This window comes from Elephas maximus, chromosome 7 (genome assembly GCF_024166365.1).
Source record: "Elephas maximus indicus isolate mEleMax1 chromosome 7, mEleMax1 primary haplotype, whole genome shotgun sequence".
In the NCBI taxonomy this organism is placed as follows: Eukaryota; Metazoa; Chordata; class Mammalia; order Proboscidea; family Elephantidae; genus Elephas; species Elephas maximus.
In genome coordinates this window covers 136,765,814-136,837,489 of record NC_064825.1, presented here as the reverse complement: position 1 = coordinate 136,837,489, position 71,676 = coordinate 136,765,814, and the positions used below count along the sequence as shown (strand labels likewise).

The 71,676-nt window shown below is 53.9% G+C and overlaps 1 protein-coding gene across 1 annotated transcript; it reads left to right on the top strand.

The window, feature by feature from the left end:
* The first annotated feature begins 26,220 nt into the window (after window positions 1-26,220).
* Window positions 26,221-70,145, top strand: MUC5AC (mucin 5AC, oligomeric mucus/gel-forming). The gene is made up of 64 exons (XM_049891887.1): window positions 26,221-26,293; window positions 28,422-28,499; window positions 29,548-29,607; window positions 29,909-30,170; window positions 30,658-30,772; window positions 31,159-31,249; window positions 31,788-31,897; window positions 32,080-32,293; window positions 32,394-32,522; window positions 32,731-32,848; window positions 33,006-33,144; window positions 34,551-34,661; window positions 35,061-35,130; window positions 35,213-35,350; window positions 35,440-35,604; window positions 36,310-36,404; window positions 37,665-37,791; window positions 38,048-38,303; window positions 38,407-38,459; window positions 39,175-39,275; window positions 39,631-39,782; window positions 40,090-40,228; window positions 40,719-40,832; window positions 41,039-41,218; window positions 41,833-42,072; window positions 42,602-42,758; window positions 43,245-43,373; window positions 43,623-43,785; window positions 43,889-43,932; window positions 44,018-44,215; window positions 44,944-45,027; window positions 45,364-46,289; window positions 46,349-46,712; window positions 47,250-47,445; window positions 47,554-47,943; window positions 48,292-48,534; window positions 49,972-50,585; window positions 51,035-51,042; window positions 51,626-51,807; window positions 52,108-52,721; window positions 53,171-53,178; window positions 53,762-53,943; window positions 55,246-55,893; window positions 58,487-58,594; window positions 58,769-60,300; window positions 60,505-61,173; window positions 61,508-61,680; window positions 62,283-62,457; window positions 62,937-63,190; window positions 63,429-63,612; window positions 63,960-64,176; window positions 64,689-64,867; window positions 65,297-65,384; window positions 65,756-65,859; window positions 66,024-66,055; window positions 66,591-66,762; window positions 67,060-67,161; window positions 67,518-67,555; window positions 67,925-68,047; window positions 68,183-68,281; window positions 68,694-68,813; window positions 69,010-69,073; window positions 69,159-69,273; window positions 69,866-70,145. Exons 1-64 carry the CDS (start codon window positions 26,221-26,223, stop codon window positions 70,143-70,145), a joined length of 13,308 nt encoding a protein of 4,435 aa, XP_049747844.1.
* Window positions 70,146-71,676: the final 1,531 nt, after the last annotated feature.

The following is a 71,676-nucleotide window of genomic DNA, read 5'->3' as shown; positions in this document are numbered from 1 at the left end:
AACGCCGCTACCTAGGAAAACAGTAAACCAAAAATAATACTGCATTCCTGGAGGGATTGCAGAGATTAGAGCCACCATCAAGGACTTGAAGGATGCAGGGGTGGTGATTACCATCACATCCCAATTCAACTCACTGGCCTGTGCAAAAATAGATGGATCTTGGAGAATGACAGTAGATTATTGGAAATTTAACAGGTGGGGACGCCAATTGAAGCTGCTGTTCCAGATGTGGTTTCATTGCCTGAGCAAATTGACGTATCTCCTGGTATCTGGTGTGCAGCTATTGACCTGGTCAATGCCATTTTCTCCATTATGATTTTGAAGGAAAACCAAAAGCCATTTGCCTTCAGTTGGCAAGGCCAGCAATACACAGTCACTGTCCTACCTCAGCGGTATATCAACTCTCCAGCCCTGAGTCATAATTCAGTATGCGGGGACCTTGATTGCCTTTCTCTTCCACAAGACCTCACACTGGTCCATTACACTGATGACATTACACTGATCGGACACGTTAAGGAAGAAGTGCCAATGACTCTCTGGACTTATTGGTAAAACATTTGCATGCTAGAGGGTGGGAAATTTATCTGACAAAAATTCAGGCATCTTGCACCTCAGTGAATTTTCTAGGGGTCCAGTGGTGTGGGGCATGTGGAGAGACTCCTTCTAAAGTGAAAGACAGGTTGTTGCATCTGGCCCCTCCTACATCTAAAAACGAGGCACAGTGCCTGGTGGGCCTCTTTGGATTTTAGAGGCAGCATATCCCTCATTCGAGTGTGCTACTCAACCTATTTATCAAGTGACTCAAAGAGCTGCTGGTTTTGAGTGGGGCCTAGAATAGAAGAACGCTCTGCCACAGGTTCAGGCTGCTGGGCAAGCCACTCTGCCACTTGGGCCATGTGATCCAGCTGATCCAAGGGGCTTGAAATGTCAGTGACAGATAGAAATGCTGTTTGGGGTCTTTGGCAGGCTCCTATTGGTGAACAACAGTGCAAACTCTTAGGATTTGGGAGCAAAGCCCTGCCTTCCTCTGCAGACAATTACTCTTTCGAGAAACAGCTTTTGGCTTGTTACTGGGCCTTAGTAGAGACTGAATGTTTAACCATGGGTCACCAAGTCACCATGAGGCCTGAGTTGCCCATCTTGAACTGGGTGCTGTCTGACCCACAGAGTCATAAAGTTGGACGTGCACAGCTGCACTCCATCATTAAATGGAAGTGGTATATATGAGATCGGGCCTGAGCAGGACCTGAAGGCACAAGTAAGCTGCATGAGGAGGTGGGCCAAATGCCCATGGTCTCCACTCCTGTCACAATACCTGCCCTCTCCCAGTCTGCACCTGTGGCCTCATGGGGAGGTCCTTATGATCAGCTGACTGAGGAAGAGGAAACCCATGTCTGGTTACACATGGTTCTGCATGATACTCAGGCAGCATTTGAAGGAGGATGGCAGCAGCACTGCAGCCCCTTTCTGGAACCTCCCTAAAGGACAGTGGTGAAGGGAAACCCTCTCAATGGGCAGAGCCTTGAGCAGTGCACCTGGTTGTTCACTTTGCTTGGCAGGAGAAACGGCCAGTTGTGTGGTTGTATACTGATTCATGGGCTGTGGCCAATTGTTTGGCTGGATGGTCAGCGACTTGGAAGGAACATGATTGGAAAATTGTGGACAAGGAGGTATGAGGAAGAGGTATGTGGATAGACCTCTCTGATTGGGCCAAAGAAGTGAAGATATTTGTGTCTCATGTGAATGCTCACCAAAGGGTGACCTCGTTAGAGGAGGATTTTAACAATGAAGTGGAAAGGATGACACGTTCTGTGGAAACCAGTCATCCTCTTTCGCCATTCACTCCCATCATTGTGCAATGGGCTCATGAACCAAGTGGCCATGGTGGCAGGGATGAAGGTTATGCATGGACTCAGCAACATGGACTTCCACTCACTAAGGCTGACTTGGCTACAGCCACTGCTGAGTGCCCAATCTGCCAGCAGCAGAGACCAACAATGGCACCATTCCTCAAGATAATAAGCCAGCAACCTAATGGGAGGTTGATTACACTGGACCACTTCCATCATGGAAAGGGCGGTGTTTTGTTCTTTCTGGAATAGACACTTACTCTGGATATGGATTTGCCTTCCCTGCAGGCAATGCTTCTGCCAAAACTATCATCTGTGGACTCACAAATACCTTATCCATGGTCATGTATCCCACACAGCATAACCTCAGGTCATGTGACTCACTTCACAGTAAATGAAGTGCAGCAATGTGCCCATGTTCATGGAATTCATTGGTCTTACCATGTTCCTTATTATCCTGAAGCAGCTGGTTTGATAGAACAATGGAATAGCCTTCTAAAGACACAATTATGGTGCCCACTAGGTGGCAATACCTTGCAGGGTTAGGACAGTGTTCTCCAGGAGGCTGTGTATGCTCTAAGCCAGCATCCAGCTTAATGTGCTGTTTCTCCCACAGCCAGGATTCATGGGTCCAGGAATCAAGAGACGGAAATGGGAGTGACACCACTCATCATTACTCCTTGTGACCCACTCACAAAATTTTTGATTCCTGTTCCATGACCCTAATCTCTGCTGGTCTAGAGTTATTAGTTCCAGAGGGAGGAATGCTCGCACCAGGAGACACAATACAGATTCTACTGGACTGAAAGTTAAGAATGCCACCCGGCTACTTTGGGTTTCTCATGCCTCTGGATCAACAAAGAAGGGAGTTGCCGTATTGCCTAGTGTGACTGACCCTGATTACCAAGAGGAAATCAGATTGATATTACATAATGGAGGTTAAGAAGAGTATTCTGGAATACAGGAGATCCCTTAGGGTGTCTTAGTACTGTACTTCCATGCCTTGTGATTAAAGTCAATGGAAAACTAGAGCAACCCGATTCCAATATCACTACTACTGGCCCAGATACTTCAGGAATGAAAGTTTGGTTCACTCTACCAGGCACAGAACAATGACCAGCTGAGGTGCTTGCTGAGGGTGAAGGGAATACAGAATGGGTGGTGGAAGAGAAAAAAAAAAAAAAGAAGGTAGTTCTAAATACCAGCTATCACCACATGGCCAGTTGCAGCAATGAGGACTATACTTATTATGAATATTTCTTCCTTGTATGAGTGCATCAAATATTTTTGTTTTTTCCACTTGCAAAATATAAGATGTAAAAACAAGGCTCGTGCATTTTGGGTTGTACATGTGTTAGTTGTATCATGTTGGGCACAAGTATTACTTTATAATTGCCTTTATGTAACAGATTATGTACAGTCTGAGGAGAAATGTACAGGTGCTAAGTAGACAAGGGGTGGGCTGTGATGGTTGAGGTTGTGTGTCAACTTGGCTGGGCCATGATTCTCAGTGGTTTCGCAGTTATGGTGTAATTCGGCAGTTAATGTAATGATGTAATCACTTCCATGATGAGATTTGACATAATCACCTCCATGATGAGATCCGTTATGAGCAGCCAATCAGTGGAAAGGGAGTTTTTCTGGGGATGTGTGGCCTGCATCCAATATATATGGATTTTCTGGCAAAGCTCTCTGGCTTTTGCTCTTTCTGGATCCTGTATCAGCTTTTCATCACCTGACCTCCAGTTCTTGGGACTTGAGCTAGCAGCTTGCCTGCTATTGTGGATTGAATTGTGCCCCCCAAAAATGTGTGTCAACTTGAGTAGGCCATGATTCCCAGAATTGTGTGACTGTCTACCATTTTGTCTTCTGATGTGATTTTCCTATGTGCTGTAAATCCTACCTCTAAGATGTTAATGAGGCAGGATTAGAGCAGTTATGTTAATGAGGCAGGACTCAATCTATAAGATTAAGTTGTATCTTGAGTCAGTCCCTTTTGAGATACAAAAGAGAGAAGCGAGCTGAGGACAGAGGGACCTCCTACCACCAAGAAAATCCTGAGATGCTCCTAGACTAGAGGAAGATTGATGACAAGGGCTTTCCCCCAGGGCTAACAGAGAAAGAAAGACCTCCTGGAGCCGGTGCTCTAAATTCGGACTTCTAGCCTTCTAAACTGAGAGAGAATAAATCTGTTAAAACCATCCACTTGCAGTATTTCTGTTATAGCAGCACTATATAATTAGACATCTGCAGATCTTGGAATTCTTTGGCCTCCACAGCCTGTAAGCCTATGACCTGCAGTCTGACCTGCCGATCTTGGGTTCATGAGCCCTGCAGCTACATGAGTCAGAAGCCTCCAGGTTGATGCTTGACCCACAGACTTAGGACTTGCCAGCCTTTACAACTAGGTGAGCCATTCCCTTGAGATAAATCTCTCTCTCTCTCTCTATATATATACACTTTACTGGTTTTGCTTCTCTGGAGAAACCAGCCTAAGACAATTAGCAATGAACAACCTGAAAAGAAATAAGAAAACAATTTAATTTACAGTAGTATAAAGCATTTTTTGGAATAAATTTAACCAAGGAGGTGGAAGATTTGTACCTTGAAAACTATAAAACATTGTTGAAAGAAATTAAAGGAGTCCTAAATAAATTGAAAGACAATACTACCCATAGCAATACAGATAGGATACAATCCCTACCAAAATTTCAATGGTGTTTTGTTTGTTTGTTTTTTCAAAAATAGATAAACTAGCCTAAAACTCAAATGAAATTCAAGGGGCCCTGAATAGTCAAAAATGTATTGAGAAAGAAAAACAAAGTTGGAGGACTCACACTTCCTGATTTCAAAACTTACCACAAATCTTCAGCAATAAAAGAGTGTGGTGTTGGCATAAGGATAGACGTATATGCCAACAGAATAGAATAGAGAGTCCAGAAATAAACCCATACATCTATGATCAATTAATATTCTACGAGAATGTCAAGAATACTCATTGAGAAAAGAACAATCTCTTCAACAAATGGTGCTGGGATAACTGGATCTCCACATGCAAAAGAATAAAGTTGGAACCCTACCTAATACCATACACAAAAATTAACCCAAAATGGATCAAAGACCTAAATCTAAGAGGTAAAATGATAAAACTCTTAGAAGAAAACATATGGGAAATCCTTCATGACTGTGGATTTGGTGATGGATTCTTACATATGGCACTAAAAGAACAGGCAAGGAAAGAAAAATAGATAAATTGGACTTCATATAAATTTAAAACTTTTTTGCACTAAAGGACAATACTAAGACAGTGAAAAGATGGGAGAAAATATTTTCAAATTATATATATCTGATAAGAGATTAATATCCAAAATATATATACATATATAAAACTGTTACAACTCAACAGCAAAAAGACAAACAACTATTTTTAAAAAATGGGCAAAGGACTTGCACAGATATTTCTCCAAAGAAGAAATATAAATGACCAATAAGCACATGAAAAGATGCTCAACATCATTATACATCAAAGAAATCGAAATCAAAACCATAGTGGAACACCTCTTCACACCCATCAGGATGGCTTTTATTAAAAAAAAAAAAAAAAATCATAAAAAATTAAAAACAAAACAAACCCAGAAAATAAAAAGTGTTGGCAAGGCTGTGGAGAAATTGGAACCTTTGAGGACTGCTGGTGGGAATGTAAAATGGGCAGCTGCTGTGAACAACAGCACGTGGGTTCCTCCAGAACTTAAACGCAGAATCATCGTATGACTCAGCAACTCCACTTCTGGGTATATACCCCAAAGAATCGAACGCAGAAATTCAAAGAGATGCGTGTGTACCAGTGTTCGCTGTGGCATTATTCACAGAAGTCATATGGTGGAAATAAACCAAGTGCCCATCGACAAATGATTGGATAAACAAAATGCGGTCTACATACAATGGTATATTATGCAGCCATAAAAAGGAATGAAATTCTGACACATGCCACAAACACTGCGCTGGGGTGCATGGGGGAGGTGTGGGGGTCTCCAGTGTCAACACCATAAAGTCTGGTCTCTAGGCTTACACGACCTTCCCTGAGGACCTCTGCGAACCTGTTTCTGAAATAGCCGTACTCCCACACCATCTCTCTCCAGCCATGTCCCCTGTTCTATTTCATTCCTAGTGTTTGTCACCTCTGACATTGTCACCCTCTGACATGGTCATCACCAACATTGTCACCCCCGACACTGCCACCCCGACACCGTCACCCTCTGACATTGCCACCCCTGATGTTGCCACCCCCAATATTGCCACCCTGTAACATATCCATTGGTTACTGTGAGCAAGCCCACCCCTTGCCTGTCCTCTTATCGCCACTGTGTGGGCTTCTTAGGGTGTGGCTGCCCACAGATAAGCAGGCAAGAGCCGAGCGTGCCCCAGGTGTGTCAAGTCCTCTTATCAAGGCCAGGATGTTGTCTCAGGTGTGGCCAGCAGGCTCAGGTGCAATGGGTGTGCCCAGTTAGAGCCCCTCACCCACACAGGCCTAGGGGCCTTGCAGTGACACACGGGACCACTTACTGGCTGGCTGATAGACAGATATAGGGACTTAGCGAGTGAGTGAATGAGTGAATGAGTGAACGAGGACTTTGGGTGGAAGAGAAACAGACACTGGGAACCCAAGTGGAGCCAGGCCTGTGGGTGGCCACTGCGTGACCTGGTGGAGCAGCATCGCTGACTGCCGGCTGGAGAGCAAGAGGGGCTGAGTTGGGCCACCAATCCCCACATGTCAGGGATAGAACTCCCAGTGCTTCTGTTTGTTCTACGGAGGACCATGAGGGGGGACACCAGAGAGGGAGGGGGACCCAGGGATGGCTTGGAGGGGTTGGTCGGTCCAGTAAGCTGGGGGATGGGCTGAGACCCTAGGACTTGGGGTGGCCCAGGGCAGTGGCCCTAGGGTCCTGGCAGCAGGTGCAGGAACCTGGCCTCCCCACTGAGGACTGCCACAGCCTGGGACCCCTCCCTTGTCACTCCCACTACCGTTTGCAGACCTCCCACTCCCACCAACTGCCCCTGTTTGCCTGCTGATCCCCCCTGTACTGTCTTCGTCCTGGCGTCCAGCCCCATATCCAAGTCCTGTGCAGCACTCAAGACTTGGCTGGAATGCTCCCTCCAGGAAGCCGCCGTATGGCTCTCAGTGAGACATGAAATCCCTGAAGTCTGTCCTCACCCCCTGCCCCTCGACACTGTGGCTGCAGATGGACTGGCGAGCTCTTGGAGTCAGACTCTAGCTGTCTGTGTCCCAGCAGCCCCAGGTAGTGGGTCTGCACCCCAAGGCTGGCCTAGAGCCAGAGCAGGCAGGTGGGCGGGCAGCGGAAAGGCAAACACCCCTTTGTCTGCCCGCTTGTCTTCTTCACGAGGCTCTCTGGGGACAAAAGCCTGGTGGAGCTGAGGGGCCTCGCAGTCTAGACAGTCACCCCACCCAGTGGGCAGTGGGGAGGGCGCCTGGGCAAATGCCCAGTATCCCCAGTGCCTTTCAGTTCTTGGTCCACATCAGGAAGGGCAGTGGGGTCCAGAAGGTGGTGCCTGGCTCTCCAACTGAGCTCTGCTCCTTGGCAGCCCTGGCCAGTGAGTGATCTCAGTTGCTGCAGATCTCAAAGATCCCAGGGAACCTGCTGAGGGGCAGTGGAAGGACAGCCCAGGCCACTCTTCCCACAGTGAGGCCTCCAGACCCACATTTCTGTGGGGCCAGGCCAGAGGCAGGGCCGACCCTGCGATGGAGCTGAGTTTTCTCCCACGGCCTCTTCCTTCCTCCATGGCTCAGCTGAGTGCAGCCACTGCCCCCACAAAGCCAGCTGGATGTAAGCCCTCCTTCCTGGGGATTCTAGGGGACCTATCCCATCTCTGCCTTTGTCACATCCACCACAAGTCAGAGCCACGCATTTGCTGTCTTTTCCCCCCAACAGCGTCAGAGCTCCTGCAGTACGGGGACATACAGTGGGGATCTACCTGCAGGTCATGAGCGAAGGGGCTAGGGAATGAGGGGCAAAATGGCCAACTCCCAAAGATGGGAGTTAGAGGGTGTACCCAGCCACCTAGCTGTCGCTTTCCAGCCATGTGGTCTTTCTGGGTGTGTTGTCCAGTGTTTGCCGTATTCCAACCAGATTTTCCCTCTGGCCCCCTGGAAACCATGTATCACACTGGCTCTTGAACCTCCCTTCCTCCCTCATATCTGGCTTCATTCTTCCTTTCTCTGTATCTCAGTCCACATCTCTTCATCCACTCTGGCATCTTCTTGCCCCTACTGAAGGACTGCCCCTCCACACCTTCCCACCCCAGCCTGCATGTGCATGCACCTCAAGAAAATTCTCACCTGCCCTCCAGGCCAGGTGCACCTTCTCCATGGAGTATTCCCCACCTTCTTCCATCATTGTCTTTCCCTTTGATCCCTATCATGCTGGCTGCTCCCTCCTCAGGCCAGCCCCAGCCCCCACCCCATCAGACCTTAACCCTCTGAGGTCCATAGCCTCCTTGGCATCCCAGCCTTCTCAGCCATACACCCAGCTCTAAATTTACTCAAGATTAATTCGCCTATCTAGGAAATTAAGATATAGAAAAATTAATGTTGTTGACAATATCCTTGCCCTGATTGTAGAATAGCATTCACTTTTGCCCTCTGCCACAGCACCTGTAAATGTTCTTGATGGTAGTGGTGGCTCTACTAGCTTGAGACAATGCAGAATAGGCTTCAGCCAGCCCATAGTGGACATGCAATGTAAGCCTGGAGTAAACCATTGCCATTTTAAGTCACACTGACTGATAAGCTAACCAGTAACCAAGGAACCAGTAGAACCCACAGCTCTTATCTACTGAAAAGTACCAGAGGCCTGGAGAGACCACTTCTAAGCAAGCAAACTACAAACAAAATGAACCGATGTAAAGCCAATGAAAATATTCCCATTAGCTACTATGAAGGAAACATTTTTCCTGAGAGGCAAAGGAAACACAGTTTTATAAATTAAAAAAAAAGAAAAAAGGTAAGCAAAGTATAGTTTAGAAAGTATCAATTTATATTATCTATTAATTCAAGAAAACATTGACCATGAAACAAGTGAGAATGAGATGGAAAAGGTGACAGATGAAAGAGGAGTTGACTGAAGTCAGGCAGAGAAGGAGACTAGATAACATAAGGAGAATAGCACAAGAAGAATTAATAGTTGTACTAAAATCAGTAAAGAACGGGAAAACACTGCATCAAACTGAATAAGTAATGTGGAAGACTTCAAAAGTTCTTTGAGGATAAGGAAGAAAAGGACAAAAAGGAGATTCATCCAGTGTTTGTGGGCTGGCTCATATCAGATGAACACACTTGCCGTTAGCAATTGTAAACTCTGGACAAAATATAAAAGACAACCATTTCAAAGACTGGAGAGCAATCAAAACTAGACAGCAATCACATGGGATATAACTTTTGAAAAAGGAAAGTAAGGTGAGATCCACATTTAGCTGGATTTCCCCCTGAAGACCTACCCCAGTTTGCAGACACATGGGGTCATAGTGCAAGCTGAAAGAAGTATGCTTGCTTGCTGACAAGTCTGAGATCTAAGTTCAAGGTTGTCAGAAAAGCTGGACACTAGGAAGAAAACCCCAGAAATAATTAGCCACAGAACTTTGGCTGATTCCTTAGAAGTCACATATAGGGTGAAGTTTTAAACATCCTAATGGAAAGAAACAGTTGGAAGGCTGATAGATAAGAGCATGGTAACAGTTTGGAGTTCAAGTTTTACCAAGTTAGAGCAGCTTGCTAAACACCTTTGAATTTTCCACTGAAACCCCATAAGAGCCATGCCTTAGGAGTGAGGACCATATCCCAGGACTAATGGCTATGCCCTTGGAATTAGAGCAAAACTGAAAGGGACCCAGATGATGAAGCCTAAGAAGAAGCCTCTTCAGGATCAAACTGACCCACCAATAATTTAACAGCTTGCGAGAACAAAACTTAACACTCTCCTGAGAAAGAAAATAGAATCAAAAGTCTCTACAGTGTATTATACACAATGTCCAATATGCAATAAAAATTACTAGACATGGTACTATGACTCGCAATCAAGAGGAATAAAACAGCCAATAGAAGCAGACCCACAGAAATCCATATGTTGGAATTAGCAGATAAATAAAGTAACCACTATAAATGTATTAAACTACTTACAAGGCAAAATGGGTATAATGGTAAAAAGGTGGGGAAACTTCAGGAGATCTATGAAAATCTTTTAAAAAAGAACCAAATGGAAATTTGGAAAGGGAAATAAAACAATATCTGCAGTTAAAAAAAAATCATTGAATGGGCTTAACAGTGGATTGGACCCTGCTTGAAGACAGCTCAGTAGAAATTATCCACTTTGAAGAACAAAGAGAAAACACAGATTGAAAAAAAAATAGCTTCAATGACTTGTGGGACATTGTCTTAGGCTGGGTTCTCTAGAAAAGCAAAACCAGTAAAGCATACAAATATGTATACAGAGAGATTTATATCAAGGAAATGGTTCATGTGTTTGTAAAGGCCATAATAAAGATAAGAGCATAAACCAACGAAATTGAAAACAGAAAAATAACAGAGTCTATGAAACAAACAAACAAAAAGATCAATAAAATTGACAAATTTCTAGCAAGACTGATTAAGGGGGGCAGATGACACAAATTAGCAGTATCAGGAATGAAATAGGGGCTTTCGCTACAGATCCTGAAAACATTGAAAGGATAATAAGAGAATACTCCAAACAACTCTGCACAGATAAATTTGACAACTTAAATGAAATGAACCAATTCCTCTAAAAGTAAAAGCTACCGTAACTCACCTAGCATAAACAGAAAATTTGAACAGCTCTGTAACTATTAAGGAGCCTTGGTGGCACAGTGGTTAAGAACTCGGCTGCTAACCAAAAGGTCGGCAGTTCGTAATCCACCAGCTGCTCCTTGGAAACCCTGTGGGGCAGGCCTACTCTGTCCTATAGGGTCGCTATGAGTCAGAACTGACTCAATGGAATGCAACAGCAACAACAACGTAACTACTAAGGAAGTTGATTTCAAAATTTTAACTCTCCCCCCACCCCAAAAAAAAAGTAAAGACATCTCCAGGCCAGATGGTTTCACTGGAGAATTCTATCAAACCTTTAAAGAAGAATTAATACCAATTCTATACAATCCTTTTCAGAAAATAGAAGAGAAGGGAACACTTCCTAATTCATTTTATAAAGCCAATATGAAATAGTAAAACCAGACAGAGACAATACGAAAAAAATCTACAGACTAATATAGCTCATGAATATAGACACAAAACTCCTTCACAAAATATTTGAAAATAGAATTCAGTAATATATAGAAATGGGGTTATCACATATCTGATAAGGGACTTATAACCAGAATATATAAAGAATTTTCAAAAACTCTGTGATAACAAAATAAACAATTCAACTTAAAAATGTTTTGGATAGACACTTCAACAAAGATGACATATGCATGATAAATGGCAAATAAGCATGTAAAAAGATATGTTCAACATCATTAGCCATTTGTTGTTGTTGTTAGGTGCAGTGGAGCCAGTGCCTCCTCACAGCAACCCTATGTACAGCGGGACCAAACACTGCCCAGTCCTGTGCCATCCTCACAATCGCTGCTATGCTTGAGCCCATCATTGCAGTCACTGTGTCAATCTATTTCGTTGAGGGTCTTCCTCATCAGCCATTACCAAACCAAAACCAAACCCGTTGCCCTCGAGTCAATTCTACCTCGTAACGACCTTATAGAACAGAGTAGAGCTGCCCCATAGGCTTTCCAAGGAGCAGCTGTTAGATTCGAACTGCCAAGTTTTGGTTAGCAGCCAAACTCTTAACCACTGTGCCACCAGGGCTCCCACTAGCCATTAGGGAAATCCAAATTAAAACCACAACAAGATACTACTACGCAGCTATTAGAATGGCTAAAATAAAACATTGACAACACCAAGGGCTGACGAGGATGTGGAACAACCGGAGCTCTCATACATTGCTGGTGTGAACGCAGAACGAGAGAGCCACTCTAGAAAATGGCAGTTTCTTATAATTTAAACACAGACTTATCATATGGCCCAAGTATCCCACTCCTAGATATTTACCCAAGTGAAAAGAAAACTTAGGCTCACATAACAACCTATATGTGAATTTCATAGCCATTTTATCCATAATTGCCAGAAACTGGAAAAAAAAAGTTCCTCATCTGGAGAATGGATAGAAACCCGTAGTACATCCATGCAACGGAATCCTACATGGTAACAAAAGGAACAAACTCACGAAATCTGCAGGTAACTGTATGAATTTCGAACACATTCTGCTAAGTGAAAGAAGCCAGACCCAAAAGGGCTACATAGGGTATGTATGATTCCATCTACATGACCGTCTAGAAAAGGAAAAACTAGAAAACAGACTTAGTGGTTCCAAGGCGCTGGGGATGGGGAAACACAGTAGCATAGGGGAAATTTTTGGGATGATGGAACTTCTATCTTGATTGTGGTTACACAACTATGTGTTTGTCAAAATTCAAAGAACAAGGGTGAATTTTACTGTATGTGAATACATTATAATAAATACTTCTGTATGTAAATATACTTTAATAAAAACTGAAAAATATACAGGAAAAATCACAGAGAAATTAAGAAAATCCCAATCACAGTATCATACATAGATAGGTAAACATACAGATAGAGGATTTGAATTATGTAATTAATAAGGTTGATTTACTCACATATTTGAAACCTCGTTCCTGAATATACATTATGTTGCTTCTTGTTTTTTAGGCACCCATAGAATAGTCACCCCCATATGTCTGTCAGTTTATCATACTGTGGGGGCTTGTGTGTTGCTGTGATGCTGGAAGCTATGCCACTGGTGTTCAAATACCAGCAGGGTCATCCATGGCTGACACGTTTCAGCTGAGCTTCCAGACTAAGACAGACTAGGGTGAAGGACCCAGCGGTCTACTTATGAAAAGAATTAGCCAGTACAAACCCTATGAATAGCAGTGGAGCTGGTCTGATATAGTGCCAGAAGTTGAGCCCCTCAGGTTTGAAGGCACTCAAAATACAACTGGGGAAGAGCTGCCTCCTCATAGTAGAGTCTATCTTAATGACTTGGATGGAATCAAGCTTTTGGGACCTTCATTTGCTGATGTGGCATGACTCAAATTGAGAAGAAACTACGCCCGAATGACAACTTGAAGAGGAATGGCACTGCATTCATCGTCAAAAAGAACATTTCAAGATCAATCCTGAACCACAATGCTGTCAGCGATAGGATAATATCCATATGCCTACAAGGAAGACCAGTTAATACCACTATTATTCAAATTTACACACCAACCACTGAGACCAGAGATGAAGAAATGAAGATTTTTTACCAACTTCTGCAGTCTGAAATTGATCAAACATGCAATTAGGATGCACTGATAATTACTGGTGATTAGAATGTGAAAGTTGGGAACAAAGAAGGATCGGTAGTTGGAAAATACAGCCTTGGTGATAAAAACACTGCTGGAGATCGCATGATGAATTTCGCAAGACCAACGACTTCTTCATTGCAAATACCCTTTTTCACCAACCTAGAAGGCATCTATACACAGGGACCTCACCAGATGGAACACACAGGAATCAAATCCACCACATCAGCGGAAACAGACGATGGAAAAACTCAATATCATCAGTCAGAACAATGCCAAGGGCTGACTGTAGAACAGACCATCAATTGCTCATATGCAAGTTTAAACTGAAGCTGAAGAAAATTAGAACAAGCCCACAAGAGCCAAAGTATGATCTTAAGTCTATCCCACCTGAATTTAGAGACCACCTCAAGAATAGATTTGACACATTGAACGCTAATGACCAAAGACCAGATGAGTGTGGAATCACACCAAGGACATCATACATGAAGAAAGCCAGAGGTCAATAAAAAGACAGGAGAGAAAGAAAAGACCTAAATGGATATCCGAGGACACTCTGAAAGTTGGTCTTGACTGTTGAGTAGCTAAAGCAAAAGAAAAAAATGTGAAGTAAAAGAGCTGAACAGAAGATTTCAAAGGGGAGATAGAGAAGACAAAGTAAAATATTATGATGACATGTGCAAAGACCTGGAGATGATAGAAAACTAAAAGGGAAGAACACGCTCTGCAGTTCTCAAGCTGAAAGAACTAAAGAAAAAATTCAAACCTTGAGTTGCAATGCTGAAGGATTCTACGGGGAAAATATTAAATGATGCAGGAAGCATCAAAAGAGCATGGAAAGAATACACAGAGTCACTATACCAAAAATAATTGATTGACTTTCAACCATTTCAGGAGGTAACATATGATCAGGAGGAGATGGTACTGAAGGAAGTTCAAGCTGCACTGAAGGCACTGGTCAAAAACAAGGCTCCGGGTATTGACGGAATACCAGTGGAGATGTTTCTACAAATGGATGCAACACGGGAAGTGCTCACTCGTCTACACCAAGAAATTTGGAAGACAGCTACCTGGCCAACTGACTGGCCATATTTATACCTATTTCCAAGAAAGGTGACCCAACTGAATGCGGAAACCATGGGACAATATCATTAATATCACATGCAAGCAAAAGATTGCTGAAGATCATTCAAAAATGGCTGTAGCAGTATATTGACAGGGAACTGCCAGAAATTCAAGCTGGGTTTAGAAGAGGATATGGAACCAGGGATGTCATTGCTGATGTCAGATGGATCATGGCTAAAAGCAGAGAATACCAGAAAGATGTTTACCTGTGTTTTATTGACTATGCTAAGGCGTTTGACTGTGTGGGTCATAACAAATCATGGATAACGTTGCGGAGAATGGGAATTCCAGAATATTTAATCATGTTCATGAGGAATCTGTACACGGATCAAGAGGGAGCCCTTTGAACAGAAAAAGGAAACACTGCGTGGTTTAAAGTCAGGAAAGGTGTGTGTCAGGGTTGTATCCTTTCACCATACCTATTCAATCTATATGATGAGCAAATAATCTGAGAAGCTGGACTATATGAAGAAGAACGGGCCATCAGGATTAGAGGAAGAGTCAGTCATTAACAACCTGCATTTTACAGATGACACAACCTTGCTTGCTGAAAGTAAAGAGGACTTGAAGCACTTACTGATGAAGATCAAAGACTACAGGCTTCAGTATGGATTACACCTCAACATAAAGAAAACATAAAACCTCACAACTGAACCAATAAGCAACATCATGATAAACAGAAAAAAAATTGAAGTTGTCAAGGATTTCATTTTACTTGGATCCACAATCAACACCCATGGAACCAGCAGTCAAGAAATCAAAAGACTCTGCATTGGGCAAATTGGCTGCAAGAGATATCTTCAAAGTGTTGAAAAGCGAAGATGTCACCTTGAGGACTAAGGAGCATCTGACCCAAGCCATGGTGTTTTCAATGGCTTCATATACATGTGAAAGCTGGACAATTTTTAAAAAAGACTGATGAAGAATTGATGCCTTTGAGTCATGTTGGCGAAGAATATTGAATATACCATGGACTGCTAAAAGAACGAACCAATCTGTCTTGGAAGAAGTACAACCAGAATGCTCCTTAGAAGCAAGGATGGTGAGACTGTGTCTCATATACTTTGGATTTGTTGTCAGGAGGTATCTGTCCCTGGAGAAGGACATCATGCTTGGTAAAGCAGAGGGTCAGCAAAAAAGAGGGAGACCCTCAGTGAGATGGATTGACACAGTGGCTGCAACAATGGGCTCAAGCATAACAACAGTTGCGAGGATGATACAGGACCGGGCAGTGTTTCATTCTGTTGTGCATGGGATCGCCGTGCATCAGAACCATCTCGATGGCAACTAACAACAACAGCAACATAGAATAGAGATCTACAGCTAATTCCATAGGTAAGAAATTATACACACTACAGTTTCTGACAAACATACAATGAAAAAGCGATAACAAAATTTCAAACAAAGTGAAACAACATAGTCAGCTAGAGGGCTGGCCTAGGTAGTACTATGGTTGCTTCCCCAACCCCACCCTCTTAGTCTGTGAAATGGACAATTTGGACCTCTCAAGGAACATAAGTTTGTATAAACTGTATGTTAGGGTTCAGGACCCCTAAAAAGACAGCACTTTTGATAAGGTGTTTGCCACTTAGATTTTCTATTAAAAAAACAAAAAGCCAACCAAACCAGTTGTCATTGAATTGATTTCAACTCATAGCGACTCTATGTATGTCGGAGTAGAACTGTGCTCCACAGGGTTTTCAATGGATGTGATCTTTCAGGTAGATCACAAGGCCTTTCTTCCAAGGTACCTCTGGGTGAATTTGAACCTCCAACCTTTTGGTTAGCAGCTGAGTGCATAACCATTTGCGCCACCTGGGACTCCTAGACTTTCTATAAACCTGTTGCTGTTGAGTCAATTCTGACTCATGGAGACTACAGGACCGAGTAGAACTGTCCCATAGGACTTCCAAAGCTGTAGTCTTCACAGAAGCAGATTGCCAGGACTTTGTCCCACAGAGGGTCTGGTGAGTTTGAACTGCTGATCTTTTACTTAACCGTTGAGCATTTCACTGCTGAGCCACCACGGCTCCTTAGACTTTTTATAAGGACTACTAACTTTTTAAGCCACTACCAAGGTGTGGAGTCTTGGAACTTGTCATGGGTAATTGTGATTATCTCAATAAGATGCAGGAAAAAATTCAATGTAATTCAACGCTTGCTCACAATAAAAACATTCTGCAAACTAGAAATAAATGGAACTTCCTACATCTGATAAAAGATATCTAGAAAAAGCCCCGCAGCATACACCACACTTAATAGTGGAATACTGAGTGCTGCCCTCTAAGATTGAAAACAAGACAAGGATGCCTGTACTCACCACTGCTGTTCAACATTGTACTGGAGGCTGTAGCCAAAGCAATAAGGCAATAAAAAAAATAAACAAAAGCAGCAAAGATTGGAAAGGAAGACATAAACTGTGTTCAATTGCAGATGTCATGATTGTGTTCATGGGAAAACCAAATTGATCTGCAAATTACTGGAGCTCAATTAGTTTTTGCAAAGTTGATGGCCACAAGGTAAATGTATTCTGTTTCCTATGGCTGCTGTGACTAACAACCACAAACTTAGTGGCTTAAAACAGCATAGATTTACCACCTCACAGTTCTGGAAGTCAGAAATTCAATGTCAGACTCAATGGGTGAACATCAAGGTGTTGGCAAGACTGCTTCCTGCTGCAAGTTTTAGGTGAGAATCCATTTCCTTGCCTTTTCCAGCTTCTGGGGCAGTTCTACTCTGTCCTATGGGGTCACTATGAGTCGGAATCGACTCGATGGCACTGGGTTCTGGGTACAGGCCACCTGCATTCCTTGGCTCATGGCCCCTTCCTGCATTTTCAAATCCAGTGGTGTAGAGTTTTCAGATCTTTCTCTCTGACTCTGACCCTCCTTTCTTCCTCTTACAAGGTGTGTATTTATGTGTGTTTATACGGTTGTGTGAGTGTGTTTGTGTGTGTGTATGGGGGTTCGTGTGTGAGACTGTATTTCTGTGTGCTTGTATGAGTGTGTTTGTTATGTGTATGTTTGTGCATGTATGTCTTTGTTATCTGGTGTTGCTATGACAGAAATACCACAAGTAGATGGCTTTAACAAAGAAAATTTTATTCTCTCACAGTCTAGGAGGCTAGAAGTCCAAATTCAGGGTGCCAGCTCCAGGGGAAGGCTTTCTCTCTCTGTCAGCTCTGGGGGAAGGTCCTTGTCATCAATCTTCCCCTGGCTGAGGAACTTCTCAGCACAGGGACCCCAGGTCCAAAGGACATTCTATGCTTCTGGTGCTTCTTTTTTGGTGGTATGAGGTCACCATGTCTCTCCGCTCACTTCTCTCTTTTATTTCTCAAAAGAGATTGACTTAAGCTTCAACTTAATCTTGTAGGTTGAGTCCAGACACGCTAACATGACTGCTGCTAATCTGACCTCATTAACAATATAGAGGTAGGATTTACAACACATAGGAAAATCACATCAGATGACAAAATGGTCTACAATCACATATACTGGGAATCATGGATTAACCAAGTTGATACACTTTTTTTTTGGAACACAATTCAATCCATAACAATGTGTTTATACGGGTGTGTGTGAGTGTGTTTGTGTCTATTTTTATGTGTGCTTTTGTGTGTGTTTGTGTGAGGTTGTGTGTATATTTGTGTATGAGTGTGTTTGTGTGAGTGCACTTGTGTATGTGTGTGCACAGGTATGTTCCTGTGTGTGTAGACCTCTGCTGCTACCATGTCTCAGTTCCACTGTTTTGTGCATTTGCTGTTAGAGGAAGGAGTGATCACTCTGGTTCTACCACCCGGACCTGAGCATTGTGATCATTTCCCTGCATTTCCTTCCAGCAACTTCTACTCACATGTCCACAACCCTGAGCCCGTGAGAGGAGTGACATATGCTACTTTTCTCACCCAGGACTTGTGGCACGCGTCTCTTGGTGTTACTTCCCCAGCTGCCGGGCACCAGGCTATCACCTCCCTGGCTCTCTCTCAGTGGACACAGCATTGCCTCTGCCCGGCTGTGTTGGGCTCAGGGACAGGTCCATGTTGGGCCGTGGTCCCTTTGTCCATTTCTCAGATGAGGCTGGGGCCCTGACCCCCTGCAGCTCTGAGCTCCAACAGGTGTGCAGTTGAGTTGGCTGACTTGATGTGGAGGTGACCAGAGTCCAGGAGCTGTGTAGGGAGGGGACCCAAAGCCCCTCAGTTGGTGGACTCAATGCCCGGACCCTGGCTAGCCATGTGGCAGACCCTCTGGCACCAGGTGGGACCTGCCCTAATCTACGTGTGGGCCATGATTCACATAGGCGTACCCAGGCAACTGTAGCCCTGCTTAACTGAACGCAGATATGAGGGGGCTGGCTGGACTGGATGGCGGGGTTGGCCAAGTGGCTGCCCTCAGACAGGAAGGAACCTCCAAGGCCACCAGAGAGAGCAGCTGGCCTAGAGAGCAGATGCCAGGCAGCTCTGAGTTAAAGGCGTTTCATCTGTCCACTGAAGGGTCTGACAAAGCCAGGTTTTTTGCATGGGTACTTTCTGGAGGTGGGTGGGGGTTTTGTTCTGATGTTTATGGGTGCAATTTTATACTGATAAAAACACGCTGAGCTGTGCTGATGGCATTTGATGGACACACAGAACCCTCTGAACTGACATCCCTCCTTTGTCCTGGGACTGGAGGCTCCGAACTGCCCCTGGGAAGTGGGGAATGCAGTGCCCTCAAGGCCCTGTCTGAAGGATGGTGTGGTCCCAGAGCCTGGGGAGCTTTCTGCTTGGGGAGGGGGCAGTGGGGTTGCAGTGGCCTCTGAGGGTGTGGGAGAGATCGGAGAAACTGCAGTGGAGGAGACGGGACTGGGGGGAGTGCCTAGGCTGCCAGGAGGCCAGAGGCACACAGAGGATCTCAGGGAGTAGCTCCTGAGTGTCATGAGTGTCCCGAGTGTCAGGATCCTCTCAGTGATGGGGCTGGGGGAGAGGGAGGGCTGAGGACTAGCCAGCAACAGCCAGTGAACAACCCTCCCCCCACCTTTTCCAGAACTATCTGAGGTGCACAGCACTAAGGCATGGATCTGGGGCCCAGGAGGTCGGAGGGCCCAGCGTGAACCAGGGGAGGAAGGAGAAGCCATGCTGGATTGGGAGATGAGGAAACTCCCCTGCCTCTGAGCACAGCTGCCCCACCCCTGCCCCTACACAGACCAGGAATGAGGTGGCGCTGGGCAAGGGGCTTGGTGCCACTGACCCGGCCAGGGGCTGCCCCTTTGGCCCAAGTTCTGAGTCCCGTGAGGAATTTTGTGTGCCCAGTGATTCAGAGAAGACAAACAAGCACGAAGGTGTTCCAATCAGTGCAGCCCTAAAACCAAATTTACTCTCTGCTCCCCCATCCGGGAGGAGAGCCCGCCCTACCCCCACCAGCCCAGAGGGGTCCCCTCTGCTGCAGCGGGACAAGTGGCTGGCCCCACCACGGCCGTCACGGGCGTGGCTCTCCCTGGACCCCCAGAGTAGAACAAGGAGAGGGTTCCAGCCTTCCTCTTATCACGGAAGTCCCTGGCTCATAAATTCCACGTGGGCCTGCCCTTTCTGTCAACACAGAGATAAATCCTGTAAGCACAGATTTGAACCCCGGCTAGTGCCTGCCCGGCCAGCAGACCCATTTCCTCTGCACCAGCTTGGAGTGACCTGTCTTTCGTCATTTGATCACTCTCTATTTTTCCCAGAAATCCTGATTTAGAAAATAAAAAACCAAACCTGTTACCATCGAGTTGATTCCAACCCATAGTGACCCTGTAGGACAGAGTAGACCTGCTCCATCAGGTTTCCAAGGAGCGGCTGGTGGATTCCAACTGCCGACTTTTTGGTAGCAGCCAAGTTCTTAACCACGGTGCCACCAGGGCTCTAGGTAGTTACAGGACTTGTCTCCCAACTGAAATGTCCCTGAACTACAGCTTCAGCAAAGCCAGCAGTTTGGCTTGGGTGGTCTGAGCCCCCCACCCAACAAGCCTCAGTGCCACAGCACCCTCACGCCAGACAGGAGGGTGCACTGGGATGTCAGCCAGGATCCTTCTAGAACAGAAAACAGGCTCGGGGGCACAGTTGTGTGTTCGCGGTCGAGGGGCTGAGCTGGGAGGAGGTCCTACGCAGCCTCCCCACTCGTGCATCCGCAGGGCTGTGGGGGACAAAGAGTACGCTGACCCTGCAGCCCTCCCCAAGGCAGAACCCACGTGGGGTCGAAGACGTGGGGGGCGGGGCAGGGTGTGCGTCCTGGCTCACCCCCACCCCAGCTGTGTGGCCCCGAGCAGGTGATACCTTCTCTATGCCTCAGGAGCCTGTCGGTAAAATGGGATGACTGATGGTCTGAGGACAACAGGAGCAGAGTTCGTGCAGCATTCTCCCAGCTGCTTCAGGTCGGGGAGAGCTCAGTGTTGGCCCTGCCGCCTCCCTTGTGGGGTCTGGCCACTTGTGAGACTTTGGGGGTTTGCTTGGCCTCGAAAAGCTCCTGGGTTCTCATGTGTTTACTTAATGATGGTACACTTTGTCAGTCCTATGGCTTTGGGGGCGTCTTACCACGTCTGGAATTGGGACGCCTCTCACGTCCCCTTTGGGTTCTTTGTGATCCTAAAATAAGAATGCAGTCTCTGACCAAGCAGTGCAGATGGTGTTAATGTGCTCGGCTGCTAACAAAAGATTGGAGGTTCAAGTCCACCCAGAGGCACCTTGGAAAAAAGGCCTGGCAATCTAGTTTCAAAAGGTCAGCCATTGAAAACCCTATGGAGTAGTTTTACTCTGACACACTTGGGATCGCCATGAGTCGGGGTCATCAAGCGTCAGGAAACTGGAAGTTCCGACTAATGCAGCTTAGTGTGTGGGACTGTCTGGTGCAGGAAGCATTGGGTTGAGCCACTGGGATTGTCTCTGGCATCAGTGGAGATGTCAGCATTGGAACGTGACAGTCGGGGGAAGGGTCAGCTGGTGGCAGAGAGACACCGTGTCCAGGAAAGTTGGAGGTCAAAGGCCACGCAGTCCTCATGGACGTGCGGAGTCGCTGAAGATAAGCCTCGCTGGGAGCTTGTCATACTCCAGCTGACACCAGGCCATGGAGTCTCCTCTGGGGTGGGGGGGGCTGGCCTGGGCGCCCTCAACTCTGGGGGGTGGGGTTGGGTTCTCCACGTGGCTTGGGGGAGCCTCCTCATCTTCTCCATGCTCCTACCCTACAGGCCCTCGAGGGTCCCACCCCCTGGCCACCTGACTGAGCAGTCTCAGGTGGAACAGCGCTGTGTCCACTGTCTCATCCTCCCAGGGACATGCCAACCCCTGGAGCCCTGAGGGCCTGATGCGGGTACTAGGTGTGAGGCTGCTTGCCTCCCCCACTTCAAAGCCTCCCTCCAAGCATGCCTGCCCCTGGGAGAGGAGGAGGGCTGAGGAGAGGCTGGCCTGAGGGTTGCGGGGTAGGGCACGGCCTTCCTGGATCCCGCTGACCAGAACTGGGCTGACCCCGACCGGCCTGCAAGTCACCTGGTCTGGGGCCTCAGGCTGTCTGGGGCCTCAGGCTGTGTTCAGACACAGGAATGAAGTGACAGGTCTGGGGGGAGTCCCAACCTGGGTGGTGGTGTTGAAATCAGCCGTCCCACTCCCCTTTGCATTGGCTGGTAACAGCTGGGCTGGGCTGGGGTCAGAGCCAGGTCAGCCTGGTCCGGGGGTGAGGGCTGAGTCAGGGTGAGCCCAGGGCTGGGCCAGGTCTGAGGGCTTCACTTGCCTTGCAGCCAGTAGCCCCTGGCTCCGTTCCTGCCAGGTGTGTGAGGAGCTGGAATGGAGAGGGGTGGACTGGACCCTGCTCAAGGCAAGAACACCCCCAGAGGGAGCTGGGCTGGGCTGCCTGCCCACCACACATCGGAGAAAAGAGCCATAACCAGCAATGCTGCTGGCGAGAGCCTGGAAAGCGGCAATTCACACTCGACAGGGGTCCCTGGGGTCCGAGAATGGGTGCAGGCCCATATGCTTCAAACATGGAGGAGGGCCGGCATAGGGGGGAAGGGGTGGAACCATCTGTGGGTCCCAGGCAGACCTGATCAACTGTCCCTCTTCCCTCAGTGTCTGTCCCCAGCCAGATCCAGGGCCAGCCTGTTCAACCCGTGAGTAACCTCAGCACAACCAACCTAGAGAAACAGAGGTGCCCTGACCTGAGTCAGGCCAGCTGGAGGTGGGGGTAGGGGAACGTTGGCAACATCACCTCAGTCTCCATCTCCCTCTAGCCATCCACGTGTTCTCACTTCGCGTGACTACACCTGGGGGACACCCCTTGGGGTGGACCTCCGCACCCTCCAAATGAGGCCCTGTCTTGTTCCAGGCTCATGAGCCCAGAGGCAATCAGATGGAGGGGGGAAGTCAGTGGTCGGTGGTCACTGAGATGTGCAGCCTCAGGACAGAAGGGGACAGTGAGGGACTTGGGGCCATTGCCTGGACCAGGCTGCCGCCTCCCTGAGCATGGCACCCACACGGTACATCCTCATGGCTCATTGAGCTTTTCCTTGCCTGTTTTCATTTGGGGAAACCGAGGCTCTGAGAGGTAGTGGCTTGTCCCAAGCCACACAGCTGGTTCATCTGGCCTGGGATGCTGCCCTTTTCCACTGTTGGCTTGTGGATCCTGTTGGCTGACAGTCGCTGTTGCCTTGGATGCCAGGTTGGTTCGCTTTAAGAGGGTGCGCCTGCTTCTCACCAGCCCCCCTCTCAGAGACCACCACCCCTGAAGCCCCAAATGGAGGTCCAGGCCCCAGCTGAGTCCTCTGTCACACTTTCAGCCACGTCTGTGAGCAGCATCTGAGGATGGGGGACGGAAGGTCTGGCTGAGGCCAGGCCTGAGGGCTGGAGAGGTCATGGGAAGGACCCAATTTGCAAATCAGACCCTGACTCCAGGCTCCTTCCCATGGGGCCCCCCAGAAATAGGGGCTGCTCCAGCCCAGGGCTGGGGGAGCAGCAGGTGGGCTCACGTATGGGTTGGTGGCTGGGGTGGAGGAAGCTCTGACTCGAAGCTTAAGATCACGGGAGCCCTCAGGGTGGGTGGGCCTCCCCACTGGCGTCACTAGGGCTGTTGTCAGCCTGTGCAGTAACTCATGGCATCACCCCCCGTGGACCTCCTTCAGTACGAGACTGTACAGAATCCTTAGTGATGTTTATTATCAATTTCCATCATAGAATGATATGTGATAAATATAGCTGCAAATTGCTTAAATGTAGTATTTCTTAGGGTATACGAATACTAATAACAAAATTTTTTTGTAAAATCTTTCTACATTGAATTACAACTTTATCGGTAACTGAGCGGAAGCCTTTTATGGTTTTTCTCCTTTTCCTTGAATTACTAGTTTATTCTCAAAAAAGTTACCGTATAGATTCACAAATACTACTTACTACAATATTGTAGCTAAAACACCAAAAAATTTGACAAAATCCACCACTGTAAAGACACCGGCAAGCAACGAAAACCACAGCGGGTCCTTGTTGTGTGAGCAGACGAAACCACGTGATTTGAAGCATCACTGTAACTGGGTAACAAAAGTGGAGCCCATTAGAAGGTTTAAAAAATAAATTAGCATAGAGTTTTAGCCTTGGACGTATATTGATACGTGTCAGCTGGGCTTATGTAAACGTTTCTGTTGTTACAACTACAGAATTTTTAAAAAAATAATACATTTCTGCTGAAACACTGCAGAAAAATTTTATAGAGTCATTTTGGTGTCATCCCCTCTGACAGTGTCATCTTGTGTGGTCTGCAGCCCCCACACCCCCTTGGTGATGCCACTGGACCTCCCTGGCTCCTGAGGGGTGGCTCTTGGAGCCGAGGAAGCAGGGCAGTTCTGGGCCCTGCACCCCAGGGTGGCTCACCAGCCATGCTTCTGGGCCCCTTGCTCCTGGACCCCTCAGAACCCTAAGCCCTTGGCACCCTCACTGGCCCTGGGGACACACAGGAAGCATTTAGCAAGACTCAGAAAACAGACTGGGCTGCATCTGTGACCAGGTGAGCTTCCCAGAGGGGTGTTCTGGAAAGTTCCAGGAACCCTGCCTAGAGCAGCAGCCCCCTTCCCGCTCCCTGGGCTTCTCTCTGACCTGCCTGGCTGCTGTAGTTTCTGGCAACCAAGGGCCCTCCAGAGCCCAAAAACCTTAGACATCAGTGGGTACCGGGCCTGGGTCTCATGGGTGTCTGGCCTGCACTGGTTTTCTCTGACCAGGAGGTCAGCATGGTAGCCTGTGTTGGGGGTTCACCCCAAGTCAGGGCCCCAGGAAGACGCTCAGCCCAGGAGGTCAGCCGGCCAGGACCCACAGTGGCCCTGTGGCATCTCAGAGATGTGCTGAGGAGGGCGTTAGCAGCCGCCTGGGGCTGTCCCAGTGCCCGTGACTCAGCCTCCACCTCAGGCAGGTAGGGTGTGCTCTCTGAGAAAGGCTGGCCACTGACTCAGAGGGTCAAGGGCCATGGTGTGGACCAGCCAATGACGCAGGCCTGCACCCCTCGTGATTCAGAGAGGACACAGGCTAGCCAGGTTGCTGCCACAGCCCTCCTTTCCCCACACCCCACTTATCTAAACTGCAGAGGTCCATCACTTGCCCCTTGGGACCTGCTCAAGCCCCTGGCCAGCTGGAAAGGCCACTGTTTACACACTGGCTCAGGACCTGCCCACACCTGGGCCAGGCACCAAGCGGCCTGGTGTCCAGCCGAGGCTGGGCAGGGAGCCCCAGTGCTTCTAGGTGGCATTCAGAAAGCCTGACTCCCCAACTCGTGCATTCACTCACCCTCCCCCATGACCACTCATTCATTCATCCATTTGTTCCGTCATTCATTGTCCTCTGGGCCCCCATCTCAATCCTGCCATGTGTGAGCTGGCCTTCCCCTCAGCACCTGGGGCAAGATGGGACACAAGGAGGGCAGCTCAAGAGGCAGAGACTAAATGATGGGAGTGACTGGAGATGGGCCCAAGATAGCCCGGAGAGAATGCCCCCGACCCCAGCAGTGCAGAGACCGCCCAGACCTGCTGGCGCCCCTCCTGCCAGGACCTGCAGGAAAGGGCCAGTCTCACCCCAGGTGAGCCCTCCTGTGAGCCGAGGAGCTGCTGACCGTGGCCATGGTGTGTGGCCACCCAGGAGGGACAGCTGAGTCCAGTCCTAATGCCCCCAGCTGCCCAGATGAGGACCCCACTGCTCACACGCCCCTCATGTGGAGCAGACTGTCCGTCACACAATGGTACCTTCTCCTCAAAGCCCCATCAGTGAGAGGTTCTCGACCTGTCCGAGCCAGGGCTGCCCTGAGCTGGAGCCAGCCGTGTGGACACTCACCACTCCCAGCTCTAAGCCACAGGGTGGACCAAGCTGGCCTGCTGCCCACCTGGGATGGGGAGCCCTGGGTCTGCGGAGCTGGGCTGCACTATAGGAGGGGTCCTGTGGCTCAGAGTTTGCTGCCCCCAACCTACTGACCACGGCCACCCAGGGAGCGAGGGTCCGACAGTGTCTCCAGACTCTGGACTCGGAGGTCAGGCTGCAGGCCCAGAGAACTGCCCTGGAAAGTCCAGGGGTGGGGGCCCAGGAAGAGGATGCCCTCAGACCAGGACTTCGGGGGCCCTCGGCAAACTGGCCCCACCCCAACAGACCCGCCCATCTCCTGCCTGCCACAGTGAGAGCCCACTGTTTACCTGGGCGAGGGGGAGCCACAGGCCCCGCCCTACCTGCCCACGTGAAGCCCGGGGCTGTGCCAGCCCCTGGGCTACAAAAGCCTCCTGCAGACTCCATCCCCTCTTTACGGCTGTCCCTGGGGACTCTCCCCTCGCCCACACCATGGCTGTTGGCCGGAGGAGGCTGGCCCTACTCTGGGCCCTGGCTCTCGCCTTGACCTGCACCCAGCACACAGGTATGACTCACAATGTCCACCTCTCCCAGGCCAGTCCCAAAATTCTGGGGTAGCCCTGGCCCAGGCAGGCCTCACTCTGAGTGGGCCCATGAGGGGTCTCGCAGCCCCTACCAGTGGCCCCAGCTGGCGCCTCATGGGCTGGGGGATGTCTGGGGGCTTCAGAGTCCGGGATGCCTACGGGGCTTAGTGGCGGGAAGGCAGAACCCAGGCATCCTAAGCACCCTGCCTGCCCCATCCAGCAGCTGATCTTTGGTGGCTGGCTCAACCCTCCATCAGTGGCCCTGACCCTCCAGTGGTAGCTCTGGCCAGGAGGGTCCAGTCCTCACAGGACCCACTGCTGCTCGTGGCCCCAACCAGCCAGGCTGGTCAGGGTGGGTGCTCAACCACCTGCCCCTCAGACGCCCCCACCACCACCACTAGCACACTCCGCACTTGGGCATCAAGGTCTCCTGGTGGGTGCCCAGTCTTGGTGGAGGGCATGAAGCGAGTCCCAGGGAGAACCTACATTGCAAGGGTGACAGGGAGTCTCATGGGCCCCCAAGGCCCTAGACCGCCCATGGCAGACCCTCCGACATGGGCCTCTGCTGCCCAGGGACACTGAGGCCAGGACAGATATGCAGTGACAGCGTTTTTCCAGGAGGAGTTGCCCCAGGGAGGAGCCTGATGTTTCTGGGGTCCTGGCCAGCAGGGTGGGCATTGAGCCCTCGGCATGGCGGGGACCTCAGCATAGCATGCTGAGTTTCCAATGCCATGGCCACCTCGGCTCCCACCCAGGTAGCGGGCTCATCCACTCAGCCTGTACTGTGGCTCGAGCTCCCTGTGTGACCAGAGCTGGGAATGACCTCCCCTCCTTGAATTTGGGCCACCCCCTGGGCCCCCTGTGGCCCAGGACCACTCACAATGGGCCCTCACTCCCTGGGGCATTCGCAGAGCCTTGGAGGGAGAGTGGGAGAGGGTGGTATTCAGGGTCAGGCTCAAGGTGCAGACCAGGCTGGGAAGTCTGGAAGACAAGATCAGCTGTGTGGCTGACCCAGCTCCCGAGGGGCTCCGGAGGGTTTCCGTCCTTGGCTCACCCACTTGTCTGCCCTTGTAGGGTCATCCTTTGGCAGGAGATGCAGAGAACACCCAATAAGGACAGAACAGTAGGGATGGAACCACTCTGAGCACTCCCATTCCTGACCCCCCAGAGTCCCACCACGCTCAGTGTCCCCTGGAGCACTGATCACCTTCCAATAAGCTGCAGCTGTCTGAGGCCATCCCTATATCCCCCCGCCAGGGCCCAGTGCATGAGAGATTCCCAATGCAGATGGATTGGTCGATGGATGGATGGATGGATGGATGGATGGATGGATGGATGGATGGATGGATGGATGGATGGATGGATGGATGGATGGATGGATGGATGGATGGATGGATGGATGGATGGATGGATGGATGGATGGATGGATGGATGGATGGATGGATGGATGGATGGATGGATGGATGGATGGATGGATGGATGGATGGATGGATGGGTGGATGGGTGGATGGGTGGATGGGTGGATGGGTGGATGGGTGGATGGGTGGATGGGTGGATGGGTGGGTGGGTGGGTGGGTGGGTGGGTGGATGGGTGGATGGATGGATGGATGGATGGATGGATGGATGGATGGATGGATGGATGGATGGATGGATGGATGGATGGATGGAAGGGTGGGTGGATGGGTGGATGGGTGGATGGGTGGATGGATGGAAGGGTGGGTGGATGGGTGGATGGGTGGATGGGTGGTTGGGTGGATGGGTGGATGGGTGGTTGGGTGGATGGGTGGATGGTTGGATGGTTGGATGGATGGATGAACAACCTGGAGACAGAGGGAACCCCCCACCAAATGCTGAGCTCCCATTAGGGCCAAGACTAGGGGAAGCTCACAAGGGTCTCGGCTGAGTTGCCAGCCCAGAAGGACCCCACAGGCTCAGCCTGTGAGGACAGATACCCTGGTTGGCTGAGGCCCCAGCTGGCCAGCATGGCACCCTCACCTGAGCCCACTCTGCCAGCACAGGGGACTGGCACACTGCTTCCCATCCCTCAGCCACTCCTCTCCCTCCTTCCACCCACCCTCTGACTCAGGCCCCTCCCCTCCTCTCCCACAGGCCATGCCCAGTATGGCTTCACGGATTCCAGCTATAAGTACTACCCGGACCTCTCTACCATCCAGCCAGGGCCAGGTGGTAAGTTTCGGCATGCCATCCTGCCCACTTGCCACAACTCAACACAGAGCCCCAAGTGCTCACTCACCTTGGGTGCCTCCCAGACAGCCCCCACCAGAGAAACACCCCCACACACCACCCCAGCCCACTGCATGCAGCCCCTCTGTCTACCCCACTCTGTTGCTGGCCTGACAACACCCCTCTCACACCCTGTCGCAGTCTCCTCATGTGGCCAATTGACCAGACAAGCTTCTCTCCCTGAACAGGGCCTGTATGCCCACCACCACTGGTCTGCTGGGGCAACTGTGTGCCCAAGGCATGTCCCCGGAGTAGGGCCACACTGCCCGGCCTTCCCACCTAGTCCCTGTTTAGGGCCCATGGCGTGACCTTGGCCACAATGTCCAGGCCAGGCCCTGGAGGGAGCATCAGAGAGAGGGCTCAGTCTGGGCAGGTCCCACAAGACCCTGCACCCTGGCCGGGGCATTGGAGCTCACGTGTGCTGGGTTTCTCATCTCCGTGTCCCAATTTGGCTCATGTATCAGGGGACACTGGTCTTCTTGGCCTTGGCACCATGGTGTGGGTAGTGCTGTGCACTCTGGGTGGTGGAAGACCACTGGGCACCGTCCCCTGTGGCTGGCAGAGGCGGGTGCAGGGGCAGCTCCAGGGCAGACCCAGGGTATCTCATTTTGCCTCTCCATACCTAGAGCTCAGGGAGGGGTCACCCGGGCTTAATCTCAGCACCCAGGAGATTGTCTTCAGCTGCCCATGTTGACTCAGGCATTTTTGAAATTCCGGGCGCAGGGAGCCTTCTGTGTGTAAACAGAAATTTCTAGGCCAGGCGAGAGTGAGCCTGACAGCTCTAGGCTGAGAGGGACTGAAGCAGCCAAGGAAAATCTGAGTCCCTGGCTGCAGTGGCCTTATCTGCTCCCATGTGTGTGCATAACGGAACGAGGTGTTGGCACGCTGCAGAACTGCCTCAGAGGAGGCATTTTGGGTCAGCCACTCTGGGCAGTGGATGCTCCAGACCATGGGAATGGGGGCTCTACCTCACACACACCTGTCCCCACAGGTGACCCACTTGGTGGGGTAACCATCTTCCCACCATTGAAGACAGTCCCTGTCGTACGAGGTGGGTGAAACCCAGAGGTGCTGGGCCAGGGACAGGTGTGCTTGCTGGGTTTTCCTTTCCCTCAAAACCAGAGGAGCCCATTGGAAGGGGCTGGCTTTCAGGGTTCACACTGAATAAGTCTACAGAAAGGGCTGAGAAATCTCCCAGGAGGACATTCCCACTATTTCCTTGATCCAAGCAGACTTTTTCCCGGGGGCCCACCTGGGGCAACAGCATGTCTGTGGGGACCCAGACAGGTGGGCTGAAGACAGTGGGCACCCTGCCTTCAGAAAGCCCCCACTGCTTCCCCCCCCAACCCCAGCCCTGAACCCAGCACACAACGGGCGAGTCTGCAGCACATGGGGTGACTTCCACTACAAGACCTTCGACGGTGACATCTTCCGCTTCCCTGGCCTCTGCAACTACGTCCTGGCCTCACACTGCCGAGCCGCCTACGAGGACTTCAACATCCAGGTGCGCCGCAGCCAGGAGGCCAACGCCACCACACCCAGCAGGGTCGTCATGAAGCTCGATGGCATGGTCCTTGAGTTGACAAAGAGCTCAGTCCTGATCAACAGCCGTCCGTGAGTCTGGCCCTGGGAATGCCCAGGTGGCCCTGGGTGGGGACACCATTTTGGGGCAGGGCAGAGAATCTTCAGCCTCAGGAGGGATGTGGAGTCATTGAAAGTCCCTGAAAGTGGGGCCAGCATGCACCCTCCCCAGGCCTCCTGTGCTGGCCCACCACCCACCCCCCACCCCGGTAGCCCAGGGCACCTTGCTCTGCCTCTGGAAGCAGGCTCCTTCCTCTGTCTCTTGGATGTCAGAATCAGGGTCCCACATGTCTGTCCTGTGTGCCACCACTGGCACCACACACGACCATGTGTCTCACATCCCTATCCTGTATGTGATTCCATGTGCTACGCACCAGCACAGTCTGTGACCACAGTGAACTGTTTACACACGTGGCTGCAGGGACCCTCCCGTTGTCTAGAGCACAGACCCCCTGCTGGGGCCCTGTCCTCAGTGAACCCCTCCCCTGGTCATTCCCCCTCAGCCTAGCCCCTTCTGCAGGGTCCAGCTGCCCTTCAGCCAGTCTGGAGTCCTCATAGAGAAGAGCAACATGTACCTGAAGGTGGTGGCCCGGCTGGGGCTAGTCTTCATGTGGAACCTGGATGACAGCCTCCTGGTAAAACGGGGGTGGGAGAACAGAGTCCTTGATGGGGCAGGCAGCCATTCTCTCAAGACCACTCTGGGGAAGGCAAGTGGGATGGTGGCCACTTCCTCACCATGGGCGAGGAATGGTGTCCAGACTCGAATGGAGCCCATGGTCTGCACCCCCTGACTTGGGGACCCACCTATGGGGTGCCTCCTCCAGGGAAGGCCTGTCTTACAGCCTGATACCACCCCAGACACTCCCAGGTATGCAGGGGCTGTGGGAGGGTCTCATGGCTGAGTGTCCTCTGTGTGAGTCCAGCCCCTCCTTGGGAATCGTGATCTCCCAGATCCCATCTGTCACTCACGTCCGGAGTGTCCACAGTGGGGACAGGCATCTGATGTCACCTTTCCTTTCAGCTGGAGCTGGATGACAAATATGCCAACCAGACCTGTGGGCTGTGTGGAGACTTCAATGGCCTCCCCATCTTCAATGAGTTCCTCTCCAACAGTAAGCATCTGCTTCACCCTTGCTTGGGCTGTGAAGGGCTCCCACTTCGAGCTCACCACCACACAGAGGAGCCAGGAGGTTTGATCCTTCAGGTCCCAGTCAGACCCTTCCCAGTGCGTGCACACATGCACACATGTACACACTCATATCCTGGCACACATGTAAACACACACAAGCACACACATATAAGCACATACATACTCACACATGTGCACACGTGCACACAACCCCAGCACACATGCACACACTCACAGTCCTGGCACGCACACATGCACACACACACACATCCATGCACACAAAATCCCAGCACACACATGCACACCTGCAAGCATTCACACACAGGCACACATACTCACACAAGCGCACCCATAGACACCTGCACAATTCTGGCACACAGAAGTGTCCTCAGCCCTGCAGGGGAAAAGCAAAGTTCCCCCTTGGGCCTCTTAGCCCGTCTCTGGGAACCAGCCTGGTGCTTCACTGCTGGGTGAGGAAGGCCGGGAGCCCACAGGCGGTGCCCACATCATGTGTCTTGCAGACATCAAGCTGACCCCTACTGAGTATGGGAACCTGCAGAAGCTGGATGGGCCCATGGAGCAGTGCCAGGACCCAGCCCCCGCGCCCACAAGGAACTGCACGCCTGGCCTTGTATGTCCTGGAACAAACCCTGTGGTGTAGTGGTGGGTGGGGCTGCTCCTGCAGACATGGGGCTGAGGTGGTAGTGAGGGTCTCAGCCTGGGAGATGGAACAGTGAATCTTGAGGGCCAGTCTGGTGGCCTCCCCACTTGCCCTGGACCGGGACTCAGCGTGGCTCGCGCCCCTGCCCCCAGGAGTTCTGCCAGGGGACTCTCCTTGGCCAGCCGTTTTCGGGCTGCCATGCCCTGGTGGACGCCAGCAGCTACATTGCGGCCTGCCAGCAGGACATCTGCCTCTGTGCCAACGCCAACCCCACCAGCTGCTCCTGCCCCACCCTTGCTGAGTATGCACGGCAGTGCGTGCACGCTGGGGGGGTGCCCCAGACCTGGCGGACCTCCAGTCTGTGCCGTGAGTGCCTCCCCCACCCTGCTGCCCACCCGTCACCCTCCAGCCTCACACCCCTGAGGCAGGGACGAGTGTGACATGAACCCCATCTTCCTGGTCGCAGCGGCCCAGGCGTGCCCCTTCAACATGGAGCATCGTGAATGTGGCCTGCCCTGCCCTGACACCTGCTCCAACCTTGAGCGTGCCCAGCTCTGTGAGGACCACTGTGTCAGCGGCTGCTTCTGCCCTCAAGGTGAGACGGCACCCCACCCCTTCCTGCTACCCCGCTGGCCTGGTACAGCCCCCGAGAAACACAAATGCCCTGGGTACCAGGAGCCTGGTGCAGCCTGGGCCCCTGTGGCCCCAGCCTGAGGCATCCTGGGTCCCTGGGGTGTGAGGACACGGGGCAGCCCCTCTGGGGCCGTGGAAGCTGAGCATGAGAATGTTGCCCATTCCTGCAGGGTTGGTGTTTGATGACATCAGCCAGAACGGCTGTGTCCCTGTGGCCCAGTGCTCGTGCATTTACAATGGACTCTCCTATCCCCCTGGGGCAATCTACTCCACCGACTGCACCAACTGGTATGTTGTGGGGCTCTGCCCTCCACCCTGAGTGAGGCTGGGTGGGCCCCCGGGGGCTATGGCTGGACACTGGCCCTAGTCTCCTAGGAGGGAGGCTGGGTGCTGGCTTGGGGGGCTTCCAGGGGCCAGAACCCATGTGGCACCTCTCCCCCCTCAGCACCTGCTCTGGGGGCCGCTGGAACTGCCAGGAGGCCCCATGCCCTGGCACCTGCTCAGTGCTTGGGGGCAGTCACTTCACCACGTTCGATGAAAAGGAGTACACGGTGCATGGGGACTGCAGCTATGTGCTGGCCAAGGTACTGCACTCGTCCAGGCATGGCCAGCTTTCGGGGGCATCCCCACCTGCCCTGCCCAGCACCCCACCACCCAGCCAGGGCAGCTAGTGAAGTCTTCGGGTCACCACCTGGCCTTCCCAGCACCAGTCCCCATGGGGTCACTCAGTCTGGATGACCCTGGTCGGTGCCCTGACCTCTCTGTGCCTCGGTTTTTGTTTTCAATCTTGTTTTTCAGTTAATACACCTCATTTTTAGAGCAGTTTTAGATTTAAAAAAAAAATTGCACAGAAGACATGGAGAGTTTCCATATTCCTCCTTCCCCTGCATAGTTTCTCCCGTTATTAATATCTTGCATTCCTGTAATACAGTTGTTACACTGATAAGCCAATATGGATACATTGTTATTAACTCAAGTCCAGAGGGTCCTTTAGGCTTCACTCTGTGTTGCAGTCCTGTGGGTTTTGACAAAAGCACAGTGCCATGTGTCCACCACTGCAGTATCTTGTAGGATAGTTTCACTGCCCTAAAAATGCCCTATGCTCCCTGGCCAAGAAACCCCGAGAGTATGGTCCCGGGACACACTTTCAGCTCAGTAGTGAAGTCACTCCTGTGGTTTACCCTTCAGCCAAAAAGATTAGACAGGCCCGTAAAACAAAACAAAACAAGACTAAGTGGGCATACCAGCCCAGGGGCAAGGACTAGAAGGCAGGAGGGGACAGGAAAGCTGGTAATAGGGAACCCAAGGTTGGTAACCAACATAAGAAAACAATGTCACAAAACTGTTTAATGACAAGCTAGTTCTGTAAACCTTCATCTAAAGTATATATATATATATATATATATAATATATATATAAAGCCCTGTGCTCCCCCTGTTCATCCTTTTCCCTCCTACGTAGCAACCAACAATATTTTCACTGTCTCTATGCCAGGTTTTTTTCTATGCCAGGTACCATTGAGTTATATCTGACTCACAGCGACCCCATGTGTGTCAGAGTAAAACTGTGTCCTATAGGGTCTCAGTGGCTGATTTTTCAGAAGTAGATTGCCAGGCCTTTCTTCCGAGGTGCCTCTGGGTGGATTCAAACCTCCAACCTTTTGGCTAGCAGCCGAGGGCTTAGCCACTTGCACTGCCCAGGAACACCACTGTTTCTCTTGTCTCACCCCTTCCTGAAGGTTCTAGTTGGCTAACATGCGGCCATGTCACGCAGGCTGCTCTTGCTGAGCCATGCACTCAGGCTGTGTGTGTGCCTGGGGTCCCATCTGGGAAGGGGGTCCTAAAGATCCCTCCTCCCAGGTATTCTGAAATATGCATGAGCTACCTGGTGCCAAGTTCACGGCATGTGATGTAATGGGGATTTGCAGCAAGGGCAGCTGGAGTGGGAGGATGGGGGTGTGGCAGGAGAGTGAGGACTCTGTGTCCTGCAGCCCTGTGACAGCGGTGCCTTCACGGTGCTGGCAGAGCTGCGTAAGTGTGGACTGACGGACAGCGAAACCTGCCTGAAGAGCGTGACGCTCAGCCTGGGCGGCGGGCAGACCGTGAGTGTGCCCAGACAGGGGGGCAGTAGGGGGAGGAAGCAGACCACGAGTGTGCCCTGACCCAGGGGGGAGGGGGATGGGGAGGGCCCATGTCTCCCACCTCTTCACAATGTTGCTTACTCAGGGGATGTCGGAGTTACTGTCCACAAACCCACCAGGTCAGTGACTTCTCTGCTGAGGTCAATTTCTCCATTCTGTAACTTGAGCGTTTTCATTCCTAACGAAATTCTCGTAGAAAATGCAAGAAGGCAGGGTGAGCTCCTCCTGTCCCACAAGGCCCCCCTGGCAAAGTTCCTCCAGCCCCTCTGAAGACACATTTCTCAGCTCCCACGGGGCCGGGTTTGGGGGCAGCAGGGATTGGAGCCCTGGCCCAGCCACTGACCTTCACTCTGCCCCCAGGTCATCGTGGTCAAGGCCAGCAATGAGGTGTTTGTGAACCAGATCTACACCCAGTTGCCCGTCTCTGCAGGTGAGGGCTGCCCAACAGGCCCATGCTGCCTGGGGGGCCTGCCCCTCACATCACACTGAAGCCCTGTTCTCTGTGCCTGCAGCCAACGTCACCCTCTTCAGGCCCTCGACCTTCTTCATTATCGCCCAGACCAACCTGGGCCTGCAGCTGGACATCCAGCTGGTGCCCACCATGCAGGTCTTCCTGCGGCTAGTGTCTGAGCTCCGGGGGCTGACCTGCGGTAAGAGGCACCCCCTTCACCCTGGGTGCTGGACCCCTTGCTGGTGGGGGCACCCCAGGGACTTACGCCTGCCCTTTGTCCGCTCCCAGGACTCTGCGGGAACTTCAACAGCATGCAGGAAGATGACTTCCGGACCATTAGCGGGGTGGTGGAGGGCACGGCCGCCTCCTTCTTCAATACCTGGAAGACCCAGGCCGCCTGCCCCAATGTCAAGAACAGCTTTGAGGACCCCTGCTCCCTCAGCGTGGAGAATGGTACGTACTTGCTCGCCTGCTTCCCTGCTGCGTCCAGGGTGAGGTTACCACCCTTCTGTGCTTTCTGTCACGGTGAGGCTTGTCGTGGGTTGTGTCTGTTTATGTGTAGCATCCTGACATTTGGGCCACAGCATCAGGGTAAAAGAAAGGCTACCAAAAAAAAAAAAAAGCCAAACCCATTGCCATTGAGTTGATTCTGACTCATAGTGACCCTATAGGATAGAGTAGAACTGTCCCAGAGAGTTTCCAAGGAGCACCTGGTGGATTTGAACTGCCGACCTTTTGGTTAGTAGCTGTAGCTCTTAACCACTACATCACCAAGGTTTCCAAAAGAAAGGCTGTAAGTCTGTATTTGACCCCAACTGCTCATCCCCTGGATGGCGTGGGGGGATTCAATGTCTGGTTGTCTTGGGCTCCTTCCCCTCCCTCTGGTGACCCAAGACACAGGAACCCACCAATGCCTAGAGAAGGGTCTGCATGGGCTCTGCGTGTCTGTCCACAGTGGCAACCACTAGCGCCCCTAGCGGGGATGCAGCCTGGGGGGCTGGGCAGAGCAGCAGGACAGAGAGAGCAGGGAGCCACCCATATGTGGAGTCTTTGGTGTTTGCATCTTGAATGGTGCTAGTGACGCTGTAGGTCCAGTGAGGACTGGTCTGGGGTGGTGTGTGTCTGAGCCGTCCGATGTCTGTCTCCCTGCATCCACAGAGAAGTATGCACAGTACTGGTGCTCACAGCTGACAGACGCCAAGGGCCCCTTCGCCCATTGCCACGCCTCCGTGAACCCTGCCACCTACTACTCAGTAAGGGCCACCACCTGTGCGCCTTGCAACTGAGCCCCCGCCACTGGCTGTGAATCCACCTTCGGAGACAGGAGAAGGCACTAGAGGGGGGAGGATGTGAAAGCAACTGTGAGGGCTGGAGGTGACCTGCCCCTGCACCACGTGGCTCTCCTCACATGACTCCAGCCTTCCACCGACCACATGCGGTAGAGCCTGGCACAAAGCTTGGGTCTCCAGGTCCATCCTCCTGTCCTGTTCTCCCTCCCTCCATCCAGCCACCTACCCACCCATCCACCTAGCCAGCCAGCCAGCCAGCCGTCAACCCAGCCACCCATCCACCCATCCACCCATCCACCCATCCACCCATCCACCCATCCACCCATCCAACCATCCACCCATCCATCTATCCATCCATCCATCCATCCATCCATCCATCCATCCATCCATCCATCCATCCATCCATCCATCCATCCATCCATCCATCCATCCATCCATCCATCCATCCATCCATCCATCCATCCATCCATCCATCCATCCATCCATCCATCCATCCATCCATCCATCCATCCATCCATCCATCCATCCATCCATCCATCCATCCATCCATCCATCCATCCATCCATCCATCCATCCATCCATCCATCCATCCATCCATCCATCCATCCATCCATCCATCCATCCATCCATCCATCCATCCATCCATCCATCCATCCATCCATCCAGCTGTCAACCCAGCCATCCCTCCACCCACCCCCACCCTCAACTCTCACACCCACCCATCCATTCACTCATCCATCCATCCACCCCCCCTCACGCCACCCACTCACTCACCCACCAATCCATCCATCTATCCACACATGTTCACTGTGGTCATTCCACACCTCCAGCCCTATACCAGGCACAGAGGTTCACTCTGAGGGTTGTGGCCAGTGGATTATAGTATAACCTCTATACTGCAACCCCTGCTAGGTTGTAGTAACAAAAGTCTGTGGTCCTCCAGGACCTCAGCCCAGCCCATCATGGGAGGGGGTCCCGCACAGGGGCCTGGCTATGAGATCCTCCATGCAAGTCCCATAGCAGACACCCAGTGTCTGGGGGAGAGGCTGGCAAGAACCAAGGGAGAGGTCCCGAAGGAGGTGGTGCAACCCTGGTGGGAAGGACAGGGAACTCAGAAAGGAAGACGCAGTAGGGTTGAGGGCCTGGACACAGAGCCTGGACATGAGGCCGGAATGTGGGGTGAAGATGCTTTTGCGGGGTCCCTAACTGCCCCCTGCCCCCCAGAACTGCATGTTTGACACGTGCAATTGCGAGAAGAGTGAGGACTGCCTGTGCGCCGCCCTGTCGGCCTACGTGCACACCTGCGCTGCCAAGGGTGTGCTGCTGCAAGGCTGGAGGGACGGTGTCTGCAGTGAGTATGCGGCTGCCCAGCCACTGGTGTCCCCAAGGGGCTTGGGCACACAATCCACACACCCCATCCCTGCACTGGCCGCTTGGCCCTGAACTCTTCAAATGAGGACAGGGAGGCTGCAGGCTGGGGGTGGACCCTGGTGGTGGTGGGACAGAGATAAACTAGAGGCTGGGGTGCCTCATGGGGACCCTGGTGAGGACAACCCAGCTTTGTGCCCACGAGTGTCCTGAGTCCCCTCTTCCTGCGGTCTCCACAGCAAAGCCCATGACCACCTGCCCCAAGTCGCTGACATACCGTGACCACATCAGCACCTGCCAGCCCACCTGCCGCTCCCTGAGCGAGGAGGACGTCACCTGTCACATTAGTTTTGTGCCCGTGGATGGCTGTGTCTGTGCTGAGGGCACCTACCTGGATGACTCGGGCAAGTGTGTGCAAGCGACCAGCTGCCCCTGCTACTACCGGGGCTCACCCATACCCAGTGGGGAGTCGGTGCACGACAGCGGGGTTGCTTGGTAAGAGCCCTTGGCCAGGCAGGCTGGCAGGTGGGAGGGCAGGCAGATGAGTAGGGCCTGAGGTCAATGCTGGAGCAAGACTCTGACTGCACTATTCTCACAGCACCTGCACCCAGGGGAAACTGACCTGCATCGGAGGCCACGCCCCTGCCCCAGGTGAGCCCTTGGCCTTGGAATGGAAGGGAAGGGCAGCAAGGTCACGAATGGGTTTGGGGCCAACTGTCCCCCAAGCCCACCTGCCTCAGTGACTGTTGATCAGCTCCTCTGGGTCGGGGAGGCTCATGCCCCCCCGGGCTCAGGGAAGGAACGGGAATGTGTGTGCCACACACGCACACACATGTGCACACTCACACTCATGCACATGTACTCACACACACACAGAGACACACACAAGCATACACAGAGACACACACATGTGAGCACGACACACACACACATACACACACACGTGTGCTTGGAGGATTTGGCCCAGGAGCTGTGACCAGCATCATGGGGCCCAGGGGAGGAGGGTCACTCCTTCAGCTATGCTGGGCCTGGATGGCCAGAGGTGGGCGTGGCGGTGGTGGGCTAGTGTGCCTGGCTGCCAGCTGCTACCCCAGGGAAATTTGGTTTTCACGGGATGAAAGTTTCTGCCTCTAAATGTGCTGCAGCCTCCACTTCCTGGCAGCCCACTGGGTTTCAGCCTGTTGACAGTGACCACCTTTACGTGAACAACAGCCCTGTCTGGTCCCCCTCCCCCGCACCGGATGCCTAGAATGGGTTAAGCTTAAGCCCCAGAGCAGCTATGTTCTCTGTACTTGGTGACGGGGTACCCTGCAGAGCGCCAGGTGGGTGGTGGGGTTCGGTCCCCTGAACGGCACCCTCCCCCCAGTCTGCGCTGCACCCATGGTCTACTTCGACTGCCGGAACGCCATGCCTGGGGCTACAGGGGCCGGCTGTCAGAAAAGCTGCCACACCCTGGACATGGCCTGCGTAAGTACATCGGCCCAGTGGTCCCTGCCCACCCCTCACACCTTCACAGCCCCCACCGGGAGCAGAGGGGGCAGGGGGCCTCACAAGCAAGAAAGACCCTCAGGGACACCTGGGGCTGCACTGTGACCTACACATGCCCTGCCAGGGTGGAGGGTTCCTAGGAGACCCCAAGTACTGCCTCCTGGGCTCCCCACCCCCTTGCTTGCTGGGGTCACTGCTCCTGGGGCCCAGCACAGGCCACCCACACTGGACGGAGTGGGCCTTCTGCTGTTCTGTCTGAAGGCACACATGCCGTCTCTGGTCCTCGTCCACCCTGTCCCCAGCCTCACTGCCTGTGTGTTCACTACCCCTACAGTACAGCCCCCAGTGCATCTCCGGCTGTGTGTGCCCAAATGGGCTGGTGTCAGATGGTGAGGGCGGCTGCATCGCAGAGATCGACTGTCCCTGTGTGCACAATGAGGCCAGCTATAAGGCTGGCCAGACCATCCATGTCGGCTGCAACACCTGGTGTGTGCAGGCAGGCCCGTGTCCCAGGGGAGGGCATCTGGGCCCTGTGGGGTCCTCGAGGTGGGCAGTGTCACTCAGAAGCGAGCAGGCCCCCAGAACAAGGTCCCTGGGATTCATGAGCAGCTCATTGGAACAGATGTCACCAGGACTGGCCTCGCCATCGAGCAGGACCCTGCCTTGTCTCCTGGGTGCTGGTACCCCACCTTAGGCTCAGAAGGTGTACCTCAGTTGAGACTCCAGGAGTCAGGCAAGCAGGGCTCACAGCCTGGGTGCCCCTTACAGCCCTGACTCTATACCTGCTCCACAGCACCTGCAAGAACAGAATGTGGCAGTGCACCCAGGAGCCCTGCCTGGCCACCTGCACTGTGTACGGGGACGGCCACTACATCACCTTCGATGGGCAGCGCTTCACCTTTGATGGGGACTGCGAGTACACACTGGTGCAGGTGCTCAAGGGGCCCCTGTGGCAGCCTCCCTGGGGCTTAGCGACACCCCCAGACTCAGGACTGTTCCTGAGGCTCGGCACACACCCAGGCTCAGTGCCCCCTCCCCTCATTGTTTATTGCTCCCCTCCCCCTGGGCTCAGCACCCCACCCCAGGCTCAGAGCTCCATTCCAGGCTCAGCATCCCCCCTGCAGGCTTAGCGCCCCCCTGAGGCTCAGCGCACACCCTGACTCAGGGCCCCCCCCAGGCTCAGTGCACACCCAGGCTCAGCACCCCACCCCAGGCTCAGCACCCCCTCTGTGGCTCAATACCCCCCGCGGCTTAGTGTCCCCTTCCCCACAGCTCAGTGCACCTCCCCCCTGGCTCAGCCCCTCTCCCCTGTGACTCAGTGCCCCTCCCTGTTCCATTGGGAGCCCCATGGTATGGGGGTTAGTCTCCCACCTGGTCCCCCGGAAGGTGAGGAGACACCTGGACAGCCTCCTGCTTTCCCAGGACCACTGTGGCGGCAACAGCAGTGCTCAGGGCTCCTTCCACGTCGTCACTGAGAACATCCCCTGTGGCACAACCGGGACCACCTGCTCCAAGGCCATCAAGATCTTTCTGGGGGTGAGTGGGGGGGGCCGGGCTCTTCTCAGTGGGATGGGTGAGCAGTTGGGGAGGAGAGAGGGGCCAGGGGCTGTTCCGGAGAAGCTGTCCTCAGTGGGGTGGGCAAGGGGCTGAGGGGGGCCAGAAGTCTGTGCCGCAGCAGTGCCACACGAGCACCTTGGGCAGGGTCCTGGTGGGGTCTGAGTCTCCGTCTCCCTCGCCAGCAGAGCTACGAGCTGAAGCTGAGTGGCGGGAAAGTGGAGGTGATCGAGAAGGGGGCAAGGCAGGCAGTGCCCTACTCCATTCGCCAGATGGGCATCTACCTAATAGTGGACACGGATGCCGGCCTCGTATTCCAGTGGGACAAGAAGACCAGCCTTTTCCTCAAACTGAGCCCTGAGTTCAAGGTCAGCCGGCGCTCAGGACACCCTCTGTTCTCCCACTTTCCGGGGAGAGGCTGTTCCCTGCACTGAGAGGCAGAGGACCCACTGGGAACATGGGTGGTGCAGGGGGAGAGAGGAAAAGAGAGAGAGATAGAGACAGAGAGGGGGCAGACAGACAGACAGACAGACAGAGGGAGAGTTGGAGGAACCTGAAGCCTGCCCTCAGAAAGGATTGCTTGCAAGGAGGTCCCTTAGCTGTTTCTCACCAGACCTTTTTCCTCAGAGAAATCCACCCTTGCCTCATCCCTGAGACTCTGAGCTGACCTGTAGAGTGGCCAGGCCTCCACCCAGGTCTAGTCAGAGAAGAGGGGACAAGTCCCGCATCCTACATCCTCATCCCGCCGGCATGAACTGGCCGCTGGGGAAGGCGCACAAGGAAGGCATACTTTACTCTCAGATTGGGAGCTTGTGGTCTCCCGGGAGAGCGGTGTAGGCAGGGCCAACCCAGGCTGAGCATGGGGGTACACTGGGAAGACCCTCCCCCATCTCCCAGGCCTTCCTGGGGTCCCTGGTGCCCCAGTGGGGGCAGTGGACCCCTTCCTGGTCCCCGGGCCCATGATCCCCGCCCCCATCCGCAGGGAAAGGTGTGTGGGCTGTGCGGCAACTTCGACGGCAACGCCATCAACGACTTCACCACGCGGAGCCAGTCGGTGGTGGGCGATGTGCTGGAGTTCGGCAACAGCTGGAAGTTCTCGCCATCCTGTCCAGACGCCCGCGCCCCCAGGGACCCCTGCACCGCCAACCCGTACCGCAAATCCTGGGCCCAGAAGCAGTGCAGCATCCTCCACGGAGCCACCTTTGCCGCCTGCCATGCCCACGTAAGGAGCCGAGGGGACCACCCTGGTCCTGCTGTGGTCTGTGGGGGAGGGAAGGGCCCAGGATGCAGGGAGGTGCAGGGGTCGGGGTGAGGATGTGAGAGAGGAAGGGACAGCCATTAGGGTGGGGATTTGGGCAGCTGGGGACAGCTGGAGCCAGGGGGACAGTATAGAAGAGCTGCAGAGCGCCCACCCGGGCCAGTTAAACAGGTTTGTGCACAACCCCTGCCAGCCACTGGATCAGGGCTGCAGCGCAGCCTCCATCTGCAGACAGGCTGAGGATGGAGAATGCCCCCCACAGCCAGAAAGCCTGTTGGAGTGCAGCACATTGCTGGAGGCAGAGGAGGGTTTGGGGTGCACTGTTTAGCATGGGGATCCAGCTGGTGGTTGTTTGGGGTCCTGTGATTGCTCTTCCTGAGCTCCGGTGGACACCATGAGCCAGGGCCCTGACCCTAAGGAGCCCGGCGGGGGGACCTTGGCTGCACCCCACCTGCCCCCGGCCCAGGGAATCTGACGCCTCCCTCCCCTGCAGGTGGAGACCACCAAGTACTACGAGGCCTGCGTGAGCGATGCGTGCGCCTGCGATTCCGGTGGCGACTGCGAGTGTTTCTGTACAGCCGTGGCCGCCTATGCCCAGGCCTGCCAGGATGCGGGCGTGTGCGTGTCCTGGCGCAGCCCTGATGTCTGCCGTGAGTGGTGCTCTGTCCACGGTGCTGAAGGGGCAGGAAGTGGGGGGCTCTGAGCAGCAGCACCGCCCAGTATGCCTGCCTGAGGGGGAGTGGGCAGTGCCGCTGAAGGCGGGCGCTGACCCCAGAAAACATTCTGGAGCCAGGGGTGCTGGCAGAGCCCCCTCCCAGCCCAGATGGAGCCTAAACCAGGCAGGGCATAGCTGGGGAGCCCTTCCAACAGCACCCCTGGGAGGCCAGGGGAGACTCCTGACCCAGCCCTCCTGCCCATGCCCCCATTCCACGGGTGGGCACCCTGAGGCCCTTCTGAGGGCACGTCCAGAGGCACAGGAGAGGGAAATGGCTCCTCACCACCTGCGGGACTTCCCAGACTCTGTGTCAGGGGATGCTGCCCTCTCCCCAAGGCTGTCCATTCGAGGTCACTAAGGGGGCTTCCAGCCTTGGGCTCTGGACTCAGTGACCCTGCTGAGTGCCCCCTCCCATCCCCAGCTCTGTTCTGTGACTACTACAACCCCCACGGGGAGTGTGAGTGGCACTACCAGCCATGCGGGGCCCCCTGCATGCAGACTTGCCGGAACCCCAGCGGTCGCTGCCTCCACGACTTGAGCCACCTGGAAGGTGGGCCTCCAGTAGCCTGCAGGGCAGGGGAGGGGGCCCTGTGGGACCTGGGGGTGGTGGTGTTGGGTCCCTGCAGGGCCAGGGGCTGGCCTGAATCCCTTGATCCATGCTGGGGTTTGTCCCGGGTTCCTAAAACCTGAATCGGGGTCTATCCTGGGGTTCCTATGATCTGGGGCCCATAGCCACCTACCATCCCCCACAGCTTTGCAGGGCTGGGTGGGGGTAGGACTCAGGTCTCTGACCCTGCAGGCTGCTACCCCAAGTGCCCTCCAGAGGCTCCCATCTTTGATGAAGATGAGATGCAGTGTGTGGCCCACTGCCCGACCCCACCGCCCCCACCACCCTGCCGCTTTCGGGGCAAGGACTACCGGCCTGGCACCTCGGTGCCCACCAATGAGAACTGCCACACCTGGTGGGTCAGCAGGCGGGGTGGATGGGGCCCACAGCATGCAGCAGGAGGGGGGCAGGGTGGGCCCCCACATGCCCCCACTCCAATCGTCTTTCTTCCATTCCAGCATCTGCACTGAGAATGGTGTGGTGTGTGCCTATGATGCCGAGGGTGAGTGGCTGGTGGCTCTCTGGGAGTGGGGTTCCAGGGTTCCTGCTGTACCCCACCTCCTGACACCTCACTGTGCTCTCCACAGCTTGTGTCTGCACCTATGACCAGCGGCACTTCCGCCCTGGGGACGTCATCTACCACACGACAGACGGCACTGGCTACTGCCTCACTGCCCACTGCCTAGCCAACGGCACCATTGAGAAGAAGATCAGCTTCTGCGACACCAGCACCGCACCCACCACCACCTTCTTCTTCTCCAGCACCCCGTATGGTAAGGCAGCATGTGGCTCTCACAGGGAGTGGCTGTTCACAGACAGGCCCTGGGCACCACACTGGGGCTTATCCGCTGATCTGGCCAAGGAGCTTCCTGCTGGACGTGTTCACACTGGGCTCCACAGCCTGAGGCAGCCTCTGAGGGGTTGGCAGGGGCACAGGGATGATGCTGTTATCCTCTGTCAGTTTCCCTGCAGCTGGAGGATGGCTCTGGGTCCCAGGGGTGAGGGCCAGTTAGGGCAGGTGCTAGAGCCATGTATCCCGGGCAGCTTCTGGGGGCGATCTAGAATTTGCGGGGACCTGGGACCCGCACCTGGGGAGTCTTTGCCTGATCCATTCCTGCTGCTTACCTCACACGCACACCTGACTGCTGAGTTCTCACCCTCTTCTGACAGGGAGATGTTTTAGGGATCCTTGAGCTCTATCAGCACCCCAGGAGCAAACTGAGGTACCTCCAAGCGAGGCTGTGAGGCATTGTCTGGGAAGTGCATTTCCCTGAACAAGAGCAGTCCACCAATTCATTCAACTCATGTGTGTACCATTCCTTGGGGAGTAGGTAGATTCCTGCTCCCACTAAGCTCCGGTGATGGTCAGACAGACAGACAAGCAGGCAATGTGGCCCCGGGTTCAGACTTGAGGCAGATGGTGAAGGAACCAACAAGGCCTAACTGGGTGATGGGGAGGCCCTCACCAAGCTGCGGCCCTGGCACTCAGTCCCTTACCTTCTCTCACCCACAGGCATCTCTCCTGGGTCCACAGTGAGCACAGTTACAAGCAACACCTTCTCAACAGCCCCAGTCACCTCCCCTGGGTCCATAGTCAGTACAGTTACAGCCAACACCCTCTCAACAGCCCCAGCCACCTCCCCTGGGTCCACAGTGAGCACGGTTACAAGCAACACCATCTTAACAGTCCCAGGTACCTCTCCTGGGTCCACAGTGAACACAGTTACAAGCAACACCCTCACAACAGCTCCAGCCACCTCCCCTGGATCCACAGTCAGCACGGTTACGAGCAACACCCTCATAACAGCTCCAGCCACCTCCTCTGGGTCCACTGTTGGCAAGGTTACGAGCAACACCCTCTCAACAGCTCCAGCTTCCTCCCCTGGATCTACAATCAGCATGGTTACGAGCAACACCCTCTCAACAGCCCCAGGCACCTCCCCGAACCAAAGCTGTGGGGAGATTTGCCAGTGGACCCCATGGCTGGATGTCAGCCACCCGGGGCGGGGAGTGGACAGTGGCGATTTTGACACACTGCAGAACCTGCGTGCTCACGGGTTCCGAGTTTGTCAGGTGCCCCGGGCGGTGAAGTGCCGTGCTGAGAATGCTCCCAACTTGCCACTGGAAGCTCTGGGGCAGCACGTGGAGTGCAGCCGGACAGTGGGGCTGATCTGCTACAACAAGGACCAGGCCTCAGGGCTTTGCGACAACTACCAGATCCGCATTCTGTGCTGCTCCCCAGCACCCTGCCCCACTACCAGCCACAAATCAGCCCCAACTTCCACCTCTGCCACGTTCAGGGCAACCCAGACCACGGCAGGGACCAAGGGACTGTTCACAGCCACCTCAGGCCCTGTGCACACAGCTAGCACCACTCTCTCTACAGCTAGCACAGCACCTGCCACAGGTACCTCTGCACCTGCCCCAGGTACCTCAACACCCATCAAAACAAGTCTCTTGACCCCCAGCCCAACACCAGAGGCAACGACGGAAACAACATCCTCCACTGAGCCCAGCAAGTCTCCTTGTTTACTAGAAATGTGTGAGTGGACAAAGTGGCTGGATGGCAGCTACCCTGAACCTGGCATGAATGGTGGCGATTTTGACACTTTCCATAACTTGAGAGCTGAAGGCTATAAATTCTGTGAGCATCCCAAAGAGGTGGAGTGCAGAGCCACTTGGTACCCAGACACTCCGCTGGACGAGCTGGGGCAGGACGTGATCTGCAACACAAAGGTGGGGCTGCTCTGCCTGAACAAGAACCAGCTGCCTCCAATCTGCTACAACTATGAGATCCGCATCCGCTGCTGCGAGGTCGTGGACGTGTGCAGAACGATAACACCTGTGGTTCCTTCATCCGTACGTACAACCACCAAGACCTGGGTACCTAAAACCATTCCCACCTCTCAACCCACAAGCATGACAACGGTTTCAACCACTTCATCCCCTGTCCCTACACACAGCTCAATCCCTGTCCCCACAACGACAACCCCTGTCCCTACAACCAGTTCAATCTCTGTCCCTACACCCAGCTCAACCCCTGTCTCCACAACCACAATCCCTGTCCCTACAACCAGCTCAACCCCTATCACTACAACCAGAATCCCTGTTCCAATAAATACAACCTCTGTTCCCACCACCAAAACGTCTTTTCCTACAACCACAAGTCCCGTCCCTACAACCAGATCAATCCCTATCACTACAACCACAACCCCTGTCTACACAACCACAGTCCCTGTCCCTACAACCAGCTCAACACCTATCACTACAACCACAATCCCTGTTCCAATAACCACAACCTCTGTTCCCACCACCAAAACCTCCATTCCTACAACCACTAGCCCTGTCCCTACAACCAGCTCAACACCTATCACTACAACCACAATCCCTGTTCCAATACCCACAACCTCTGTTTCCACCACCAAAACCTCTGTTCCTACAACCACAATCCCTGTCCCTACAACCAGCTCAATCCCTATCACTACAACCACAATCCCTGTCTCCACAACCACAAGCCCTGTCCCTACAACGATCTCAATCCCTATCACTACAACCACAATCCCTGTCTCCACAACCACAAGCCCTGTCCCGACACCCAGATCAATCCCTATCACTACAACCACAATCCCTGTCTCCACAACCACAATCCCTGTCCCTACAACCAGCTCAATCCCTATCACTACAACCACAATCCCTGTCTCCACAACCACAATCCCTGTCTCCAAAACCACAAGCCCTGTCCCTAAAACCAGCTCAACACCTATCACTACAACCACAATCCCTGTTCCAATAACCACAACCTCTGTTCCCACGACCAAGACCTCTGTTCCTACAACCACAAGCCCCATCCCTACAACCAGCTCAATCCCTATCACTACAACCACAACCCCTGGCTCCACAACCACAATCCCTGTCCCTGCAACCAGCTCAACACCTATCACTACAACCACAATCCCTATTCCAATAACCACAACCTCTGTTCCCACCACCAAAACCTCTGTTCCTACAACCACAAGCCCTGTCCCTAAAACCAGCTCAACACCTATCACTATAACCACAATCCCCGTTCCAATAACCACAACCTCTGTTTCCACCACCGAAACCTCTGTTCCTACAACCACAGGCCCCGTCCCTACAAGCAGCTCAACACCTATCACTACAACCACAACCCCTGTTGCAATAACCACAACCTCTGTTCCCACGACCAAAACCTCTGTTCCTACAACCACAAGCCCTGTCCCTACAACCAGCTCAATCCCTATCACTACAACCACAACCCCTGTCTCCACAACCACAATCCCTGTCCCTGCAACCAGCTCAACACCTATCACTACAAACACAATCCCTGTTCCAATAACCACAAGCTCTTTTCCCACCACCAAAACCTCTCTTCCTACAACCACAAGCCCTGTCTCTACAACCAGCTCAACACCTATCACTACAACCACAATCCCTGTTCCAATAACCACAACCTCTGTTCCCACGACCAAGACCTCTGTTCCTACAGCCACAAGCCCCATCCCTACAACCAGCTCAATCCCTATCACTACAACCACAACCCCTGTCTCCACAACCACAATCCCTGTCCCTGCAACTAGCTCAACACCTATCACTACAACCACAATCCCTATTCCAATAACCACAACCTCTGTTCCCACCACCAAAACCTCTGTTCCTACAACCACAATCCCTATCTCTACAACCAGTTCAATCCCTATCACTACAACCACAACTCCTCTCTCCACTACCACAAGCCCTGTCCCTAAAACCAGCTCAACACCTATCATTATAACCACAATCCCCGTTCCAATAACCACAACCTCTGTTTCCACCACCGAAACCTCTGTTCCTACAACCACAGGCCCCGTCCCTACAACCAGCTCAATCCCTATCACTACAACCACAACCCCTGTCTCCACAACCACAGGCCCTGTCCCTACAACGAGCTCAATCCCTATCACTACAACCACAACCCCTGTCTCCACAACCACAAGCCCTGTCCCTACAACCAGCTCAATCCGTATCACTACAACCACAATCCCTGTGCCTACAACCAGTTCAATCCCTATCACTACAACCACAACTCCTCTCTCCACAACCACAAGCCCTGTCCCTAAAACCAGCTCAACACCTATCACTACAACCACAATCCCTGTTCCAATAACCACAACCTCTGTTCCCACGACCAAGACCTCTGTTCCTACAACCACAAGCCCCATCCCTACAACCAGCTCAATCCCTATCACTACAACCACAACCCCTGTCTCCACAACCACAATCCCTGTCCCTGCAACCAGCTCAACACCTATCACTACAACCACAATCCCTATTCCAATAACCACAACCTCTGTTCCCACCACCAAAACCTCTGTTCCTACAACCACAAGCCCTGTCCCTAAAACCAGCTCAACACCTATCACTATAACCACAATCCCCGTTCCAATAACCACAACCTCTGTTTCCACCACCGAAACCTCTGTTCCTACAACCACAGGCCCCGTCCCTACAACCAGCTCAATCCCTATCACTACAACCACAATCCCTGTCTCTACAACCACAGTCCCTGTCCCTACAAACAGCTCAATCCCTATCACTACAACCACAATCCCTATCTCCACAACCACAAACCCTGTGCCTACAACCAGATCAATCCCTATCACTACAACCACAACCCCTGTCTCCACAACCACAACCCCTGTCCCTAAAACTAGCTCAGCACCTATCACTACAACCACAATCCCTGTTCCAATAACCACAACCTCTGTTCCCACCACTAAAACCTCTCTTCCTACAACCACAAGCCCTGTCCCTACAACTAGCTCAATCCCTGTCACTATAACCACAACCCCTGTCTCCACAACCACAAGCCCTGTCCCTACAACCAGCTCAACACCTATCACTACAACCACAATCCCTGTTCCAATAACCACAACCTCTGTTCCCACCACCAAAACCTCTCTTCCTACAACCATAAGTCCCGTCCCTACAACCAGCTCAACACCTATCACTACAACCACAACCCCTGTCTCCACAACCACAAGCCCTGTCCCTACAACCAGCTCAATCCGTATCACTACAACCACAATCCCTGTGCCTACAACCAGTTCAATCCCTATCACTACAACCACAACTCCTCTCTCCACAACCACAAGCCCTGTCCCTAAAACCAGCTCAACACCTATCACTACAACCACAATCCCTGTTCCAATAACCACAACCTCTGTTCCCACGACCAAGACCTCTGTTCCTACAACCACAAGCCCCATCCCTACAACCAGCTCAATCCCTATCACTACAACCACAACCCCTGTCTCCACAACCACAATCCCTGTCCCTGCAACCAGCTCAACACCTATCACTACAACCACAATCCCTATTCCAATAACCACAACCTCTGTTCCCACCACCAAAACCTCTGTTCCTACAACCACAAGCCCTGTCCCTAAAACCAGCTCAACACCTATCACTATAACCACAATCCCCGTTCCAATAACCACAACCTCTGTTTCCACCACCGAAACCTCTGTTCCTACAACCACAGGCCCCGTCCCTACAACCAGCTCAATCCCTATCACTACAACCACAACCCCTGTCTCCACAACCACAGGCCCTGTCCTTACAACCAGCTCAACACCTATCACTACAACCACAATCCCTGTTCCAATAACCACAACCTCTGTTTCCACCACCAAAACCTCTCTTCCTACAACCATAAGTCCCGTCCCTACAACCAGCTCAACACCTATCACTACAACCACAACCCCTGTTCCAATAACCACAACCTCTGTTCCCACGACCAAAACCTCTGTTCCTACAACCACAAGCCCTGTCCCTACAACCAGCTCAATCCCTATCACTACAACCACAACCCCTGTCTCCACAACCACAATCCCTGTCCCTGCAACCAGCTCAACACCTATCACTACAAACACAATCCCTGTTCCAATAACCACAAGCTCTTTTCCCACCACCAAAACCTCTCTTCCTACAACCACAAGCCCTGTCCCTACAACCAGCTCAACACCTATCACTACAACCACAATCCCTGTTCCAATAACCACAACCTCTGTTCCCACGACCAAGACCTCTGTTCCTACAGCCACAAGCCCCATCCCTACAACCAGCTCAATCCCTATCACTACAACCACAACCCCTGTCTCCACAACCACAATCCCTGTCCCTGCAACTAGCTCAACACCTATCACTACAACCACAATCCCTATTCCAATAACCACAACCTCTGTTCCCACCACCAAAACCTCTGTTCCTACAACCACAATCCCTATCTCTACAACCAGCTCAATCCCTATCACTACAACCACAACAACTGTCTCCACAACCACAATCGCTGTCCCTAAAACCAGGTCAACACCTATCACTACTACCAGAATCCCTGTTCCAATAACTACAACCTCTGTTCCCACCACCAAAACCTCTGTTCCTACAACCACAAGCCCCGTCCCTACAACCAGCTCAACACCTATCACTACAACCACAACCCCTGTCTCCACAACCACAAGCCCCGTCTCTACAACCAGCTCAACACCTATCACTACAACCACAACCCCTGTCTCCACAACCACAAGCCCTGTCCCTCCAACCAGCTCAATCCGTATCACTACAACCACAATCCCTGTGCCTACAACCAGTTCAATCCCTATCACTACAACCACAACTCCTCTCTCCACTACCACAAGCCCTGTCCCTAAAACCAGCTCAACACCTATCACTATAACCACAATCCCCGTTCCAATAACCACAACCTCTGTTTCCACCACCGAAACCTCTGTTCCTACAACCACAGGCCCCGTCCCTACAACCAGCTCAATCCCTATCACTACAACCACAATCCCTGTCTCTACAACCACAATCCCTGTCCCTACAACCAGCTCAATCCCTATCACTACAACCACAATCCCTATCTCCACAACCACAAACCCTGTGCCTACAACCAGATCAATCCCTATCACTACAACCACAACCCCTGTCTCCACAACCACAACCCCTGTCCCTAAAACTAGCTCAGCACCTATCACTACAACCACAATCCCTGTTCCAATAACCACAACCTCTGTTCCCACCACTAAAACCTCTCTTCCTACAACCACAAGCCCTGTCCCTACAACTAGCTCAATCCCTGTCACTATAACCACAACCCCTGTCTCCACAACCACAAGCCCTGTCCCTACAACCAGCTCAACACCTATCACTACAACCACAATCCCTGTTCCAATAACCACAACCTCTGTTCCCACCACCAAAACCTCTCTTCCTACAACCATAAGTCCCGTCCCTACAACCAGCTCAACACCTATCACTACAACCACAACCCCTGTCTCCACAACCACAAGCCCTGTCCCTACAACCAGCTCAATCCGTATCACTACAACCACAATCCCTGTGCCTACAACCAGTTCAATCCCTATCACTACAACCACAACTCCTCTCTCCACAACCACAAGCCCTGTCCCTAAAACCAGCTCAACACCTATCACTACAACCACAATCCCTGTTCCAATAACCACAACCTCTGTTCCCACGACCAAGACCTCTGTTCCTACAACCACAAGCCCTGTCCCTAAAACCAGCTCAACACCTATCACTATAACCACAATCCCCGTTCCAATAACCACAACCTCTGTTTCCACCACCGAAACCTCTGTTCCTACAACCACAGGCCCCGTCCCTACAACCAGCTCAATCCCTATCACTACAACCACAACCCCTGTCTCCACAACCACAGGCCCTGTCCTTACAACCAGCTCAACACCTATCACTACAACCACAATCCCTGTTCCAATAACCACAACCTCTGTTTCCACCACCAAAACCTCTCTTCCTACAACCATAAGTCCCGTCCCTACAACCAGCTCAACACCTATCACTACAACCACAACCCCTGTTCCAATAACCACAACCTCTGTTCCCACGACCAAAACCTCTGTTCCTACAACCACAAGCCCTGTCCCTACAACCAGCTCAATCCCTATCACTACAACCACAACCCCTGTCTCCACAACCACAATCCCTGTCCCTGCAACCAGCTCAACACCTATCACTACAAACACAATCCCTGTTCCAATAACCACAAGCTCTTTTCCCACCACCAAAACCTCTCTTCCTACAACCACAAGCCCTGTCCCTACAACCAGCTCAACACCTATCACTACAACCACAATCCCTGTTCCAATAACCACAACCTCTGTTCCCACGACCAAGACCTCTGTTCCTACAGCCACAAGCCCCATCCCTACAACCAGCTCAATCCCTATCACTACAACCACAACCCCTGTCTCCACAACCACAATCCCTGTCCCTGCAACTAGCTCAACACCTATCACTACAACCACAATCCCTATTCCAATAACCACAACCTCTGTTCCCACCACCAAAACCTCTGTTCCTACAACCACAATCCCTATCTCTACAACCAGCTCAATCCCTATCACTACAACCACAACAACTGTCTCCACAACCACAATCGCTGTCCCTAAAACCAGGTCAACACCTATCACTACTACCAGAATCCCTGTTCCAATAACTACAACCTCTGTTCCCACCACCAAAACCTCTGTTCCTACAACCACAAGCCCCGTCCCTACAACCAGCTCAACACCTATCACTACAACCACAACCCCTGTCTCCACAACCACAAGCCCCGTCTCTACAACCAGCTCAACACCTATCACTACAACCACAACCCCTGTCTCCACAACCACAAGCCCTGTCCCTCCAACCAGCTCAATCCGTATCACTACAACCACAATCCCTGTGCCTACAACCAGTTCAATCCCTATCACTACAACCACAACTCCTCTCTCCACTACCACAAGCCCTGTCCCTAAAACCAGCTCAACACCTATCACTATAACCACAATCCCCGTTCCAATAACCACAACCTCTGTTTCCACCACCGAAACCTCTGTTCCTACAACCACAGGCCCCGTCCCTACAACCAGCTCAATCCCTATCACTACAACCACAATCCCTGTCTCTACAACCACAATCCCTGTCCCTACAACCAGCTCAATCCCTATCACTACAACCACAATCCCTATCTCCACAACCACAAACCCTGTGCCTACAACCAGATCAATCCCTATCACTACAACCACAACCCCTGTCTCCACAACCACAACCCCTGTCCCTAAAACTAGCTCAGCACCTATCACTACAACCACAATCCCTGTTCCAATAACCACAACCTCTGTTCCCACCACTAAAACCTCTCTTCCTACAACCACAAGCCCTGTCCCTACAACTAGCTCAATCCCTGTCACTATAACCACAACCCCTGTCTCCACAACCACAAGCCCTGTCCCTACAACCAGCTCAACACCTATCACTACAACCACAATCCCTGTTCCAATAACCACAACCTCTGTTCCCACCACCAAAACCTCTCTTCCTACAACCATAAGTCCCGTCCCTACAACCAGCTCAACACCTATCACTACAACCACAACCCCTGTCTCCACAACCACAAGCCCTGTCCCTACAACCAGCTCAATCCGTATCACTACAACCACAATCCCTGTGCCTACAACCAGTTCAATCCCTATCACTACAACCACAACTCCTCTCTCCACAACCACAAGCCCTGTCCCTAAAACCAGCTCAACACCTATCACTACAACCACAATCCCTGTTCCAATAACCACAACCTCTGTTCCCACGACCAAGACCTCTGTTCCTACAACCACAAGCCCCATCCCTACAACCAGCTCAATCCCTATCACTACAACCACAACCCCTGTCTCCACAACCACAATCCCTGTCCCTGCAACCAGCTCAACACCTATCACTACAACCACAATCCCTATTCCAATAACCACAACCTCTGTTCCCACCACCAAAACCTCTGTTCCTACAACCACAAGCCCTGTCCCTAAAACCAGCTCAACACCTATCACTATAACCACAATCCCCGTTCCAATAACCACAACCTCTGTTTCCACCACCGAAACCTCTGTTCCTACAACCACAGGCCCCGTCCCTACAACCAGCTCAATCCCTATCACTACAACCACAATCCCTGTCTCTACAACCACAATCCCTGTCCCTACAACCAGCTCAATCCCTATCACTACAACCACAATCCCTATCTCCACAACCACAAACCCTGTGCCTACAACCAGATCAATCCCTATCACTACAACCACAACCCCTGTCTCCACAACCACAACCCCTGTCCCTAAAACTAGCTCAACACCTATCACTACAACCACAATCCCTGTTCCAATAACCACAACCTCTGTTCCCACCACTAAAACCTCTCTTCCTACAACCACAAGCCCTGTCCCTACAACTAGCTCAATCCCTGTCACTATAACCACAACCCCTGTCTCCACAACCACAAGCCCTGTCCCTACAACCAGCTCAACACCTATCACTACAACCACAATCCCTGTTCCAATAACCACAACTTCTGTTCCCACCACCAAAACCTCTCTTCCTACAACCATAAGTCCCGTCCCTACAACCAGCTCAACACCTATCACTACAACCACAACCCCTGTCTCCACAACCACAAGCCCTGTCCCTACAACCAGCTCAACACCTATCACTACAACCACAACCCCTGTCTCCACAACCACAATCCCTGTCCCTGCAACCAGCTTAACACCTATCACTACAACCACAATCCCTATTCCAATAACCACAACCTCTGTTCCCACCACCAAAACCTCTGTTCCTACAACCACAAGCCCTGTCCCTAAAACCAGCTCAACACCTATCACTATAACCACAATCCCCGTTCCAATAACCACAACCTCTGTTTCCACCACCGAAACCTCTGTTCCTACAACCACAGGCCCCGTCCCTACAACCAGCTCAATCCCTATCACTACAACCACAACCCCTGTCTCCACAACCACAGGCCCTGTCCTTACAACCAGCTCAACACCTATCACTACAACCACAATCGCTGTTCCAATAACCACAACCTCTGTTTCCACTACCAAAACCTCTCTTCCTACAACCATAAGTCCCGTCCCTACAACCAGCTCAACACCTATCACTACAACCACAACCCCTGTTCCAATAACCACAACCTCTGTTCCCACGACCAAAACCTCTGTTCCTACAACCACAAGCCCTGTCCCTACAACCAGCTCAATCCCTATCACTACAACCACAACCCCTGTCTCCACAACCACAATCCCTGTCCCTGCAACCAGCTCAACACCTATCACTACAAACACAATCCCTGTTCCAATAACCACAAGCTCTTTTCCCACCACCAAAACCTCTCTTCCTACAACCACAAGCCCTGTCCCTACAACCAGCTCAACACCTATCACTACAACCACAATCCCTGTTCCAATAACCACAACCTCTGTTCCCACGACCAAGACCTCTGTTCCTACAGCCACAAGCCCCATCCCTACAACCAGCTCAATCCCTATCACTACAACCACAACCCCTGTCTCCACAACCACAATCCCTGTCCCTGCAACTAGCTCAACACCTATCACTACAACCACAATCCCTATTCCAATAACCACAACCTCTGTTCCCACCACCAAAACCTCTGTTCCTACAACCACAATCCCTATCTCTACAACCAGCTCAATCCCTATCACTACAACCACAACAACTGTCTCCACAACCACAATCGCTGTCCCTAAAACCAGGTCAACACCTATCACTACTACCAGAATCCCTGTTCCAATAACTACAACCTCTGTTCCCACCACCAAAACCTCTGTTCCTACAACCACAAGCCCCGTCCCTACAACCAGCTCAACACCTATCACTACAACCACAACCCCTGTCTCCACAACCACAAGCCCCGTCTCTACAACTATCTCAATCCCTATCACTACAACCACAACCCCTGTCTCCACAACCACAACCCCTGTCCCTAAAACTAGCTCAACACCTATCACTACAACCACAATCCCTGTTCCAATAACCACAACCTCTGTTCCCACCACTAAAACCTCTCTTCCTACAACCACAAGCCCTGTCCCTACAACTAGCTCAATCCCTGTCACTATAACCACAACCCCTGTCTCCACAACCACAAGCCCTGTCCCTACAACCAGCTCAAAACCTATCACTACAACCACAATCCCTGTTCCAATAACCACAACCTCTGTTCTCACCACCAAAACCTCTCTTCCTACAACCATAAGTCCCGTCCCTACAACCAGCTCAACACCTATCACTACAACCACAACCCCTGTCTCCACAACCACAATCCCTGTCCCTACAACCAGATCAATCCCTATCACTACAACCACAATCCCTGTCTCCACAACCACAAGCCCTGTCCCTAAAACCAGCTCAACACCTATCACTATAACCACAATCCCCGTTCCAATAACCACAACCTCTGTTTCCACCACCGAAACCTCTGTTCCTACAACCACAGGCCCCGTCCCTACAACCAGCTCAATCCCTATCACTACAACCACAACCCCTGTCTCCACAACCACAGGCCCTGTCCTTACAACCAGCTCAACACCTATCACTACAACCACAATCCCTGTTCCAATAACCACAACCTCTGTTCCCACCACCAAAACCTCTCTTCCTACAACCATAAGTCCCGTCCCTACAACCAGCTCAACACCTATCACTACAACCACAACCCCTGTTCCAATAACCACAACCTCTGTTCCCACCACCAAAACCTCTGTTCCTACAACCACAAGCCCTATCTCTACAACCAGCTCAATCCCTATCACTACAACCACAACAACTGTCTCCACAACCACAATCGCTGTCCCTAAAACCAGGTCAACACCTATCACTACTACCAGAATCCCTGTTCCAATAACTACAACCTCTGTTCCCACCACCAAAACCTCTGTTCCTACAACCACAAGCCCCGTCCCTACAACCAGCTCAACACCTATCACTACAACCACAACCCCTGTCTCCACAACCACAACCCCTGTCCCTAAAACTAGCTCAACACCTATCACTACAACCACAATCCTTGTTCCAATAACCACAACCTCTGTTCCCACCACTAAAACCTCTCTTCCTACAACCACAAGCCCTGTCCCTACAACTAGCTCAATCCCTTTCACTATAACCACAACCCCTGTCTCCACAACCACAAGCCCTGTCCCTACAACCAGCTCAAAACCTATCACTGCAACCACAATCCCTGTTCCAACAACCACAACCTCTGTTCCCACCACCAAAACCTCTCTTCCTACAACCATCAGTCCCGTCCCTACAACCAGCTCAACACCTATCACTACAACCACAGCCCCTGTCTCCACAACCACAATCCCTGTCCCTACAACCAGATCAATCCCTATCACTACAACCACAATCCCTGTCTCCACAACCACAATCCCTGTCCCTAAAAGCAGCTCAATCCCTATCACTACAACCACAATCCCTGTCTCCACAACCATAATCCCTGTCCCTACAACAAACTCAATCCCTATCACTACAACCACAATCCCTGTCTCCACAACCACAACCCCTGTCCCTAAAACCAGCTCAATCCCTATCACTACAACCACAATCCCTGTCTCCACAACCACAACCCCTGTCCCTAAAACCAGCTCAATCCCTATCACTACAACCAGAATCCCTGTCTCCACAACCACAATCCCTGTCCCTCCAACCAGCTCAACACCTATCACTACATCCACCATCCCTGTCCCCACAACCACAAGCCCTGTCCCTACAACCAGCTCAATCCCTATCACTACAACCACCATCCCTGTCTCCACAACCACAATCCCTGTCTCCACAACCACAAGCCCTGTCTCCACAACCACAATCCCTGTCTCCACAACCACAAGCCCTGTCCCTACAACCAGCTCAATCCCTATCACTACAACCACCATCCCTGTCTCCACAACCACAACCCCTGTCTCCACAACCACAAGCCCTCTCCCTACAACCAGCTCAATACCTATCACTGCAACCACAATCCCTGTTCCAATAACCACAACCTATGTTCCCACCACCAAAACCTCTGTTCCTACAGCCACAAGCCCTGTCCCTACAACCAGCTCAATCCCTATCTCTACAACCACAACCCCTGTCTCCACAACCACAAGCCCTGTCCCTAATATTAGCTCAACACCTATCACTGCAACCCCAATCCCTGTTCCAATAACCACAACCTCTGTTCCCACCACCAAAACCTCTCTTCCTACAACCACAAGCCCTGTCCCTACAACTAGCTCAACACCTATCACTACAACCAGAATCCCTGTCTGCACAACCAGAATCCCTGTCCCTACAACCAGATCAATCCCTATCACTACAATGACAACCCCTGTGTCCACAACCACAATCCCTGTCCCTAAAACCAGCTCAACACCTATCATTACAACCACAATCCCTGTTCCAATAACCACAACCTCTGTTCCCACCACCAAAACCTCTGCTCCTACAACCACAACCCCTGTCCCCAAAAGCACAGCCCCTGGCCCTGAAACCACAATCACTGTCCCTACAACCACTTCCACCACTGTTCCTACAACCACCACGAGTCCTGTTCCTACAACCACTCCCACCCTTGTCCCTGAGACAACCCACTCCAGGACCATCACCACCAAGTGCCGAAAACGGTGCACATGGACCAAATGGTTTGATGTGGACTTCCCAGCCCCTGGGCCCCACGGTGGAGATGTGGAAACCTACGAGAACATCATCAGACATGGAGAGAAAGTCTGCCACAGGCCCGAGGAGATCACGAAGCTGGAGTGCCGTGCAGAGAACCACCCCGTGGTCAGCATCCAGCAGCTGGGGCAGGTGGTGGAGTGCAACCCAGACGTGGGGCTGGTGTGCCGCAACCAGGACCAGAAGGGGAAGCTCAAGATGTGCTTGAACTATGAGATCCGTGTGCTGTGCTGTGAGCTGCCTCCTCCTCCTCCAGTAGCCTCCACAGTTCCAGGCACCTCACCTGTGACTGCCACCAGCTCAACAGCGAGCACCACGTCTGTGTCTACAACTTCAAAGCCTGTGTGTAAAAGCAGCTCAAGCACTCCTAGAAGCACAACGGCCGCAACCACTCCCTCCTCTCTGCCTGCTACCGCCACAACCCCTGTGCCTACAACCACCTCTGCTCCTACAACCACAATCCCTGTCCCTAAAACCACAACCCCTGTCCCCACAACCACCACCTCTACTCCTACAACCACAATTCCTGTCCCTAAAACCACAGCCCCTGTCCCCAAAACCACAATCACTGTCCCTACAACCACTTCCACCACTGTTCCTACAACCACCACGAGTCCTGTTCCTACAACTACTCCCATTCCTCTGTCTACAACCACTCCCACCCCTGTTCCTGAGACAACCCACTCCAGGACCATCACCACCAAGTGCCGAAAACGGTGCACATGGACCAAATGGTTTGATGTGGACTTCCCAGCCCCTGGGCCCCACGGTGGAGATGTGGAAACCTACGAGAACATCATCAGGCATGGAGAGAAAGTCTGCCACAGGCCCGAGGAGATCACGAAGCTGGAGTGCCGTGCAGAGAACCACCCCGTGGTCAGCATCCAGCAGCTGGGGCAGGTGGTGGAGTGCAACCCAGACGTGGGGCTGGTGTGCCGCAACCAGGACCAGAAGGGGAAGCTCAAGATGTGCTTGAACTATGAGATCCGTGTGCTGTGCTGTGAGCTGCCTCCTCCTCCTCCAGTAGCCTCCACAGTTCCAGGCACCTCACCTGTGACTGCCACCAGCTCAACAGCGAGCACCACGTCTGTGTCTACAACTTCAAAGCCTGTGTGTAAAAGCAGCTCAAGCACTCCTAGAAGCACAACGGCCACAACCACTCCCTCCCCTCTGCCTCCTACCACCACAACCCCTGTGCCTACAACCACCTCTGCTGCTACAACCACACTCCCTGTCCCCACAACCACACTTCCTGTCCATACAAGCACACTCCCTGTTCCTACAACCACAACAATCCCAACCACTCCCTCCCTTGTGCCTGCTACCACAGCCCCCGTTCCTACAACCACCTCTGCTCCTACAACCACACTCTCTGTCCCTACAACCACAACTCCTGTCTCTACAATCACACTCCCTGTCCATACAACCACAACTCCTGTTCTTATAACCACAACCCCTGTCCCTACAGCCAGAACCTCTGTCCCTACAACCACAACCCATGTCTCCAAAACCACAACCCCTGCCCCTGCAACCACTCCCACCTCTGTTCCTACAATTGCCTCAACCCCCACAACTCATGTTCCTACAACTACTCCCATTCCTCTGTCTACAACCATCTCAACCCCTGTGCCTGAGACAACCCACTCCCAGACTATCACCACCACCTGCCCAAATCAGTGCACATGGACCAAATGGTTTGATGTGGACTTCCCAGCCCCTGGGCCCCACGGTGGAGATGTGGAAACCTACGAGAACATCATCAGACATGGAGAGAAAGTCTGCCACAGGCCCGAGGAGATCACGAAGCTGGAGTGCCGTGCAGAGAACCACCCCGTGGTCAGCATCCAGCAGCTGGGGCAGGTGGTGGAGTGCAACCCAGACGTGGGGCTGGTGTGCCGCAACCAGGACCAGAAGGGGAAGCTCAAGATGTGCTTGAACTATGAGATCCGCGTCCTGTGCTGTGAGCACTACGATGGCTGTCCCCTGACCTCTGTCCCCCCCAACGTGACGTCCCCCACAGCAAGCACATCACCACCAGAATCCACCTCTATCACTGCTACCACATCATCGCCCAGCCCTGTGACAAACTCTACCACGATCTGCTACTGTTTCGTGGCTAACAAGTTATACGCCGCTGGTAGGTGGCAGCTCTGTCTGTGCGTTTGGTGTGTGCTAAACCTGGTGTGAGTGTCCCGTTTGAGGAAGCCCAATCTGAAGGGGATGGGGGTGGGTCCTTATTGTTCCTGTGGCAGAGGTTGGATTGTATCCAAGAGCAGCAGCTCTCTGCCCTGCTTGCCATCTCTCTCTTCGTCAGCATCCCCATCACCACTGTCAGAGGGGAGGAAGAGCCCCCTCCAGGGTGGCTCTCCCCAGGGTGGACGCACCTGATGGACAGGAAAGGTTGAAGTGCTCCTCCGGCATGTGGCTCCCTGAGCTGGCCGTGAACCGCCAGTATGACCCTTGTCCTGCAGGAGCCACCATCTACCAGAAGAAAGATCTGGATGGGCACTGTTACCACTCCCAGTGCACGCAGGACTGCCATGTTGTCAAGAATATCAGTCATGACTGCCCACGCACCACGCCAGCTCCCACGCCAGAGACTTCCCCTCCACCCAGGTGCACAAATGTGGTTCCTCCAAGAAAGGTAATCCCACCTTCCCCCCTTCTCCTGAGGAAACGGTTGTTGTGAGCTCAGGGGTCCAGACAGGAGCCTTCTGTGGACAGTGTGAGTCCATAAGGAGTGCAGAGTTAGGGGAGCCAATTCAGACTGACCAGGAGGTGTCCCGTCCTGGGGGTGGCAGTGCCTGCCAGGGACTGGGGGTGTGGGGCCGGATATGTGCCTTGGCTGGGAATGGGAGGACCGGGGACCCCAGGAGGCCCTTGATGCTCTGGACCAGCCAGGGAGGCATGTGGGAGGTTGAGGCCGACGCCCAGGAGTGGTGACCAGGGAAGTCCATGTCTGAGGAACAGGATGGGAACGGGGGGCAGAGAGAGGGCCACCTTCTACCCGCTAGGGACCCTCAAACCGGCAGAGCCTGGGAGCCCAAGGTTGAAAGTGGCTGGGCTGCTGGGGTTGGGGGGGCCTGACCGTGAATGGGGGCCCTGAGGGCACAGTGGATTCCATTTCCCACCTCTCTCTGAGAGGAGACTGTAGGGGCCCATCATCCCCAAAGCAGGCCTCCCCCATACCAGGGACCCTCTGAGACCTGGAGGGGCTGAGACTCTACACTGTCTGTGCTCCCACAGAAAGGCGAGACCTGGAACATGCCCAACTGCACCCAGGCCATCTGTGAGGGCAACAATGTCACCACCTTGCACCAGCGGAAGTGCCCACGACCCAGGGCACCCACCTGTGCCAACGGCTACCCAGCCGTGAAGGTGGTGGACGAAGATGGTTGCTGCCATCACGACGAGTGCCAGTGTGAGCCAGCCAGCCAGTGGGGATGAGGGGGACAGGATGGGGGCGCAGACAGGACAGAGCATGGGTGGGAGGGTGGGCAGGATGGGGTGCTCAGGGCAGAGAGGCCTCCACTGAAGCAAGAGAGAATTGAGTTAGGCTCCAGGAAGGACTTTTAAACAGCCAGGCAGCGGAGGTGGAGTGGCCTGGGTGCTGGTGGGAAGAGCCTGAGCCGCGGAGCTGTAGTGCTTGCTGGGCGGGGGAAGGCGAAGCGTCAGCTCTGATCCTCCAAAGCCATCTCAGCACCTCTTGGCAGAGCTCTGGGAGGGCGCTGGGTGCGTGTGCTCCAGGGTCAGAGCCCACCTGAACCACACCTGCCCCCCTCACCTGCAACCGCAGTGGTGGGTGGGGCCAGGCCTTGGATGTGACCCACGGATGGGGAGAGAGGTGGTCTTCGGGGTAGCCTGGCCGCCTCTGCACCATCAGCTGCCTTCATCCCACAGGCATCTGCAGTGGCTGGGGCGACCCCCACTACATCACGTTCGATGGAACCTACTATACCTTCCTGGACAACTGCACCTACGTGCTGGTGCAGCAGATTGTGCCCAAGTATGGCCACTTCCGTGTGCTGGTCGACAACTACTTCTGCAACGCGGAGGACGGGCTGTCCTGCCCCCACGCCATCATCGTTGAGTACCAGCAGGACCGCGTTGTGCTGATCCGCAAGCCCGGCGTTGTGGGCGTCTCAGCCAACCAGGTGGGCAGGACTTTCTGCTGGGCAGGGGGTACAGGGAGACACTGTCGTGGGGCACCTCTGGATGCTGACTTGGGGTAGGGGCACAGGGGAATGCTCCCTCATGGGGCACTTCTGGATGCTGTCTTGGGGCAGGGGCACAGGGGAACACTCCCTTGCCGGCACCTCTGGGACCAGAAGCGGGTCCTGGTCCCCCAGCATTGCTGACCGGCCTCCTGGCCTCTGTCCTGTACGTGCCCAGATTATATTCAACGGCAAGGAGGTCCATTCCGGCTTCAGCAGCAACGGAGTCGACATCGCCCAGGTTGGCATCAAGATGTACGTGAGCATACCTGCCATCGGCCTGCAGGTCATGTTCTCCGGCCTCATCTTCTCAGTGGAGTTGCCCTTCAGCAAGTTTGCCAACAACACTGAGGGCCAGTGTGGTGAGCAGCCCCCGCCCCCTGCCTGGCCTCTGCCCTGACCCTGGGACCACTGTTGGGAGGGTACCGGCATTGGAGGAGGGTCAGGCTGGGTAAGCCCCACTGGGGTGGCAGTCTCAGCCAAGGAGAGGCTGCCCCACAGCCACCAGCCTCGAGTGCCCTGCTCTCCACGACCCAGCCCAAACAGCACATGCCTGCTGTCCTGTACCCTGTACACTGGACTTACCCAGGGTCCTGCTTCTTGAAGTCAAGGCACAGGGAGGTGAAGGGACTGGGCAGGCCCAGCTCATCATGAAGTGGCTGCTCTGGGACACCAGAGCTGATTCCCTGACCCCAGCACCCACCCTCAGGCACCTGCAGCAACAACCCGAAGGACGATTGCCGCCTGCCAGGAGGGGCTGTGGCTACCTCCTGCTCCAAGATGTCCAGCCACTGGAAGGTGACCATCCCTGACCAACCGCACTGCTACAGGCAGCCCCCGACACCCCTGCCGACCACCCCTGACAAGACCAAAACCACGCCCACCCCATGCCCACCAGCGCCCATCTGTCAGCTGATCCTAAGCAAGTAAGACACCAAATGGAAGGGGACAAGGAGGGGGAAGGGAGGAGGCAAGGGCTGTTGGGGAAGGAGAGGTGGGACCTGGTAGGGGGGAAGGTCAGGGCTTGGGAGAGGCTGCTGTGTAGGGCGTGAAGGGCCCATCCACGTGGCTCCGAGCAGAGTGGGCAGCGATGGGCATCTCAGGCTCAATGGGGCTGTCCAGCGGGTCAGCCTCTGGGGCTGTATCTGCTCCCAAGATATTGTTCTGGGCGTGAGCAATTATGCCAAAGAGAATCAGGTTTGCAGAGCCAAGCAGAGACCAATGGAAAATTCAGTGGGGAATTTGCAGAGACACACTATGCCACAGCCAAATGCCCAGCCTGGCACTTGAGAATTGGTGTCCTTGTCTCAGCTAGGTGGGAGGTCCACAGTTGGGAGTCCGAAGTCCCCAGAAGGAGGCATCACGTTGGTTAGGGCCCTGTGTCTGGGAACCCCTGCTGCCACGCTGGTGGGTAGAAGAGGTGCCCCTGTGCCCCCAGGGTCTTTGAGCCGTGCCACAGTGTCATTCCCCCGTGGTCATACTACGAAGGCTGTGTCTTCGACCAGTGCCACGTGACAGAAGTGAACGTGGTGTGCTCCAGCCTGGAGATGTATGCCTCTATCTGTGCGTCGCACGGCGTGTGCATTGACTGGAGGGGCCGCACTAACAACACCTGCCGTGAGTGCTCCCCCCCCGCAGCCCTGCCCTCAGGACACCCTGCCTGGCCGGGGAGGGAGGCACTGGGTGACCATTGGTGGGCAGGGGTAGGTGGGCACAGCGGGCTTCCTGGAGGAGGAGGACGCTAACCCTAGGGAGGGAAAGGAGCAGGTAGGCACTAGGGGCACCCCGGCCTGGGGCACAGGGGTGGTGGTCGTGGGCTCTGGCAGGCTGGGTCCATTCAGGCAGGTGGGGCAGGTGAGGCTGAAACAGTAAGCGGGCAGAGCTGGAAGGACCCAGAATTTGGGATGTGGGTCTAGAATGACAGGTGGCTGCGGAGGGTCAGCATGTGGCTGGGGTCCAAAGCGTCCATTGGGCAAATCCAGGCAGGACAGAGGCTCTGAGATGGGTGCCCCCAGACTCTCAAGTTGGGCTTCTTCCTCCTTGCAGTTTTCACCTGCCCTGCCGACCAGGTGTACCAGCCCTGTGGCCCAGTCAACCCCCCCTACTGCTACGGAAACAACAGTGCCAGCCTCCAGTGCGTACCCATAAGCCCACCCCAGCCTTCTGTGTGTATCTGTAGCCCCCTCCCCTGCCCCTGCATACCTGTCACCCCCTCCTCAGCCTAGTACAGTATCTGCTCCATACTTGCTGCCCTTACCCTAGAACCCACAGACCAAAAAACCTATTGCCATGGAGTCTATTCCAACTCATAGCAACCCTATAGATCAGAGTAGAGCTGACCTATAGGGTTTCCAAGGAGTGGTTGGGGGTAAATGCATCGCAGATGAGTGCCAGGCCCCACTCAGGCAGTATCTCCCCCCATGGCCTCCCGCCAAGGCCCAGAGGGGAACCCCCCATCTCTGAAAGCCCCTGACTGGCCCAACTCCTCCCTCTCTCTCCCTTCAGGTTCTTTCAGGACATCGGGTCCTTCACAGAGGGCTGCTTCTGCAATGAGGGCCTGACGCTTTTCAGCCCGAGCACTGCTGTCTGCGTGCCCACCGGCTGCCCACGTACGTCTGGGACTGGTGGGCTAGGGCAGGGAGGAGGGCCAAGAGTGCGCCTGAGGCTCTCTGCCAGGGCCTGGGGTTTCCCTGGCCCCCGAGTCTGGGCCCCACCCTGTAAGGCCTGGGCTGCGGCTGCTGGGTGAGACCCTCGCTCCCCTCTCTCCCTCCAGGGTGCCTGGGGCCCAGCGGAGAGCCGGTGGAGGTGAGCATGGAACATGGGCTCTGTCCTGGGGTTGGCGTTCTGAAACCCGGCACCAGAGTGCCAATGCAGAGCAAGGGGGCCAGAGAAGGGGTGGAGGACAAGGCCCCGAACAAGGTTCCCTGATGTGCTCCACCCACTATACCACCCTGCCATCTCCCAGAGGACACCTGGGGGCCCTTTGGCCTGGAGGCTGCCCTGTGTGGACCCCGAGTTGTCCGTGTTCTTCCTTCAGTGGGGCCCTCCTGCTCTGCTGGACACAGTGACAGCATTCAGCAGGGGGAGGGCGGCTGGTCACCAGCATGGTGGGGCTGGGCCAGCCCACCTGGCCCCACCCCACCTTGGACTCTGGCAGGCACTGACATCTTCCCTCCACTTGTTTTCTCTGTGGGCCCCCTGTCTGGGAGCTCCAAGACCCTTTAGCCAGCCTCTCCCCAAGCTCAGCAGAGGACTCACAGGGGCTCCTAGCCCAGCCCTAACAGAGCTGGCGTGGAGGAAGCTGCCCCCTGACCAGCCCACCTGCCCTTCCCCCCCACAGCTGGACCAGACCATTATCCACAACTGCCAGGAGTGCACCTGTGAGAGCAGTACCCGGACCCTGGCCTGCCGGACACTGACTTGCCCACCGGCCCCCAACTGCCACACGACTGGCCATGTGCTGGTACACACACCCCTGAAGGCTGGCCGGTGCTGTGTAGAGTACCATTGTGGTGAGCCAGGGCCAGCGCTGGTGGGCAGGTGGATGGTGGGCCCAGGCCTGGGGGTGAGTGTGTGCACGGGGCACACACACTAGAGTGCTTCCTGGGGCGGGGGGGGGGACCCAGCACCCTCCACCCTGCTGCGACATCAGCTGGTGACCCTGACTAGGTGTGCCCTGGGGAGTCTGGGTGTTTGAGGGAGGGTGGGGTTCCTTCTGCCCTCCCCCATGAGCCACTTCTTGGCCAACACCCCTGGAGGCCCCTGGGAGGCCTGAATGCAGACCGTGAATGCCTCCTCCCACTCCACAGTCTGCAACGCCAGCTCCTGCCCCCAGCTCGCCCCCTGCCCCAGGGGCTCACACCTGGTCCAGAACCCCCAGGAGGGAGAATGCTGCCCAAGCCAGAAGTGCAGTGAGTGTCTGGGGCCCGCTGGGGGCTTGCCCCAGACGACCAGGGCTTGTCCACCAAAGGCCCACCTACAGACTCTAGCGACGAGCCCAGAACGTGCTGGCTGCTCTGGAGGCCGGAATGGGCAGAGTAGAGGGTTCGAGGCAGGGGTGGTGGGTCCAGGTGGGATGACGGATTGAGGTCAAGGTGAGGGAGCAGCGGGTCCAGGTGAGGGGAGACAGTGGGCCCAGGTGAGGTGGGACAGTGGGTCAAGATAGGGGCATGGGGCAGGTCAAGGTGAGGGTGGGGTTTGGGGGTGGAGAATGAGCAGGGATCTCTACCAGACAAGGTCTGGAGCCTGTTTGTCTCTTTCTGAGCAGTTTATGATGCCTGCGTTGTCAACGGCAGTTTGTACCAGGTAAGAATCAGCTGAAGGGGACCTCTCTCAGCAGGAAATGGAGGCCCCCTCTCCTGGGCTTTCCCCAGGACCCCTGACCTCAGAGAAGCGACTTCTGAGCAGCGGTGGGCTCCACCCCCTCCCCCCACCCTGACTACAGCCAGGCCACGCTGGCGTCTGCAGTGTGAGCCCTGCCTTCCCCTGCTGGCACCCACCATGGGGCCCAGCTCTGGGCTCTGTCCTTGAGGGTGGCACCCAGGGCTGCCATCTCTGTGTCAGGAGGGTCACCCAGGGGCTGGTTGGCTTGGCTGGCGCTAGGAAGGGAGGACAGAAGAGGGGCTGCACCTCCCGCGAACTTGCTGACGCCCACCCTCCTGGGACCGCCCCCAGCCTGGCGCAGTGGTCTCCTCCGACCTGTGCAAGACATGCAAGTGTCAGGCGACAGACGACCCCGAGACGGAGCCATTCGTGGTAACCTGCGAGACCCTGGTCTGCAAGCGCCATTGTCCCGTGGTGAGTGCGCCCCCTCCTCCCGCTCCCCTTCCCCCTCCGTCATCTCCTCTTCTTCCCCTCTCCCCATCCTCGCCTCCCTCCTGCCGAGTCCTGGGGCGGCCTTGGGGCTCAGGCCGCGTGCTGCTGCCCCCACAGGGCTTCGAGTACCGTGTGCCCGTGGGCCGGTGCTGCGGCTCCTGTGTGCAGGTAGCCTGCGTCGTGAACACCAGCGATGGCTCTCCCCACCTCTTCTACGTGAGTAGCAGCTGCTGCCCGGGGCGAGGTGGTGCGCCTTGGCGGAGGGGCTGGGGCAGAGCAACCCCCACCCATTTCCGGAGCTCCAGGGAAAAGATCCGGGGCGTCCTCAGGGTCCTGGGGGGTGTGAGGGCGATTGGGCAGATCCCGGGGCGTTGGCGCTTGGGGAGCCAGGGTTGAAATATTTTTGCCTGCAGGGGCCAGGGCGGTGACCCAGTACAGGGTCCACCGTTAATAGCAGTCCCTGAGGCAGGGACACTACCCCCACCCGCAAAGCCCTTGGAAGGCCAGGGGAGCCAGCTGCTCTTCGCTCGCCCAGGGCGGCTGGAAGCGTTGGGGCGGGGCAGACAGATTCAGCGGGACTCTGCGTGGTGGGCGGGCACTCACGGTGGTGGGTGGGGCCTCCTCGCAGCCCGGCCAGACCTGGTCGGAGCCCGGGAACCGTTGTGAGACACACGAGTGTGAGAAGTACCAGGACGGGGTCGTGGTGGTGACTACAAGGAAGGCGTGTCCTGCACTTCGCTGTCCTCAGGTGCGTTCCTGAGCCCAACCTCCCCCTTTGCCAAGAGTGGACCCAGCCCACGGCCAACCACGGGGACCGGGTGAGGTGCTGCCAACCACTAGGGCAGTGCCTTCCGAGTCTGGCCTAGTGTTGGGCCCCCCCCCCATTTCCTGTGGGCTTCCCAGTGGCCTCCCCGGCTCTCACTGAGCCCACCTTGCCCACACAGGACCAGGCTGTGCCTAGTGAAGATGGCTGCTGCCTCTCCTGTCCCCAGCAGCCACCCCAGAACAGTAAGTGGGGCATCTGTGGGTGGGGCTGGTCCCAGGGAGGGCCAGGGGCAGCGGCCAGTCCTGACCCTGTGCCCGTTCCCTCCAGGGTCCACCTGCACCGTGTACGACAAGCAGGAGGTCATCCGAGTGGGCAGCTGCAGCACCACCCAGCCTGTGCGCCTCACCTACTGCCAGGGCAACTGTGGGGACACCATCTCGATGTATGTGAGCGCCCCCCAGGCTGTACCTCTCAAACCTCAGGGGGCCCTGTGGGGCAGTGCCAGAAGAGATGTAGGCAGGGGGGCGCCATCAGGACCAACCAGGGTCAGAAGTCCTGGGCAAAGGAAGCCACCCTGAGGAAGTAGAGGGCCTGGGGCCCTGGGGTGCAGCCAGTGGTAGGCAGCTGGGTCTGAGACTGGGCTGAGGGCTAGGGACTAAGAGACCAACAGCCCGCATCCTGTTTGAAATCATACTTGGCTGTTTACTGCGGCTCTGGGCCTCAGTTTCCCCATTGGTAACTTGCTGCAGCTATTGAGGGCGGATTCCGTTGGTCTCTCCCTGACCCTTCACTGGCAGCTTGAAGCGCCCTTGGTGGGAGCATTTACACCAGGCAGTTGGCGAGCGCTGCAGAGCAGGAGTGTTGGGTTTTGCCCTGCCTTCTGGAGAGCCAGCTGTTAAACCTTGGTCGCTGTGATGACGTCTTTGAGAGCTTAGCACAGGGCCTGGCACACGGCAGTGGACGTTTGCTGGGGCCCCAAAGGGCTGGCTCAGGGCTCGCGGCAGCACATGGCACTAAGTGGCCCCTGCCCACAGGTACTCCTTCGAGGCCAGCATGGTGGAACACAGGTGTAAGTGCTGCCAGGAGCTACGTACATCGCTGAGAAATGTGACTCTGAGCTGCCGGGATGGCTCTACCCGGGCCTTCAGCTACCGCCACATCGAGGAGTGTGGCTGTGTGGGTCCACGGTGCGATACTCCGGGCAACTCCAGCCACTCAGAGCCGGAGCCTGAGCAGAGCAAAGAGGAAGAAAGCCAGGAGACGAGGGTTGGGCGCTGGAGCAGAGGGCTGGCCCCGGCCACCCCCGTGCACTGACCGTGCTGCTCTTCTGGCTCCCACACCTCCCTCCTGGACCCAAGAATCTGGACACCCATGCATTTCCTTCCCTTCTCAGCCTCCAAGACCAGGGGAACTGGGGCCCTGTCCACGGTGACCAGAGCCCAGATCCACTGCCCACCCCACCTCTTTCTCTCAGGGCTGGGGTCTGCCACCTGGGCTGCACCCCAGCCACGCAAGCTGGCCACAGCTCCACCTGCCCGTGGGCCTGGCCTGGGGCAATCGGGGCACCTCTGGCCTTGGGTCCAGTATCATAAAATGTCCCATCAACGACAGTCACTGTGGTGGGACCTGGACTCTCCTTTGGATGTGGCTATCGGTTGCCCGGCTGGCCACTGGGAGGCAGAGCCTCATGCTACCTCGGCCTTGGGCCTGTAAATACACTGAAGCATTTTGCAGTTCATGACTCTGTGCAGTTTTTAGCAGGCCAGTGCACCCAGGGACGGGGCGGGGTAGGCCCAGGGTGAGGGGAGGGCTGGTGAGAAGCAGCACCTGGAGTGGAGAGGCCAGCAGGTGAGCCCAGCCTGACCCCGGTGTGTGCTGGGAGGAGCCTGATAGGCTCCGGGGCCTGGCAGGTGATGCAGTGCCTGCCACCTGGAACATCCTTGGGTGCAGAGTCCTGCCCGCACCTCCTGTTGTTTCTGTCTGGGTCCCAGAGGGACTCAGGGGCACTGTGTACACTGGGCAGAGGGTGTGGATGGTCCAGGGATGCAGGGAGATGGCAGATGGCCACACAGATGCCTTCTCAGGACGTGCCAAGCCCCTCGTCTCACAAAGGGGAAGCTGAGGCCCAGAGAGGGGTGGCTTGCTGGAGGTCAGCCGAGTGGACACAAGAAGCTGGTCCCATGTCCCCTAGGCTGGGTGGGCAAATTCCCTCCTCAGCCTCCTGGAATTAGATGTCCATTGCTTAACCCTCACACTGCCTAGGTTAGCTGCGGAGCTAAGCACGGCCTGGGGTGGGGTGGGGTCTGTGATGGGTGGGGGCGAGATCTTGGATGCAGCCTGGGGTGGAGCAACACCAACACCCATTTCCAACAGGTCACCTGTGCTCCTTGTGGCCTCCACTAGGTGGCAGCACAGCCAGTACCTCCTAGGCTCAAGCTGGGGCCTGGGGTTCTGGCGGCCGAACTGAGGTTCCGTGGGCATCAGGGGTCCTAGGGCTCACCGCTCACACCCAAGATGGCTGGGCCTCCCGTCAAAGCCACCCACCCCCACGGGCACAGTGGAGCTGAGGCTCAGAGACAGAAGGGGCCAACCAGGGTCTCAGGGCCGCAGGCCCCCAGGAGGCGAGTGAGGACAGCCCTTCACTGTTTATAAGGTGCACCATCTTAGGAGGTCTGGGCGTGGCCAATGGACCTCGGCTCTCTCCTGCCCTTCCTGTCCCCACGTCGAGGTCTGTGCGGCATTACTGACTTTCCCACCACCAGAATGGCAGGACAGAGGCCTCCAGACCGACAGCTGAGTCAGGTCCTCCCAGGGGGACTCGTTGCTGAGGTCCAAGGGCAGGGCT

Excerpts from the sequence above, each read along its gene's own strand:
- MUC5AC (XM_049891887.1), top strand. The coding sequence starts at position 26,221 with ATGGCTGTTGGCCGGAGGAGGCTGGCCCTACTCTGGGCCCTGGCTCTC. Across the intron at positions 48,535-49,971 it reads TCCTCTCTCCACAACCACAA|GCCCCGTCCCTACAACCAGC; the intron begins GCCCTGTCCCTA and ends CTACAACCACAG. Across the intron at positions 65,860-66,023 it reads CGTGCCCACCGGCTGCCCAC|GGTGCCTGGGGCCCAGCGGA; the intron begins GTACGTCTGGGA and ends CTCTCCCTCCAG.